This window comes from Heterodontus francisci, chromosome 45, assembly GCF_036365525.1.
Source record: "Heterodontus francisci isolate sHetFra1 chromosome 45, sHetFra1.hap1, whole genome shotgun sequence".
NCBI lineage: Eukaryota > Metazoa > Chordata > Chondrichthyes > Heterodontiformes > Heterodontidae > Heterodontus > Heterodontus francisci.
In genome coordinates this window covers 2,466,082-2,538,170 of record NC_090415.1, presented here as the reverse complement: position 1 = coordinate 2,538,170, position 72,089 = coordinate 2,466,082, and the positions used below count along the sequence as shown (strand labels likewise).

General features: G+C 49.6%; 1 protein-coding gene across 3 annotated transcripts; it reads left to right on the top strand.

The window, feature by feature from the left end:
* Nucleotides 1–26,626: 26,626 nt before the first annotated feature.
* Nucleotides 26,627–57,624, top strand: LOC137356189 (nucleoside diphosphate kinase A-like). 3 transcript variants are annotated; one of them, XM_068022038.1, is made up of 5 exons: nucleotides 26,627–26,782; nucleotides 30,966–31,082; nucleotides 53,070–53,171; nucleotides 54,542–54,654; nucleotides 57,435–57,624. In XM_068022038.1, the coding sequence occupies exons 1-5, from the start codon at nucleotides 26,660–26,662 to the stop codon at nucleotides 57,550–57,552; spliced, it is 573 nt and encodes a 190-aa protein (XP_067878139.1). In that variant the 5' UTR covers nucleotides 26,627–26,659; the 3' UTR covers nucleotides 57,553–57,624. The 3 variants fall into 3 exon arrangements, with proteins under 3 accessions (XP_067878139.1, XP_067878141.1, XP_067878140.1); XM_068022040.1 differs by having other exon boundaries at nucleotides 26,628–26,677; nucleotides 30,962–31,082; XM_068022039.1 differs by having other exon boundaries at nucleotides 26,695–26,782; nucleotides 30,962–31,082.
* The last annotated feature ends 14,465 nt before the right edge of the window (nucleotides 57,625–72,089 follow it).

Here is a 72,089-nt window from a genome sequence, read left to right as displayed (position 1 = left end):
TGCACAGTGCTCCAAGTGTGGTCTAACCCAGGGATATGGAGAGTGGAACTGTGCGCAGTGCTCCAAGTGTGGTCTAACCCAGGGATATGGAGAGTGGAACTGTGCACAGTGCTCCAAGTGTGGTCTAACTGAGGGATATGGAGAGTGGAACTGTGCACAGTGCTCCAGGTGTGGTCTAACCCAGGGATATGGAGAGTGGAACTGTGCACAGTGCTCCAAGTGTGGTCTAACCCAGGGATATGGAGAGTGGAACTGTGCACAGTGCTCCAAGTGTGGTCTAACCGAGGGATATGGAGACTGCAACTGTGCACAGTGCTCCAAGTGTGGTCTAACCGAGGGATATGGAGACTGGAACTGTGCACAGTGCTCCAAGTGTGGTCTAACCGAGGGATATGGAGACTGGAACTGTGCACAGTGCTCCAAGTGTGTTCTAACCGAGGGATATGGAGACTGGAACTGTGCACAGTGCTCCAAGTGTGGTCTAACCGAGGGATATGGAGACTGGAACTGTGCACAGTGCGCCAAGTGTGGTCTAACTGAGGGATATGGAGACTGGAACTGTGCACAGTGCTCCAAGTGTGGTCCAACCCAGGGAGATGGAGACTGGAACTGTGCACAGTGCTCCAAGTGTGGTCTAACCCAGGGAGATGGAGACTGGAACTGTGCACAGTGCTCCAAGTGTGGACTAACTGAGGGATATGGAGAGTGGAACTGTGCACAGTGCTCCAAGTGTGGTCTAACCGAGGGATATGGAGACTGGAACTGTACACAGTGCTCCAAGTGTGGTCTAACCGAGGGATATGGAGACTGGAACTGTGCACAGTGCTCCAAGTGTGATCTAACCCAGGGATATGGAGAGTGTAACTGTACACAGTGCCCCAAGTGTGGTCGAACCCAGGGATGTGGAGAGTGGAACTGTGCACAGTGCTCCAAGTGTGGTCTAACCGAGGGATATGGAGAGTGGAACTGTGCACAGTGCTCCAAGTGTGGTCTAACCGAGGGGTATGGAGAGTGGAACTGTGCACAGTGCTCCAAGTGTGGTCTAACCCAGGGATATGGAGAGTGGAACTGTGCACAGTGCTCCAAGTGTGGTCTAACCGAGGGGTATGGAGAGTGGAACTGTGCACAGTGCTCCAAGTGTGGTCTAACCCAGGGATATGGAGAGTGGAACTGTGCACAGTGCCCCAAGTGCGGTCTAACAGAGGGATATGGAGAGTGGAACTGTGCACAGTGCTCCAAGTGTGGTCTAACCGAGGGGTATGGAGAGTGGAACTGTGCACAGTGCTCCAAGTGTGGTCTAACCCAGGGATATGGAGAGTGGAACTGTGCACAGTGCTCCAAGTGTGGTCTAACCGAGGGGTATGGAGAGTGGAACTGTGCACAGTGCTCCAAGTGTGGTCTAACCCAGGGATATGGAGAGTGGAACTGTGCACAGTGCCCCAAGTGCGGTCTAACCCAGGGATATGGAGAGTGGAACTGTGCACAGTGCTCCGAGTGTGGTCTAACCGAGGGATATGGAGACCGGAACTGTGCACAGTGCTCCAAGTGTGGTCTAACCGAGGGATATGGAGACTGGAACTGTGCACAGTGCTCCAAGTGTGGTCTAACCGAGGGATATGGAGACTGGAACTGTGCACAGTGCTCCAAGTGTGGTCTAACCGAGGGATATGGAGAGTGGAACTGTGCACAGTGCTCCAAGTGTGGTCTAACCGAGGGATCTGGAGACTGGAACTGTGCACACTGCTCCAAGTGTTGTCTGACCGAGGGATATGGAGAGTGGAACTGTGCACAGTGCTCCAAGTGTGGTCTAACCGAGGGATATGGAGAGTGGAACTGTGCACAGTGCTCCAAGTGTGGTCTAACCGAGGGATATTGAGAACAGAACACACTCCCAGAGACCCCCCTGTAAATATTAACAAACTCCTGGAGACCCCCCTGTAAATATTAACACACTCCCGGAGACCGCCCTGTAAATATTAACACACTCCCGGAGACCCCCCTGTAAATATTAACACACTCCTGGAGACCCCCTGTGAATATTAACACATTCCCGGATGCCCCCTGTAAATATTAACACACACCCGGAGACCCCCCTGTAAATATTAACACACACCCGGAGACCCCCCTGTAAATATTAACGAACTCCTGGAGACCCCCCTGTGAATATTAACACATTCCCGGAGGCCCCCTGTAAATATTAACGCACTCACGGAGACCCCCCTGTAAATACTTACACACTCCTGGAGACCCCCTGTGAATATTACCACATACCCGGAGACCCCCCTGTAAATATGAACACACTCCCGGAGACACCCCCTGTAAATATTAACACACTCCCGGAGATCCCCCTGTAAATATTAACACACTCCCGGAGACCCCCCCTGTAAATATTAACACACTCCCGGAGACCCCCCTGTAAATATTAACACGCTCCCGGAGACCCGCCTGTAAATATTAACACGCTCCCGAGACACCCTGTAAATATTAACACGATCCCGGAGACCCCCCTGTAAATATTAACACACTCCCGGAGACCCCCCTGTAAATATTAACACGCTCCCGGAGACCCCCCTGTAAATATTAACACTCTCCCGGAGACCCCCCTGTAAATATTAACACACTCCCGGAGTCCCCCCCAGTAAATATTAACACACTCCCGGAGACCCCCCTGTAAATATTAACACACTCCCGGAGACACCCCCTGTAAATATTAACACACTCCTGGAGACCCCCCCCTGTAAATATTAACACACTCCCAGAGACCCCCCCTGTAAATATTAACACACTCCCGGAGACAGCCCTGTAAATATTAACACACTCCCGGAGACACCCCCTGTAAATATTAACACACTCCCGGAGACCCCTCTGTAAATATTAACACACTCCTGGAGACCCCCTGTAAATATTAACACACTCCCGGAGACCCCCCCTGTATATATTAACACTCTCCCGGAGACCCCCCTGTAAATATTAACACACACCCGGAGACCCCCCTGTAAATATTAACACACTCCCGTGACCCCCTGTAAATATTAACACACTCCCGGAGACCCCCCTGTAAATATTAACACACTCCCTGAGACCCCCCTGTAAATATTAACAAACCCCCAGTGACACCCCCATGTAAATATTTACACACTCCCGGAGACCCCCCCTGTAAATATTAACACACTCCCGGAGACAGCCCTGTAAATATTAACACACTCCCGGAGACCCCCCCTGTAAATATTAACACACTCCCAGAGACACCCCCTGTAAATATTAACACACTCCCGGAGACACCCCCTGTAAATATTAACACACTCCCGGAGACCCCCCTGTAAATATTAACATACTCCCGGAGACCCCCCTGTAAATATTAACACACTCCCGGAGACCTCCCTGTAAATATTAACACTCTCCCGGAGACCCCCCTGTAAATATTAACACACTCCCTGAGACCCCCCTGTAAATATTAACAAACTCCCAGTGACACCCCCTGTAAATATTAACACACTCCCGGAGACCTCCCTGTAAATATTAACACACTCCCGGAGACCCCCCTGTAAATATTAACACACTCCCGGAGACCCCCCCTGTAAATATTAACACACTCCCGGAGACCTCCCTGTAAATATTAACACACTCCCGGAGACCCCCCCTGTAAATATTAACACACTCCCGGAGACCTCCCTGTGAATATTAACACACTCCCGGAGACCCCCCTGTAAATATTAACACACTCCCGGAGACCTCCCTGTAAATATTAACACACACCCGGAGATCCCCCTGTAAATATTATCACACTCCCGGAGACCCTCTGTAAATATTAACACACTCCCGGAGACCTCCCTGTAAATATTAACACACTCCCGGAGACCCCCCTGTAAATATTAACACACTCCCGGAGACCTCCCTGTAAATATTAACACACTCCCGGAGACCTCCCTGTAAATATTAACACTCGCCGGGAGACCCCCCCTGTAAATATTAACACACTCCCGGAGACCCCCCCTGTAAATATTAACACTCTCCCGGAGACCCCCCCTGTAAATATTAACACACTCCCGGGGACACCCCAGTAAATATTAACACCCTCCCGGAGACCCCCCTGTAAATATTAACACATTCCCGGAGACCCCCCTGTAAATATTAACACACTCCCGGAGACCCCCCCTGTAAATATTAACACACTCCCGGAGACACCCCCTGTAAATATTAACACACTCCCGGAGACCCCCCCTGTAAATATTAACACACACCCGGAGACCCCCCTGTAAATATTAACAAACTCCCAGTGACACCCCTGTAAATATTAACACACTCCCGGAGACCCCCCCTGTAAATATTAACACACTCCCGGAGACCCCCCTGTAAATATTAACACTCTCCCGGAGACCCCCCTGTAAATATTAACACACTCCCGGAGACCCCCCTGTAAATATTAACACACTCCCGGAGACCCCCTGTAAATATTAACAAACTCCCAGTGACACCCCTGTAAATATTAACACACTCCCGGAGACCCCCCTGTAAATATTAACCCACTCCCAGTGACACCCCCTGTAAATATTAACACACTCCCGGAGACCTCCCTGTAAATATTAACACACTCCCGGAGACCCCCCTGTAAATATTAACACACTCCCGGAGACCTCCCTGTAAATATTAACACACTCCCGGAGATCCCCCTGTAAATATTAACACACTCCCGGAGACCTCCCTGTAAATATTAACACACTCCCGGAGACCCCCCTGTAAATATTAACACTCGCCCGGAGACCCCCCCTGTAAATATTAACACACTCCCGGAGACCCCCCCTGTAAATATTAACACATTCCCGGAGACCCCCCTGTAAATATGAACACACTCCCGGAGACACCCCCTGTAAATATTAACACATTCCCGGAGATCCCCCTGTAAATATTAACACACTCCCCGAGACCCCCCCTGTAAATATTAACACACTCCCGGAGACCCCCCCTGTAAATATTAACACACTCCTGGAGACCCCCCTGTAAATATTAACACACTCCTGGAGACCCCCTGTGAATATTAACACATACCCGGAGACCCCTCTGTAAATATGAACACAGTCCCGGAGACACCCCCTGTAAATATTAACACACTCCCGGAGATCCCCCTGTAAATATTAACACACTCCCGGAGACCCCCCCTGTAAATATTAACACACTCCTGGAGACCCCCCTTTAAATATTAACACACTCCCGGAGACCCCCTGTAAATATTAACACACTCCCGGAGACCCCCCTGTAAATATTAACACACTCCCGGAGACCCCCCTGTAAATATTAACACACTCCCGGAGACCCCCCTGTAAATATTAACACACTCCCGGAGACCTCCCTGTAAATATTAACACTCTCCCGGAGAGCCCCCTGTAAATATTAACACACTCCCGGGGACACCCCTGTAAATATTAACACACTCCCGGAGACCCCTCTGTAAATATTAACACACTCCTGGAGACCCCCTGTAAATATTAACACACTCCCGGAGACTCCCCCTGTATATATTAACACTCTCCCGGAGACCCCCCCTGTAAATATTAACACACTCCCGTGACCCCCTGTAAATATTAACACACTCCCGGAGACCCCCCTGTAAATATTAACACACTCCCTGAGACCCCCCTGTAAATATTAACAAACTCCCAGTGACACCCCCTGTAAATATTAACACACTCCCGGAGACCTCCCTGTAAATATTAACACACTCCCGGAGACCCCCCTGTAAATATTAACACTCGCCCGGAGACCCCCCCTGTAAATATTAACACACTCCCGGAGACACCCCCTGTAAATATTAACACACTCCTGGAGACCCCCCTTTAAATATTAACACACTCCCGGAGACCCCCTGTAAATATTAACACACTCCCAAGACCCCCCTGTAAATATTAACACACTCCCGGAGACACCCCCTGTAAATATTAACACACTCCCGGGGACTCCCTGTCAATGTTAACACATTCCCGGAGACCCCCTGTAAATATTAACACACTCCCGGAGACCCCCCTGTAAATATTAACACACTCCCGGGGACTCCCTGTTAATGTTAACACATTCCCGGAGACCTCCCTGTAAATATTAACACTCTCCCGGAGAGCCCCCTGTAAATATTAACACACTCCCTGAGACCCCCCTGTAAATATTAACAAACTCCCAGTGACATCCCCTGTAAATATTAACACACTCCCGGAGACCCCCCTGTAAATATTAACACACTCCCTGAGACCCCCCTGTAAATATTAACAAACTCCCAGTGACACCCCCATGTAAATATTTACACACTCGCGGAGACCTCCCTGTAAATATTAACACACTCCCGGAGACCCCCCCTGTAAATATTAACACACTCCCGGAGACCCCCCTGTAAATATTAACACACACCCGGAGACCCCCTGTAAATATTAACACACTCCCGGAGACCCCCCTGTAAATATTAACACACTCCCGGAGACCCCCCTGTAAATATTAACACACTCCCGGAGACCTCCCTGTAAATATTAACACTCTCCCGGAGACCCCCCTGTAAATATTAACACACTCCCTGAGACCCCCCTGTAAATATTAACAAACTCCCAGTGACACCCCCTGTAAATATTAACACACTCCCGGAGACCTCCCTGTAAATATTAACACACTCCCGGAGACCCCCCTGTAAATATTAACACTCGCCCGGAGACCCCCCCTGTAAATATTAACACACTCCCGGGGACACCCCAGTAAATATTAACACCCTCCCGGAGACCCCCCTGTAAATATTAACACATTCCCGGAGACCCCCCTGTAAATATTAACACACTCCCGGAGACCCCCCTGTAAATATTAACACACTCCCGGAGACCCCCTGTAAATATTAACAAACTCCCAGTGACACCCCTGTAAATATTAACACACTCCCGGAGACCCCCCTGTAAATATTAACACACTCCCAGTGACACCCCCTGTAAATATTAACACACTCCCGGAGACCTCCCTGTAAATATTAACACACTCCCGGAGACCCCCCTGTAAATATTAACACTCGCCCGGAGACCCCCCCTGTAAATATTAACACACTCCCGGAGACCCCCCTGTAAATATTAACACACTCCCGGAGACCCCCCCTGTAAATATTAACACACTCCCGGAGACCTCCCTGTGAATATTAACACACTCCCGGAGACCCCCCTGTAAATATTAACACACTCCCGGAGACCTCCCTGTAAATATTAACACACACCCGGAGATCCCCCTGTAAATATTATCACACTCCCGGAGACCCTCTGTAAATATTAACACACTCCCGGAGACCTCCCTGTAAATATTAACACACTCCCGGAGACCCCCCTGTAAATATTAACACACTCCCGGAGACCTCCCTGTAAATATTAACACACTCCCGGAGACCTCCCTGTAAATATTAACACTCGCCCGGAGACCCCCCCTGTAAATATTAACACACTCCCGGAGACCCCCCCTGTAAATATTAACACTCGCCCGGAGACCCCCCCTGTAAATATTAACACACTCCCGGGGACACCCCAGTAAATATTAACACCCTCCCGGAGACCCCCCTGTAAATATTAACACATTCCCGGAGACCCCCCTGTAAATATTAACACACTCCCGGAGACCCCCCCTGTAAATATTAACACACTCCCGGAGACCCCCCCTGTAAATATTAACACACTCCCGGAGACCCCCCCTGTAAATATTAACACACACCCGGAGACCCCCCTGTAAATATTAACAAACTCCCAGTGACACCCCTGTAAATATTAACACACTCCCGGAGACCCCCCCTGTAAATATTAACACACTCCCGGAGACCCCCCTGTAAATATTAACACTCTCCCGGAGACCCCCCTGTAAATATTAACACTCTCCCAGTGACACCCCTGTAAATATTAACACAATCCCGGAGACCCCCCCTGTAAATATTAACACACTCCCGGAGACCCCCCCTGTAAATATTAACACTCTCCCGGAGACCCCCCTGTAAATATTAACACACTCCCGGAGACCCCCCTGTAAATATTAACAAACACCCGGAGATCCCCCTGTAAATATTAACACACTCCCGGAGACCCCCTGTAAATATTAACACACTCCCGGAGACCTCCCTGTAAATATTAACACACTCCCGGAGATCCCCCTGTAAATATTAACACACTCCCGGAGACCCCCCCTGTAAATATTAACACTCGCCCGGAGACCCCCCCTGTAAATATTAACACACTCCCTGGGACACCCCAGTAAATATTAACACCCTCCCGGAGACCCCCCTGTAAATATTAACACATTCCCGGAGACCCCCCTGTAAATATTAACACACTCCCGGAGACCTCCCTGTAAATATTAACACACACCCGGAGATCCCCCTGTAAATATTATCACACTCCCGGAGACCCTCTGTAAATATTAACACACTCCCGGAGACCTCCCTGTAAATATTAACACACTCCCGGAGACCCCCCTGTAAATATTAACACACTCCCGGAGACCTCCCTGTAAATATTAACACACTCCCGGAGACCTCCCTGTAAATATTAACACTCGCCCGGAGACCCCCCCTGTAAATATTAACACACTCCCGGAGACCCCCCCTGTAAATATTAACACTCGCCCGGAGACCCCCCCTGTAAATATTAACACACTCCCGGGGACATCCCAGTAAATATTAACACCCTCCCGGAGACCCCCCTGTAAATATTAACACATTCCCGGAGACCCCCCTGTAAATATTAACACACTCCCGGAGACCCCCCCTGTAAATATTAACACACTCCCGGAGACCCCCCCTGTAAATATTAACACACTCCCGGAGACCCCCCCTGTAAATATTAACACACACCCGGAGACCCCCCTGTAAATATTAACAAACTCCCAGTGACACCCCTGTAAATATTAACACACTCCCGGAGACCCCCCCTGTAAATATTAACACACTCCCGGAGACCCCCCTGTAAATATTAACACTCTCCCGGAGACCCCCCTGTAAATATTAACACACTCCCGGAGACCACCCTGTAAATATTAACAAACACCCGGAGATCCCCCTGTAAATATTAACACACTCCCGGAGACCCCCTGTAAATATTAACACACTCCCGGAGACCCCCCTGTAAATATTAACACTCGCCCGGAGACCCCCCCTGTAAATATTAACACACTCCCGGGGACATCCCAGTAAATATTAACACCCTCCCGGAGACCCCCCTGTAAATATTAACACATTCCCGGAGACCCCCCTGTAAATATTAACACACTCCCGGAGACCCCCCCTGTAAATATTAACACACTCCCGGAGACCCCCCCTGTAAATATTAACACACTCCCGGAGACCCCCCCTGTAAATATTAACACACACCCGGAGACCCCCCTGTAAATATTAACAAACTCCCAGTGACACCCCTGTAAATATTAACACACTCCCGGAGACCCCCCCTGTAAATATTAACACACTCCCGGAGACCCCCCTGTAAATATTAACACTCTCCCGGAGACCCCCCTGTAAATATTAACACACTCCCGGAGACCCCCCTGTAAATATTAACAAACACCCGGAGATCCCCCTGTAAATATTAACACACTCCCGGAGACCCCCTGTAAATATTAACACACTCCCGGAGACCCCCCTGTAAATATTAACACTCGCCCGGAGACCCCCCCTGTAAATATTAACACACTCCCGGGGACACCCCAGTAAATATTAACACCCTCCCGGAGACCCCCCTGTAAATATTAACACATTCCCGGAGACCCCCCTGTAAATATTAACACACTCCCGGAGACCCCCCTGTAAATATTAACACACTCCCGGAGACCCCCTGTAAATATTAACAAACTCCCAGTGACACCCCTGTAAATATTAACACACTCCCGGAGACCCCCCTGTAAATATTAACACACTCCCAGTGACACCCCCTGTAAATATTAACACACTCCCGGAGACCTCCCTGTAAATATTAACACACTCCCGGAGACCCCCCTGTAAATATTAACACTCGCCCGGAGACCCCCCCTGTAAATATTAACACACTCCCGGAGACCCTCCTGTAAATATTAACACACTCCCGGAGACCCCCCCTGTAAATATTAACACACTCCCGGAGACCTCCCTGTGAATATTAACACACTCCCGGAGACCCCCCTGTAAATATTAACACACTCCCGGAGACCTCCCTGTAAATATTAACACACACCCGGAGATCCCCCTGTAAATATTATCACACTCCCGGAGACCCTCTGTAAATATTAACACACTCCCGGAGACCTCCCTGTAAATATTAACACACTCCCGGAGACCCCCCTGTAAATATTAACACACTCCCGGAGACCTCCCTGTAAATATTAACACACTCCCGGAGACCTCCCTGTAAATATTAACACTCGCCCGGAGACCCCCCCTGTAAATATTAACACACTCCCGGAGACCCCCCCTGTAAATATTAACACTCGCCCGGAGACCCCCCCTGTAAATATTAACACACTCCCGGGGACACCCCAGTAAATATTAACACCCTCCCGGAGACCCCCCTGTAAATATTAACACATTCCCGGAGACCCCCCTGTAAATATTAACACAGTCCCGGAGACCCCCCTGTAAATATTAACACCCTCCCGGAGACCCCCCTGTAAATATTAACACACTCCCGGAGACCCCCCCTGTAAATATTAACACTCGCCCGGAGACCCCCCCTGTAAATATTAACACACTCCCGGGGACATCCCAGTAAATATTAACACCCTCCCGGAGACCCCCCTGTAAATATTAACACATTCCCGGAGACCCCCCTGTAAATATTAACACACTCCCGGAGACCCCCCCTGTAAATATTAACACACTCCCGGAGACCCCCCCTGTAAATATTAACACACTCCCGGAGACCCCCCCTGTAAATATTAACACACACCCGGAGACCCCCCTGTAAATATTAACAAACTCCCAGTGACACCCCTGTAAATATTAACACACTCCCGGAGACCCCCCCTGTAAATATTAACACACTCCCGGAGACCCCCCTGTAAATATTAACACTCTCCCGGAGACCCCCCTGTAAATATTAACAAACACCCGGAGATCCCCCTGTAAATATTAACACACTCCCGGAGACCCCCTGTAAATATTAACACACTCCCGGAGACCCCCCTGTAAATATTAACACACTCCCGGAGACCCCCCTGTAAATATTAACAAACACCCGGAGATCCCCCTGTAAATATTAACACACTCCCGGAGACCCCCCTGTAAATATTAACACTCGCCCGGAGACCCCCCCTGTAAATATTAACACACTCCCGGGGACATCCCCTGTAAATATTAACACACTCCCGGAGACCCCCCTGTAAATATTAACAAACACCCGGAGATCCCCCTGTAAATATTAACACACTCCCGGAGACCCCCTGTAAATATTAACACACTCCCGGAGACCCCCCTGTAAATATTAACACACTCCCGGAGACCCCCCTGTAAATATTAACAAACACCCGGAGATCCCCCTGTAAATATTAACACACTCCCGGAGACCCCCCTGTAAATATTAACACTCGCCCGGAGACCCCCCCTGTAAATATTAACACACTCCCGGGGACATCCCAGTAAATATTAACACCCTCCCGGAGACCCCCCTGTAAATATTAACACATTCCCGGAGACCCCCCTGTAAATATTAACACACTCCCGGAGACCCCCCCTGTAAATATTAACACACTCCCGGAGACCCCCCCTGTAAATATTAACACACTCCCGGAGACCCCCCCTGTAAATATTAACACACACCCGGAGACCCCCCTGTAAATATTAACAAACTCCCAGTGACACCCCTGTAAATATTAACACACTCCCGGAGACCCCCCCTGTAAATATTAACACACTCCCGGAGACCCCCCTGTAAATATTAACACTCTCCCGGAGACCCCCCTGTAAATATTAACACACTCCCGGAGACCCCCCTGTAAATATTAACAAACACCCGGAGATCCCCCTGTAAATATTAACACACTCCCGGAGACCCCCTGTAAATATTAACACACTCCCGGAGACCCCCCTGTAAATATTAACACTCGCCCGGAGACCCCCCCTGTAAATATTAACACACTCCCGGGGACACCCCAGTAAATATTAACACCCTCCCGGAGACCCCCCTGTAAATATTAACACATTCCCGGAGACCCCCCTGTAAATATTAACACACTCCCGGAGACCCCCCTGTAAATATTAACACACTCCCGGAGACCCCCTGTAAATATTAACAAACTCCCAGTGACACCCCTGTAAATATTAACACACTCCCGGAGACCCCCCTGTAAATATTAACAAACTCCCAGTGACACCCCTGTAAATATTAACACACTCCCGGAGACCCCCCTGTAAATATTAACACCCTCCCGGAGATCCCCCTGTAAATATTAACACACTCCCGGAGACCTCCCTGTAAATATTAACACACTCCCGGAGACCCCCCTGTAAATATTAACACTCGCCCGGAGACCCCCCCTGTAAATATTAACACACTCCCGGAGACCCTCCTGTAAATATTAACACACTCCCGGAGACCCCCCCTGTAAATATTAACACACTCCCGGAGACCTCCCTGTGAATATTAACACACTCCCGGAGACCCCCCTGTAAATATTAACACACTCCCGGAGACCTCCCTGTAAATATTAACACACACCCGGAGATCCCCCTGTAAATATTATCACACTCCCGGAGACCCTCTGTAAATATTAACACACTCCCGGAGACCTCCCTGTAAATATTAACACACTCCCGGAGACCCCCCTGTAAATATTAACACACTCCCGGAGACCTCCCTGTAAATATTAACACACTCCCGGAGACCTCCCTGTAAATATTAACACTCGCCCGGAGACCCCCCCTGTAAATATTAACACACTCCCGGAGACCCCCCCTGTAAATATTAACACTCGCCCGGAGACCCCCCCTGTAAATATTAACACACTCCCGGGGACACCCCAGTAAATATTAACACCCTCCCGGAGACCCCCCTGTAAATATTAACACATTCCCGGAGACCCCCCTGTAAATATTAACACAGTCCCGGAGACCCCCCTGTAAATATTAACACCCTCCCGGAGACCCCCCTGTAAATATTAACACACTCCCGGAGACCCCCCCTGTAAATATTAACACACTCCCGGAGACCCCCCCTGTAAATATTAACACACTCCCGGAGACCCCCCTGTAAATATTAACACACACCCGGAGACCCCCCTGTAAATATTAACAAACTCCCAGTGACACCCCTGTAAATATTAACACACTCCCGGAGACCCCCCCTGTAAATATTAACACACTCCCGGAGACCCCCCTGTAAATATTAACACTCTCCCGGAGACCTCCCTGTAAATATTAACACACTCCCGGAGACCCCCCTGTAAATATTAACAAACACCCGGAGATCCCCCTGTAAATATTAACACACTCCCGGAGACCCCCTGTAAATATTAACACACTCCCGGAGACCTCCCTGTAAATATTAACACACTCCCGGAGACCCCCCTGTAAATATTAACACACTCCCGGAGACCTCCCTGTAAATATTAACACTCGCCCGGAGACCCCCCCTGTAAATATTAACACACTCCCGGAGACCCCCCCTGTAAATATTAACACTCGCCCGGAGACCCCCCCTGTAAATATTAACACACTCCCGGGGACACCCCAGTAAATATTAACACCCTCCCGGAGACCCCCCTGTAAATATTAACACATTCCCGGAGACCCCCCTGTAAATATTAACACACTCCCGGAGACCTCCCTGTAAATATTAACACACACCCGGAGATCCCCCTGTAAATATTATCACACTCCCGGAGACCCTCTGTAAATATTAACACACTCCCGGAGACCTCCCTGTAAATATTAACACACTCCCGGAGACCCCCCTGTAAATATTAACACACTCCCGGAGACCTCCCTGTAAATATTAACACACTCCCGGAGACCTCCCTGTAAATATTAACACTCGCCCGGAGACCCCCCCTGTAAATATTAACACACTCCCGGAGACCCCCCCTGTAAATATTAACACTCGCCCGGAGACCCCCCCTGTAAATATTAACACACTCCCGGGGACACCCCAGTAAATATTAACACCCTCCCGGAGACCCCCCTGTAAATATTAACACATTCCCGGAGACCCCCCTGTAAATATTAACACACTCCCGGAGACCCCCCCTGTAAATATTAACACACTCCCGGAGACCCCCCCTGTAAATATTAACACACTCCCGGAGACCCCCCCTGTAAATATTAACACACACCCGGAGACCCCCCTGTAAATATTAACAAACTCCCAGTGACACCCCTGTAAATATTAACACACTCCCGGAGACCCCCCCTGTAAATATTAACACACTCCCGGAGACCCCCCTGTAAATATTAACACTCTCCCGGAGACCCCCCCTGTAAATATTAACACACTCCCGGAGACCCCCCTGTAAATATTAACAAACACCCGGAGATCCCCCTGTAAATATTAACACACTCCCGGAGACCCCCTGTAAATATTAACACACTCCCGGAGACCCCCCCTGTAAATATTAACACACACCCGGAGACCCCCCTGTAAATATTAACACACTCCCGGAGACCCCCCCTGTAAATATTAACACACTCCCGGAGACCCCCCTGTAAATATTAACACACTCCCGGAGACCCCCCTGTAAATATTAACACACTCCCGGAGACCCCCCTGTAAATATTAACACACTCCCGGAGACCTCCCTGTAAATATTAACACTCGCCCGGAGACCCCCCCTGTAAATATTAACACACTCCCGGAGACCCCCCCTGTAAATATTAACACTCGCCCGGAGACCCCCCCTGTAAATATTAACACACTCCCGGGGACACCCCAGTAAATATTAACACCCTCCCGGAGACCCCCCTGTAAATATTAACACATTCCCGGAGACCCCCCTGTAAATATTAACACACTCCCGGAGACCCCTCTGTAAATATTAACACACTCCCGGAGACCCCCTGTAAATATTAACAAACTCCCAGTGACACCCCTGTAAATATTAACACACTCCCGGAGACCCCCCTGTAAATATTAACACACTCCCGGAGACCCCCCTGTAAATATTAACACACTCCCGGAGACCCCCCTGTAAATATTAACAAACTCCCAGTGACACCCCTGTAAATATTAACACACTCCCGGAGACCCCCCTGTAAATATTAACACACTCCCAGAGACACACTCCCGGAGACCCCCTGTAAATATTAACACACTCCCGGAGACCCCCCTGTAAATATTAACACACTCCCGGAGACCCCCCTGTAAATATTAACACACTCCCGGAGACCCCCCTGTAAATATTAACACACTCCCGGAGACCTCCCTGTAAATATTAACACTCGCCCGGAGACCCCCCCTGTAAATATTAACACATTCCCGGAGACCCCCTGTAAATATTAACACACTCCCGGAGACCTCCCTGTAAATATTAACACACTCCCGGGGACACCCCAGTAAATATTAACACATTCCCGGAGACCCTCCCTGTAAATATTAACACACTCCCGGAGATCCCCCTGTAAATATTAACACATTCCCGGAGACCCTCCCTGTAAATATTAACACTCTCCTGGAGACCCCCCTGTAAATATTAACACATTCCCGGAGACCCCCCTGTAAATATTAACACACTCCCGGAGACCCCCCTGTAAATATTAACACATTCCCGGAGACCCTCCCTGTAAATATTAACACTCTCCTGGAGACCCCCCTGTAAATATTAACACACTCCCGGAGACCCCCCTGTAAATATTAACACACACCCGGAGACCCCCTGTAAATATTAACACACTCCCGGAGACCTCCCTGTAAATATTAACACACTCCCGGAGACCCCCCTGTAAATATTAACACACTCCCGGAGACCCACCTGTAAATATTAACACACACCCGGAGACCCCCTGTAAATATTAACACACTCCCGGAGACCTCCCTGTAAATATTAACACACTCCCGGGGACACCCCAGTAAATATTAACACATTCCCGGAGACCCTCCCAGTAAATATTAACACACTCCTGGAGACCCCCCCCTGTAAATATTAACACACTCCCGGAGACCCCCCCTGTAAATATTAACACACTCTGACATTCAAGTTGCCCGATTTGGGAAAATTAACTGTGTTTTATTTACCTTTTACGACCTTTCTGTAACATCCGGGGCTTGTATAACAGCAGTCCATCATCTTGCACAAGGTCATGTTCTGAAATGCGGCCTCATCGCCACACCGATATTCTGGCGTATAGTTCCGGCAACCTAGCAGACAGCAGAGACGACAATCAAAGCTGCGTCTCGCCGTGCGACCCACCCTCCCGCCGGGGCCCCCAGGCGTCACATTTGCCTAAATCTTTCCCCGCCCCCCATCCAGGCCCCCGGCGAGGAGGGGCACTGCCTCATTGTTTTCAGTCGTTAATGTCGACTTCACGTCTCGTCCCGAAAGACGGCACCTCCGACAGTGCAGCACTCCCTCAGTACTGACACCGGGGGGAGTGTCGGTCTGGATTATAGAGATCAAGTCCGAGAGTATATACATCTCCCTCTGACAGTGCAGCACTCCCTCAGTACTGACACCGGGGGGAGTGTCGGCCTGGATTATAGAGATCAAGTCCGAGAGTATATACATCTCCCTCCGACAGTGCAGCACTCCCTCAGTACTGACACCGGGGGAGTGTCGGCCTGGATTATAGAGATCAAGTCCGAGAGTATATACATCTCCCTCTGACAGTGCAGCACTCCCTCAGTACTGACACCGGGGGAGTGTCGGTCTGGATTATGGAGATCAAGTCCGAGAGTATATACATCTCCCTCCGACAGTGCAGCACTCCCTCAGTACTGACACCGGGGGAGTGTCGGCCTGGATTATGGAGATCAAGTCCGAGAGTATATACATCTCCCTCTGACAGTGCAGCACTCCCTCAGTACTGACACCGGGGGAGTGTCGGCCTGGATTATGGAGATCAAGTCCGAGAGTATATACATCTCCCTCCGACAGTGCAGCACTCCCTCAGTACTGACACCGGGGGAGTGTCGGCCTGGATTATGGAGATCAAGTCCGAGAGTATATACATCTCCCTCCGACAGTGCAGCACTCCCTCAGTACTGACACCGGGGGGAGTGTCGGCCTGGATTATGGAGATCAAGTCCGAGAGTATATACATCTCCCTCCGACAGTGCAGCACTCCCTCAGTACTGGCACTGGGGGAGTGTCGGCCTGGATTATGGAGATCAAGTCCTAGAGTATATACATCTCCCTCTGACAGTGCAGCACTCCCTCAGTACTGACACCGGGGGAGTGTCAGCCTGGATTATGGGGATCAAGTCCTAGAGTATATACATCTCCCTCTGACAGTGCAGCACTCCCTCAGTACTGGCACCGAGGGATTGTCAGTCTGGATTATGGAGATCAAGTCCTAGAGTATATACATCTCCCTCCGACAGTGCAGCACTCCCTCAGTACTGATACCGAGGGAGTGTTGGCCTGGATTATGGAGATCAAGTCCTAGAGTATATACATCTCCCTCTGACAGTGCAGCACTCCCTCAGTACTGACACCAGGGGAGTGTTGGCCTGGATTATGGAGATCAAGTCCTAGAGTATATACATCTCCCTCTGACAGTGCAGCACTCCCTCACTACTGACACCAGGGGAGTGTTGGCCTGGATTATGGATATCAAGTCCTCGAGTATATACATCTCCCTCCGACAGTGCAGCACTCCCTCAGTACTGACACCGGGGAGTGTCGGTCTGGATTATGGAGATTAAGTCTGAGAGTATATACATCTCCCTCCAAGGGGAAGAGGGAGGGCATCATCCAATGATCTCAGACCCACCCATTGTCTTTGAGGACGACCGCAAATGTACTGTGCTACAATTTTCTGGCCCCCAGTGCAGTGCATGCCCCCAAGGATAGTTCCAGAGCTGAATGAGAACCATCTATGTGGGGGTTTGCGAAATCTCAGGATGGCATGACCAGAGACTCACCTAAAGGTACAAAAAAATCCTTCAATCTCTCCATCTGTAGACCTTAAAGGTAATAGCAAATAGGGCAGTTTAATTTGTAGGATCAGTTCAGTTCCAAAATTTATCCAAACCCTTCCTTACTCACTAATCTCGACAGAGTCCACGAGTGGTGAATCAACAGGCTGGTGTCAACTCCAGAATTCGGATAGAAAGCATTTAATCCCAATGCAACCCAAACCCCTTCCCGTTCACTCCCACTGCACACAATCCCAATGGACCCAAACCCCTTCCCGTTCACTCCCACTGCACACAATCCCAATGGACCCAAACCCCTTCCCGTTCACTCCCACTGCACACAATCCCAATGGAACCAAACCCCTTCCCGTTCACTCCCACTGCACACAATCCCAATGGAACCAAACCCCTTCCCGTTCACTCCCACTGCACACAATCCCAATGGACCCAAACCCCTTCCCGTTCACTCCCACTGCACACAATCCCAATGCACCCAAACCCCTTCCCGTTCACTCCCACTGTGCACAATCCCAATGGACCCAAACCCCTTCCCGTTCACTCCCACTGTACACAATCCCAATGGACCAAACCCCTTCCCGTTCACTCCCACCGTACACAATCCCAATGGATCCAAACCCCTTCCCGTTCACTCCCACTGCACACAATTACAATGGAGCCAAACCCCTTCCCGTTAACTCCAACCGTACACAATCCCGATGGACCCAAACCGCTTCCCGTTCACTCCCACTGCACACAATCCCAATGGACCCAAACCCCTTCCCGTTCACTCCCACCATACACAATCCCAATGGACCTAAACCACTTCCCGTTCACTCCCACAATACACAATCCCAATGGACCTAAACCCCTTCCCGTTCACTCCCTCCGTACACAATCTCAATGCACCCAACCCTTCCCATTCACTCCCACCATACAGAATCTCAATGGACCCAAACCCCTTCCCGTTCTCTCCCACCGTACAGAATCTCAATGGACCCAACCCTTCCCATTCACTCCCTCCGTACAGAATCTCAATGGACCTATACCCCTTCCTGTTCTCTACCACCGTACAGAATCTCAATGGACCCAACCCTTCTCATTCACTCCCACCGTACACAATCCCAATGGACCTAAACCCCTTCCCGTTCTCTCCCACCATACAGAATCTCAATAGACCCAACACTTCCCATTCACTCCCACCGTACACAATCCCCAATTAAACTAAATCCCTTCCCGTTCACTCTCACCACACACAATCCCAATGGACCCAAACCACTTCCCGTTCACTCCCACCGTAGACCATCCCAATGGACCCAACCCCCTTCCCATTCACTCCCAGCGTACACATACTCAATGGACCCAATCCTTTCCCATTCACTCCCACCATACACAATCCCAATGGACCTAAACCCCTTCTCGTTCACTCCCACCGTACACAATCCCAATGGACCTAAACCCCTTCTCGTTCACTCCCACCGTACACAATCCCAATGGACCCAAACCCCTTCTCATTCACTCCCACCGTGCACAATCCCAATGGACCCAAACCCTTTCCTGTTCACTCCCACCGTACACCATCCCAATGGACCCAAAACCCTTCCTGTTCACTCCCACCGTACACAATCCCAATGGACCCAAACCCCTTCCCGCTCACTCCCACCGTACACAATCCCAATGGACCCAAACCCCTTCTCATTCACTCCCACCGTACACAATCCCAATGGACCCAAACCCTTTCCTGTTCACTCCCACCGTACACAATCCCAATGGACCCAAACCCCTTCTCATTCACTCCCACCGTACACAATCCCAATGGACCCCAAACCCCTTCCCGTTCACTCCCACCGTACACCATCCCAATGCACCCAAACCCCTTCCCGTTCACTCCCACTGCACACAATCCCAATACACCCAAACCCCTTCCCATTCACTCCCACTGCACACAATCCCAATGCACCCAAACCCCTTCCCGTTCACTCCCACTGCACACAATCCCAATGCACCCAAACCCCTTCCCGTTCACTCCCACTGCACACAATCCCAATGGACCCAAACCCCTTCCCGTTCACTCCCACTGCACACAATTACAATGGAGCCAAACCCCTTCCCGTTAACTCCAACCATACACAATCCCGATGGACCCAAACCGCTTCCCGTTCACTCCCACTACACACAATCCCAATGGACCCAAACCCCTTCTACGTTCACTCCCACTGCACACAATCCCAATGGACCCAAACCACTTCCCGTTCACTCCCACCATAAACAATCCCAATGGACCTAAACCCCTTCCCGTTCACTCCCTCCGTACACAATCTCAATGCACCCAACCCTTCCCATTCACTCCCACCATACACAATCCCAATGGACCCAAACCCCTTCCCGTTCTCTCCCACCGTACAGAATCTCAATGGACCCAACCCTTCCCATTCACTCCCACCGTACAGAATCTCAATGGACCTAAACCCCTTCCCGTTCTCTCCCACCGTACAGAATCTCAATGGACCCAACCCTTCCCATTCACTCCCTCCGTCCAGAATCTCAATGGACCTATACCCCTTCCTTTTCTCTACCACCGTACAGAATCTCAATGGACCCAACCCTTCCCATTCACTCCCACCGTACACAATCCCAATGGACCTAAACCCCTTCCCGTTCTCTCCCACCATACAGAATCTCAATAGACCCAACCCTTCCCATTCACTCCCACCGTACACAATCCCCAATTAAACTAAATCCCTTCCCGTTCACTCTCACCATACACAATCCCAATGGACCCAAACCACTTCCCGTTCACTCCCACCGTAGACCATCCCAATGGACCCAACCCCCTTCCCATTCATTCCCTCCGTACACAATCTCAATGGACCCAATCCTTTCCCATTCACTCCCACCACACACAATCCCAATGGGCCTAAACCCCTTCTCGTTCACTCCCACCATACACAATCCCAATGGACCCAAACCCCTTCTCGTTCACTCCCACCGTACACAATCCCAATGGACCCAAACTCCTTCCTGTTCACTCCCACCGTACACAATCCCAATGGACCCAAACCCTTTCCCGTTCACTCCCACCGTACATCATCCCAATGGACCCAAACCCCTTCCCATTCACTCCCAATGGACACAATCCCAATGGACCCAAACCCCTTCCCGTTCACTCCCATTGAACACTATCCCAATGGATCCAAACCCCTTCCCGTTCACTCCCACCGTACACAATCCCAATGGATCCAAACCCCTTCCCGTTCACTCCCACCGTACACAATCCCAATGGACCTAAACCCCTTCTCGTTCATTCCCACCGTACACAATCCCAATGGACCCAAACCCCTTCCCATTCACTCCCCCCGTACGCAATCCCAATGGGCCCAAACCCCTTCCCGTTCACTCCCACTGCACACAATCCCAATGGACCCAAACCCCCTTCCCGTTCACTCCCATTGTACTCATTCCCAATGGATCCAAACCCCTTCCCGTTCACTCCCACCGCACACAATCCCAATGGACCCAAAACCCCTCCCGTTCACTCCCACTGTACTCAATCCCAATGGACCCAAACCCCTTCCCATTCACTCCAACTGCCCACAATCCCAATGGACCCAAACCCCTTCCCGTTCACTCCCACCCAACCCAATCCCAATGTACCCAAACCCCTTCCCGTTCACTCCCACCATACACAATCCCAATGGACCCAAACCTCTTCCCGTTCACTCCCACCATACACAATCCCAATGGACCCAAACCCTTTCCCATTCACTCCCACCGTACACAATCCCAATGGACCCAAACCCCTGCCCGTTCACTCCCACCCGACCCAATCCCAATGTACTCAAACCTCTTCCCATTCACTCCCACTGTACACAATCCCAATGGACCCAAACCCCTTCCTGTTCACTCCCACCGTATCCATTCCCATTGGACCCAAATCCCTTCCCATTCACTCCCACCCTACACAATCCCAATGGACCCAAACCCCTTCCCTTTCACTTTCACCGTACACAATCTCAATGTACCCAAACCCCTTCCCTTTCACTTTCACCGTACACAATCTCAATGGACCCAAACCCCTTCCCGTTCACTCCCACTGAACACTATCCCAATGGACCCAAACCCCTTCCCGTTCACTCCCACTGTACACAATCCCAATGGACCCAAACCCCTTCCCGTTCACTCCCACTGAACACTATCCCAATGGACCCAAACCCCTTCCCGTTCACTCCCACCGTACACAATCCCAATGGACCCAAACCCCTTCCCGTTCACTCCCACCGTACACCATCCCAATGGACCTAAACCCCTTCTTGTTCAATCCCTCCGTACACAATCCCAATGGACCCAAACCCATTCCCATTCACTCCCACGGTACACAATCCCAATGGACCCAAACCCCTTCCCGTTCACTCCCACTGTTTACAATCCCAATGGACCCAAACCCCTTCCCGTTCACTCCCATTGTACACACCCAATCGACGCAAACCCCTTCCCGTTCACTCCCTCCGCACACAATGCCAAAGGACCTAAACCCCTTCCCGTTTACTCCCACCGTACACAATCCCAATGGACCCAAACTCCTTCCCGTTCACTGCCACCGTACACAATCCTAATGGAACTAAACTCCTTCCCATTCACTGCCACCATACACAATCCCAATGGACCGAAACCCCTTCCCGTTCACTCCCACTGTACACAATCCCAATGGACCCAAAACCCTTCCTGTTCACGCCCACTGCACACAATCCCAATGGATCCAAACCCCTTCCCATTCACTCCCACCGTACAAAATCCCAATGGACCCAAACCCCTTCCCGTTCACTCCCACCGTACACAATCCCAAAAGTCCCAAACCCCTTCCCGTTCACTCCCACCGTACACAATCCCAAAAGTCCCAAACCCCTTCCCGTTCACTCCCACTGTACACAATCCCAATAGTCCCAAACCCCTTCCCGTTCACTCCCACTGTACACAATCCCAATAGACCCAAACCCCTTCCCGTTCACTCCCACCGTACACAATCCCAAAAGACCCAAACCCGTTCCCGTTCACTCCCACTGTACACAATCCCAATGGACCCAAACCCCTTCCCGTTCACTCCCACTGTACACACTCCCAAAAGACCCAAACCCCTTCCCGTTCTCTCCCACCATACAGAATCTCAATAGACCCAACCCTTCCCATTCACTCCCACCGTACACAATCCCCAATTAAACTAAATCCCTTCCCGTTCACTCTCACCATACACAATCCCAATGGACCCAAACCACTTCCCGTTCACTCCCACCGTAGACCATCCCAATGGACCCAACCCCCTTCCCATTCATTCCCTCCGTACACAATCTCAATGGACCCAATCCTTTCCCATTCACTCCCACCACACACAATCCCAATGGGCCTAAACCCCTTCTCGTTCACTCCCACCATACACAATCCCAATGGACCCAAACCCCTTCTCGTTCACTCCCACCGTACACAATCCCAATGGACCCAAACTCCTTCCTGTTCACTCCCACCGTACACAATCCCAATGGACCCAAACCCTTTCCCGTTCACTCCCACCGTACATCATCCCAATGGACCCAAACCCCTTCCCATTCACTCCCAATGGACACAATCCCAATGGACCCAAACCCCTTCCCGTTCACTCCCATTGAACACTATCCCAATGGATCCAAACCCCTTCCCGTTCACTCCCACCGTACACAATCCCAATGGATCCAAACCCCTTCCCGTTCACTCCCACCGTACACAATCCCAATGGACCTAAACCCCTTCTCGTTCATTCCCACCGTACACAATCCCAATGGACCCAAACCCCTTCCCGTTCACTCCCACCGTACACAATCCCAATGGACCCAAACCCCTTCCCGTTCACTCCCACTGTACACAATCCCAATGGACCCAAACCCCTTCCCGTTCACTCCCACCGTACACAATCCCAATGGACCCAAATCCCTTCCCGTTCACTCCCACCGTACACCATCCCAATGGACCTAAACCCCTTCTTGTTCAATCCCTCCGTACACAATCCCAATGGACACAAACCCATTCCCATTCACTCCCACGGTACACAATCCCAATGGACCCAAACCCCTTCCCGTTCACTCCCACTGTTTACAATCCCAATGGACCCAAACCCCTTCCCGTTCACTCCCATTGTACACACCCAATCGACGCAAACCCCTTCCCGTTCACTCCCTCCGCACACAATGCCAAAGGACCTAAACCCCTTCCCGTTTACTCCCACCGTACACAATCCCAATGGACCCAAACTCCTTCCCGTTCACTGCCACCGTGCACAATCCCAATGGACCCAAACTCCTTCCTGTTCACTGCCACCGTACACAATCCTAATAGAACTAAACTCCTTCCCATTCACTCCCACAATACACAATCCCAATGGACCGAAACCCCTTCCCGTTCACTCCCACTGTACACAATCCCAATGGACCCAAACCCCTTCCTGTTCACGCCCACTGCACACAATCCCAATGGATCCAAACCCCTTCCCATTCACTCCCACCGTACAAAATCCCAACGGACCCAAACCCCTTCCCGTTCACTCCCACCGTACACAATCCCAAAAATCCCAAACCCCTTCCCGTTCACTCCCACTGTACACAATCCCAATAGACCCAAACCCCTTCCCGTTCACTCCCACCGTACACAATCCCAAAAATCCCAAACCCCTTCCCGTTCACTCCCACCGTACACAATCCCAATGGACCCAAACCTCTTCCCGTTCACTCCCACCATACACAATCCCAATGGACCCAAACCTCTTCCCGTTCACTCCCACCATACACAATCCCAATGGACCCCAAACACCTTTCCTTTCACTGCAGGGAAAGTGGTGGGGGGGGTGGCTTGCTGAATGGCCTCTTTCTGTGCCGGGTGTCCATTTGGTCATGCATTCTGACCAGCCAGACAATGACCCTGTCGGCTTGCCGTACTCTGCACGCAACTCCCTGCACCTCACACACCTCCTGACCATACCCACTCTGAGGGGACAGTCACATGACACCTACGGTGTCCCGTGCATGACAATGTCATCACCTTTGACCGCTGACCGGCAGTTGGCCGGCGTTGACTTTCTTTAATGAGGGGGGAGGTCGAGCATCTTCTTCGCAGGAGGAACTGGCAGCGGGTCCGAGCGGCCAATAGCAGTGGTTTGGGATGGCTACACTGAGGGAACTCACCGGGGGGGGGGGGGGAATGTGAGTAAATGCTCAAAACATCTAGAGTTTCGCTTCCAGGTTTTGAGGGCATGGAGCGGGGTGGGGGGGGGTGATGGTGAGGGTCGGTGGTGGTGGGAGGGGAAGGGTGGCACCTGGGGCTCTGGTTGCCGGGTGACCTTGCATTCTGCTCCTCGATTGGGTTAGACCCTTTGTGAGCTCACAGTGCACAAAAATCCCACCCTCCCTATGTCCCGCATTCATCATATCGCTCTCTCTCTGTCTCTGTCTCTCTTCGGAGATGTTGAGAGCCTCAGACCCCAGTAGGCTCGCACATACCCACCGTGTGGACCGCCCCACCGAACTTCCGGGGCTAGCGGAACATGCAAAGCGGCCATTCGGCCCATTGCGGCCCTGTTGGCCAGCAGCCAGCCATCCAATCTAACTCCCACCACCTCGCTCCTGGCCCCGGGACCTTGAATTGACCCTCACGCCAAGTGCACAACCACCTATTTTTGCCAATCGGATGAGGGTTTCTGCCTCGCCCGCCCTTTCAGGCAGTGAGGGAGTGTCGGAGGGAGATGTATATACTCTAGGACTTGATCTCCATAATCCAGGCCGACACTCCCCCGGTGTCAGTACTGAGGGAGTGCTGCACTGTCAGAGGGAGATGTATATACTCTCGGACTTGATCTCCATAATCCAGGCCGACACTCCCCTGGTGTCAGTACTGAGGGAGTGCTGCACTGTCAGAGGGAGATGTATATACTCTAGGACTTGATCTCCATAATCCAGGCCGACACTCCCCCGATGTCAGTACTGAGGGAGTGCTGCACTGTCAGAGGGAGATGTCTATACTCTAGGACTTGATCTCCATAATCCAGACCGACGCTGCCCCGGTGTCAGTACTGAGGGAGTGCTGCACTGTCGGAGTTACCGTCTTTTGGGGCGAGACGTCGAACCGAGGGGCTCCAGTCTGCCCTCCCGGCTGGGTGCAAGAGATCCCGCGGGGCCGGGGTGTTGGAGGGCGGGGGGAGGGGGGGTAGGTTCTACCGGGTGTCCCGAGGTGGTGGGGATGGGGGGGGGGGGCGCCAATATTCCTCCCTCAACCCTTACAAAAAAAAATCCCCCCGATGTCCCGGGTTGCCAATCGCAGCGCTGCCCGTGGGATCTTGCTGTGCGCCCGGTCGTCTGCTGCGTCTCCTGCATTCTGAAGGGGCGGTCGACGGTGGCAGCCGTTACAGCCCACCTCATTCTGCCAGCCAATCGGACGCCCTCTCCCCAACCCCCGCAGACCCTCATTCCCCACACACCCCGCCTCCCCCCTCCACCCCCGGCGTCCCCGCCCCCCACTTCATTGGACGGCCGAGTGACACCCGCGACAGACCAATGGGAGAGCAGAACCGGGGGGGATGACCATTTGCGGCTCGGTGATGACTTAGCAGGCAGCAGAGACTTCCCCATATGTGGTCAGGCCCGTCCGTGAGTTTAAATGTGGACGTCGGTTTTGACCCTTTAAATAGAGAGCCAGGAGACGGCTTGGGGGGGCACTTTGAGAGAGAGGCCGGGCACAGCGTGACAGAAACTGTGAGTAGCTCCTTCCAACTCTGGCTGCTTGCGATTCCTTCTCCCGTCCCGGGACGACAGGAGAGATCACCCCCTTCCCTCTCCCGTTCCGATCCTGAGCTTTGCTTAAATTCCGAGCTGCCAACTGTGAGTCACCGCGGAACATGAGCCTCAGAGAATCTCAGCCAGGAATCTCTGCTGGACCCAGTCTGCTGGTGACACACACGGATACATTCAGTCCCCTCTTTCAAGCGCTGGGCAAGAGAGAGAGGGACTGTGGAACATGGTGTGTGTGTGTGTGTGTGTGTGTGTGTGTGTGTGTGTGTGTGTGTGTGTGTGTGTGTGTGTGTGTGTGTGTGTGTGTGTGTGTGTGTGTGTGTGTGTGTGTGTGTGTGTGTGTGTGTGTGTGTGTGTGACAGAGAGAGAAACACAGTGGGAGAGAGAGAGAGATAGAGAGACAGAGAGAAAGAGAGAGAGACACACAGACAGAGAGAGTCAGGGAGACAGAGAGAGAGAAAAAGTAAGACAGTGGGAGACACAGAGACAGTCAGAGAGACAAAGAGAGAGATAGACAAAGAGACAGAGAGAGAGGCAGAGAAAAACAGAGAGGGAAAGAGTCAGAGATAGAGATGGAGAGAGAGAGAGACAGAAAGCGAGAGAGTGAGACAGAGAGGTAGAGACAGAGAGAGAGGTACAGAGAGAAAGAGAGACAGTAAGACAGTGGGAGACAGGGAGAGAGAGTCAGAGAGACAAAGAGAGAGGTAGAGAGAGACAGAGAGAGAGAGGCAGAGAAAGAAAGATAGAGAGAGGGAAAGAGTCAGAGAGAGAGAGACAGACAGACAGAGACAGAGAGATAGAGACAGAGAGACAGAGAGAGAGAGAGAGACAGAGAGATAGAGAAACAGTAAGACAGTGGGAGTCACAGAGAGAGTCTGAGAGACAAAGAGAGAGATAGAGTGAGATAGAGAGAGAGGCAGAGAAAGACAGATAGAGTGAGGGAGAGAGTCAGAGCGAGAGTGTTAGGGAGAGAAAGACAGAGAGAGAGACGGAGAAGGAGAGAGACAGAGAGAGAGAGACAGAGAGAGAGACACACACACACAGAGTCATGGAGACACAGCGAGACAGATACAGAGAGAGAGAGAGAGAAAGAGAGAGATACAGCGACAGAGAGAGAAAGAGATACAGAGACAGAGAGAGAGACAGCGACAGAGAGAGAGAGAGAGAGAGACAGAGAGACGGGTGACAGAAAGTGAGTCTGTGTGCCTTTGTATTAATGACCTTGGTGAGGTTGCAGAGTTGTGTCCTTCCTCTGGCTTCTCTCCAGCTCTCTCTCTCTCTCTCTTGAACCGAGACCAAAGCTGTCCACACTCCTGACTGCCCTTCCTCTCCCTCAGCGGTGGCACGTCCGGACCCCACACCTTCACTACCGCCCCCCCACCCCGCCCCCCACATCCTTTCCCTCTTCCGAGGAGCGAGGCCCCCCCCCCCGGCCACCTGTGAGCCCACCCCCTCCTGCCCTGCCGTGCCGGCCGACCGTCCTCTCTCCTCATTTACTCCATCCAGACCCTTCCCGATTGTGAGCGCCCCGATTTAACCTCCCTCTTGACCTGCTCTGCCCCAGGGAGAACGTTCCCCCAGCGTCTCCCAGTCTCTCCACGTCAACTGAAGCCCCTCAATGACTGGGCAACGGGTGATCGGGAGTGGGCTGAGGCGAATCGCAGGGAGGCTGTCAGGGGGACATTAGACGAGCGCGTGAGGGAGCGGGGGGATAGAAAGCCGTGCTTTGAGAGAACAGGAGGTGGCCCCTCAGTGAACGCTGAACGCCAAGTAGGTGGGGGGGGGGGCACTGGCCGCAACCAGAGGATGGGAGACAGTGCTTTGCGTGCCCTTGGCGAAAAGCTTGTCGGTTGTTGGCCGAGGAGACCTGGAGGAATCTGTCTTGTGTAAACCAGACAGCACATTTTGGCATCACGAACCCCGATTAAATTTCCAAAACCGACACGCGCAGTATCAAATTGAGCCTACATGGGCATAAATATATCTGCTAGCTAACAGTGAAAGCAAAGTGATGACAGTCGACTCGAGATACCAGAGAGAGAGAGAGATGCTGAGGTTGACAGGCGTCATAAATTATCAACAGGTTTAATATTAACATCAACATCCCGCGATGAGGGACTTCAGTTAACGCGGAGAGACTGGGAGAGGCTCGGGACCGTTCTCCCGAGAGCAGAGAAGGCGAAGAGGGAGATTTAATCGGGGCGTTCCCTATCAGGAAGGGTCCGGATGGAGCTAACGGGGACAAACTGTTACCCAGGGGCAGGAGGGTGGGGAACCGGAGGGACACAGATCGAGGGAGACTGGGGCAAGAAGCAGGCGGAGGGAGATGAGCAAACATTATTTGACGCAGGGGCGTGGTCGGGATCTGTAACGCCCTCTTTATAAGGGGCCCCCGATTAAGAGAGAGGCTCCCTCTTTAAAAGGGGGTCCCTGACGGAGGGAGACGCCCCCTTTAAAAGGGGTCCCTGACGGAGGGAGCCTCCCCCTTCCAAAGGGGCCCCAGACGGAGAGAGAGAGAGACTCCCTCGTTCAGCGAGGTCCCGTATTTGAACAGGTGCATGAAACTCGGAGGGGTTTGGGGGGGCGCAGTTGAGGGAACTTTGCTCTCGAGTGCCCCGCCCACCACTATCGCTCTGGTCCCCGCTTTGCACCCAGCGGGGAACGCTGGAAGAAGGAGAGTTGAGGAGCAGGCCAGGAAGAAAGCATTTCGGAATGCAGACACGGGTTCCGAGTGACGAATCAGACATTCAGAGCATTCGCCAGTACATGCCAGACGGGAGATGTTATCTTTCCAAGCCATTTATAGCCATGTCACACTAGGACGACCGACAGCTGGGACGATACGGCAGGGGGTGACGGGGAGCAGAGACTGCTATCCCCATCCGAGTGGGTCCCAGCGCACACCCTCCGGACCACCAACTCTCCGTGATCTGTGACTCTGTCACCAGGATTGTAGAGCCCAGGTCCGAGAGTATAGACATCTCCCTCCGACAGTGCAGCACTCCCTCAGTACTGACACCGGGGGAGTGTCGGTCTGGATTATGGAGATCAAGTCCTAGAGTATATACATCTCCCTCCGACAGTGCAGCACTCCCTCAGTACTGACACCGGGGGAATGTCGGTCTGGATTATGGAGATCAAGTCCTAGAGTATATACATCTCCCTCCGACAGTGCAGCACTCCCTCAGTACTGACACCGGGGGAATGTCGGTCTGGATTATGGAGATCAAGTCCTAGAGTATATACATCTCCCTCCGACAGTGCAGCACTCCCTCAGTACTGACACCGGGGGAATGTCGGTCTGGATTATAGAGATCAAGTCCTAGAGTATATACATCTCCCTCCGACAGTGCAGCACTCCCTCAGGACTGACACCGGGGGAGTGTCGGTCTGGATTATGGAGATCAAGTCCCAGAGTATATACATCTCCCTCTGACAGTGCAGCACTCCCTCAGTACTGACACCAGGGGAGTGTCGGTCTGGATTATGGAGATCAAGTCCTAGAGTATATACATCTCCCTCTGACAGTGCAGCACTCCATCAGTACTGACACCGGGGGAGTGTCGGTCTGGATTATAGAGATCAAGTCCTAGAGTATATACATCTCCCTCTGACAGTGCAGCACTCCCTCAGCACTGACACCGGGGGAGTGTCGGTCTGGATTATAGAGATCAAGTCCTAGAGTATATACATCTCCCTCCGACAGTGCAGCACTCCCTCAGTACTGACACCGGGGGAATGTCGGTCTGGATTATAGAGATCAAGTCCTAGAGTATATACATCTCCCTCCGACAGTGCAGCACTCCCTCAGGACTGACACCGGGGGAGTGTCGGTCTGGATTATGGAGATCAAGTCCCAGAGTATATACATCTCCCTCTGACAGTGCAGCACTCCCTCAGTACTGACACCGGGGGAGTGTCGGTCGGGAGTATGGAGATCAAGTCCTAGAGTATATACATCTCCATCCGACAGTGCAGCACTCCCTCAGTACTGACAACAGGGGAGTGTCGGTCTGGATTATGGAGATCAAGTCCCAGAGTATATACATCTCCCTCCGACAGTGCAGCACTCCCTCAGTACTGACACCGGGGGAGTGTCGGTCTGGATTATGGAGCTGAATTCACTAACCTTTATTCCGACAGCAAGATGGAGCGCACAATGATCGCTGTGAAAAGTGATGGAATACAGAGAGGACTCATCGGACAAATCATCACCAGGTTCGAACACCGAGGATTCAAACTCATTGGAATGAAAATGGTTAAGGTCAGTACAAGGGAGCTGAGGGTAAAAATCAGAGCAGAACACAACCCTCACTGTAACAAACTGATATATCCCACTCCCCTCACTGTAACACTCTGATATATCCCACAACCCTCACTGTAACACTCTGATATATCCCACACCCCTCACTGTAATACTCTGATATATCCCACACCCCTCACTGCAACACTCTGATATATCCCACACCCCTCACTGTAACACTCTGATATATCCCACACCCCTCACTGTAACACTCTGATATATCCCACACCCCTCACTGTAACACTCTGATATATCCCACAACCCTCACTGTAACACTCTGATATATCCCACACCCCTCACTGTAACACTCTGATATATCCCACACCCCCTCACTGTAACGCTCTGATATACCCCACACCCCTCACTGTAACACTCTGATATATCCCACACCCCTCACTGTAACACTCTGATATATCCCACACCCCTCACTGTAACACTGATATATCCCACACCCCTCACTGTCACACTCTGATATATCCCACACCCCTCACTGTTAACACTGATATATCCCACACCCCTCACTGTAACACTCTGATATATCCTACAACCCCTCACTGTAACACTCTGATATATCCCACACCCCTCACTGTAACACTCTGATATATCCCACACCCCTCACTGTAACACTCTGATATATCCCACACCCCTCACTGTAACACACTGATATATCCCACAACCCTCACTGTAACACTCTGATATATCTCACACACCTCACTGTAACACTCTGATATATCCCACACCCCTCACTGTAACACACTGATATATCCCACAACCCTCACTGTAACACTCTGATATATCTCACACACCTCACTGTAACACTCTGATATATCCCACACCCCTCACTGTAACACTCTGATATATCCTACAACCCCTCACTGTAACACTCTGATATATCCCACACCCCTCACTGTAACACTCTGATATATCCCACACCCCTCACTGTAACACTCTGATATATCCCACACCCCTCACTGTAACACACTGATATATCCCACAACCCTCACTGTAACACTCTGATATATCTCACACACCTCACTGTAACACTCTGATATATCCCACACACCTCACTGTAACACTCTGATATATCCCACACACCTCACTGTGACACTCTGATATATCCCACACCCCTCACTGTAACACTCTGATATATCCCACACCCCTCACTGTAACACTCTGATATATCCCACACTCCTCACTGTAACACTCTGATATTTCCCACACACCTCACTGTAACACTCTGATATATCCCACACCCCTCACTGTAACACTCTGATATATCCCACACCCCTCACTGTAACACTCAGATATATCCCACACACCTCACTGTAACAAACTGATATATCCCACACACCTCACTGTAACACTCTGATATATCCCACACTCCTCACTGTAACACTCTGATATTTCCCACACCCCTCACTGTAACACTCTGATATATCCCACACCCCTCACTGTAACACTCTGATATATCCCACACCCCTCACTGTAACACTCTGATATATCCCACACACCTCACTGTAACACTCTGATATATCCCACACCCCTCACTGTAACACTCTGATATATCCCACACCCCTCACTGTAACACTGATATATCCCACACCCCTCACTGTAACACTCTGATATATCCCACACCCCTCACAGTAACACTCTGATATATCCTACAACCCCTCACTGTAACACTCTGATATATCCCACACCCCTCACTGTAACACTCTGATATATCCCACACCCCTCACTGTAACACTCTGATATATCCCACACCCCTCACTGTAACACACTGATATATCCCACACACCTCACTGTAACACTCTGATATATCCCACTCCCCTCACTGTAACAGTGATATATCCCACACTCCTCACTGTAACAAACTGATATATCCCACACACCCCTCACTGTAACACTCTGATATATCCCACACCCATCACTGTAACACTCTGATATATCCCACACCCCTCACTGTAACACTCTGATATATCCCACACCCCTCACTGTAACACACTGATATATCCCACACCCCTCACTGTAACAGTGATATATCCCACACTCCTCACTGTTACACTGATATATCCCACACACCCCTCACTGTAACACTCTGATATATCCCACACACCCCTCACTGTAACACTCTGATATATCCCACACCCATCACTGTAACACTCTGATATACCCCACACCCCTCACTGTAACACTCTGATATATCCCACACCCCTCACTGTAACACTCTGATATATCCCACACCCCTCACTGTAACACACTGATATATCCCACACACCTCACTGTAACACTCTGATATATCCCACACACCTCACTGTAACAAACTGATATATCCCACACACCTCACTGTAACACTCTGATATATCCCACACACCTCACTGTAACACTCTGATATATCCCACACCCCTCACTGTAACACTCTGATATATCCCACACTCCTCACTGTAACACTCTGATATTTCCCACACACCTCACTGTAACACTCTGATATATCCCACACCCCTCACTGTAACACTCTGATATATCCCACACTCCTCACTGTAACACTCTGATAATTCCCACACCCCTCACTGTAACACTCTGATATATCCCACACCCCTCACTGTAACACTCTGATATATCCCACACACCTCACTGTAACACTCTGATATATCCCACACACCTCACTGTAACAAACTGATATATCCCACACTCCTCACTGTAACACTCTGATATATCCCACACACCTCACTGTAACACTCTGATATATCCCACACACCTCACTGTAACACTCTGATATATCCCACACACCTCACTGTAACACTCTGATATATCCCACACCCCTCACTGTAACACTCTGATATATCCCACACTCCTCACTGTAACACTCTGATATTTCCCACACACCTCACTGTAACACTCTGATATATCCCACACCCCTCACTGTAACACTCTGATATATCCCACACCCCACACTGTAACACTCAGATATATCCCACACACCTCACTGTAACAAACTGATATATCCCACACACCTCACTGTAACACTCTGATATATCCCACACTCCTCACTGTAACACTCTGATATTTCCCACACCCCTCACTGTAACACTCTGATATATCCCACACCCCTCACTGTAACACTCTGATATATCCCACACCCCTCACTGTAACACTCTGATATATCCCACACACCTCACTGTAACACTCTGATATATCCCACACCCCTCACTGTAACACTCTGATATATCCCACACCCCTCACTGTAACACTCTGATATATCCCACACCCCTCACTGTAACACTCTGATATATCCAACACCCCTCACTGTAACACTCTGATATATCCCACACCCCTCACAGTAACACTCTGATATATCCCACACCCCTCACTGTAACACTGATATACCCCAGACCCCTCACTGTAACACTCTGATATATCCCACACCCCTCACTGTAACACTCTGATATACCCACACCCCTCACTGTAACACTCTGATATACCCCACTCCCCTCACTGTAACACTCTGATCTACCCCACACCCCTCACTGAAACACTCTGATATACCCCACACCCCTCACTGTAACACTGTGATATACCCACACCCCTCACTGTAACACTCTGATATACCCCACTCCCCTCACTGTAACACTCTGATCTACCCCACACCCCTCACTGAAACACTCTGATATACCCCACACCCCTCACTGTAACACACTGATATATCCCACACCCCTCACTGTAACACTCTGATATATCCCACACCCCTCACTGTAACACTCTGATATACCCACACCCCTCACTGTAACACTCTGATATACCCCACTCCCCTCACTGTAACACTCTGATCTACCCCACACCCCTCACTGAAACACTCTGATATACCCCACACCCCTCACTGTAACACTGTGATATATCCCACACCCCTCACTGCAACACACTGATATATTCCACACCCCTCACTGTAACACTCTGATAGACCCACACCTCTCACTGTAACACTCTGATATACCCCACACCCCTCACTGAAACACTCTGATATACCCCACACCCCTTACTGTAACACTGTGATATATCCCACACCCCTCACTGTAACACTGTGATATATCCCACACCCCTCACTGTAACACTCTGATATATCCCACACACCTCACTGTAACACTCTGATATATCCCACACCCCTCACTGTAACACTCTGATATACCCCACACCCCTCACTGTAACACTCTGATATATCCCACACCCCTCACTGTAACACTCTGATATATCCCACACCCCTCACTGTAACACTCTGATATACCCCACACCCCTCACTGTAACACACTGATATATCCCACACCCCTCACTGTAACACTCTGATATACCCCACACCCCTCACTGAAACACTCTGATATACCCCACACCCCTCACTGTAACACACTGATATATCCCACACACCTCACTGTAACACTCTAATATATCCCACACCCCTCACTGTAACACACTGATATATCCCACACACCTCACTGTAACACTCTGATATATCCCACACCCCTCACTGTAACACTCTGATATATCCCACACCCCTCACTGTAACACTCTGATATATCCCACACCCCTCACTGTAACACTCTGATATATCCCACACCCCTCACTGTAACACTCTGATATATCCCACACCCCTCACTGTAACACTCTGATATATCCCACACCCCTCACTGTAACACACTGATATATCCCACACACCTCACTGTAACACTCTGATATATCCCACACCCCTCACTGTAACACACTGATATATCCCACACACCTCACTGTAACACTCTAATATATCCCACACCCCTCACTGTAACACACTGATATATCCCACACACCTCACTGTAACACTCTGATATATCCCACACACCTCACTGTAACACACTGATATATCCCACACACCTCACTGTAACACTCTGATATATCCCACACCCCTCACTGTAACACTCTGATATATCCCACACCCCTCACTGTAATACTCTGATATATCCCACACCCCGCACTGCAACACTGATATTTCCCACACACCTCACTGTAATACTCTGATATATCCCACACCCCTCACTGTAACACTGTGATATACCCCACACACCTCACTGAAACACTCTGATATACCCCACACCCCTCACTGTAACACTGTGATGTACCCCACACCCTTCACTGTAACACTCTGATATATCCCACACCCCTCACTGTAACACACTGATATATCCCACACCCCTCACTGTAACACTCTGATATATCCCACACCCCTCACTGTAACACTCAGATATATCCCACACACCTCACTGTAACACTCTGATATATCCCACACCCCTCACTGTAACACTCTGATATACCCCACTCCCCTCACTGTAACACTCTGATATACCCCACACCCCTCACTGAAACACTCTGATATACCCCACACCCCTCACTGTAACACTCTGATATATCCCACACACCTCACTGTAACACTCTGATATATCCCACACCCCTCACTGTAACACTCTGATATATCACACACCCCTCACTGTAACACTCTGATATATCCCACACCCCTCACTGTAACACTCTGATATATCCCACACCCCTCACTGTAACACTCTGATATATCCCACACCCCTCACTGTAACACTCTGATATATCCAACACCCCTCACTGTAACACTCTGATATATCCCACACCCCTCACAGTAACACTCTGATATATCCCACACCCCTCACTGTAACACTGATATATCCCACACCCCTCAGTGTAACACTCTGATATATCCCACACACCTCACTGTAACACTCTGATATATCCCACACCCCTCACTGTAACACTCTGATATACCCACACCCCTCACTGAAACACTCTGATATACCCCACACCCCTCACTGTAACACTGTGATATACCCACACCCCTCACTGTAACACTCTGATATACCCCACTCCCCTCACTGTAACACTCTGATCTACCCCACACCCCTCACTGAAACACTCTGATATACCCCACACCCCTCACTGTAACACACTGATATATCCCACACCCCTCACTGTAACACTCTGATATATCCCACACCCCTCACTGTAACACTCTGATATACCCACACCCCTCACTGTAACACTCTGATATACCCCACTCCCCTCACTGTAACACTCTGATCTACCCCACACCCCTCACTGAAACACTCTGATATACCCCACACCCCTCACTGTAACACTGTGATATATCCCACACCCCTCACTGCAACACACTGATATATTCCACACCCCTCACTGTAACACTCTGATAGACCCACACCTCTCACTGTAACACTCTGATATACCCCACACCTCTCACTGAAACACTCTGATATACCCCACACCCCTTACTGTAACACTGTGATATATCCCACACCCCTCACTGTAACACTGTGATATATCCCACACCCCTCACTGTAACACTCTGATATATCCCACAGCCCTCACTGTAACACTCTGATATATCCCACACCCCTCACTGTAACACTCTGATATACCCCACACTCCTCACTGTAACACACTGATATATCCCACACACCTCACTGTAACACTCTGATATATCCCACACCCCTCACTGTAACACACTGATATATCCCACACCCCTCACTGTTACACTCTGATATATCCCACACCCCTCACTGTAACACTCTGATATATCCCACACCCCTCACTGTAACACTCTGATATATCCCACACACCTCACTGTAATACTCTGATATACCCCACACCCCTCACTGTAACACACTGATATATCCCACACACCTCACTGTAACACTCTGATATATCCCACACCCCTCACTGTAACACTCTGATATACCCCACACCCCTCACTGTAACACTCTGATATATCCCACACCCCTCACTGTAACACTCTGATATATCCCACACCCCTCACTGTAACACTCTGATATACCCCACACCCCTCACTGTAACACACTGATATATCCCACACCCCTCACTGTAACACTCTGATATACCCCACACCCCTCACTGAAACACTCTGATATACCCCACACCCCTCACTGTAACACACTGATATATCCCACACACCTCACTGTAACACTCTAATATATCCCACACCCCTCACTGTAACACACTGATATATCCCACACACCTCACTGTAACACTCTGATATATCCCACACCCCTCACTGTAACACTCTGATATATCCCACACCCCTCACTGTAACACTCTGATATATCCCACACCCCTCACTGTAACACTCTGATATATCCCACACCCCTCACTGTAACACTCTGATATATCCCACACCCCTCACTGTAACACTCTGATATATCCCACACCCCTCACTGTAACACACTGATATATCCCACACACCTCACTGTAACACTCTGATATATCCCACACCCCTCACTGTAACACACTGATATATCCCACACACCTCACTGTAACACTCTAATATATCCCACACCCCTCACTGTAACACACTGATATATCCCACACACCTCACTGTAACACTCTGATATTTCCCACACACCTCACTGTAACACACTGATATATCCCACACACCTCACTGTAACACTCTGATATATCCCACACCCCTCACTGTAACACTCTGATATATCCCACACCCCTCAATGTAATACTCTGATATATCCCACACCCCGCACTGCAACACTGATATTTCCCACACACCTCACTGTAATACTCTGATATATCCCACACCCCTCACTGTAACACTGTGATATACCCCACACACCTCACTGAAACACTCTGATATACCCCACACCCCTCACTGTAACACTGTGATGTACCCCACACCCTTCACTGTAACACTCTGATATATCCCACACCCCTCACTGTAACACACTGATATATCCCACACCCCTCACTGTAACACTCTGATATATCCCACACCCCTCACTGTAACACTCAGATATATCCCACACACCTCACTGTAACACTCTGATATATCCCACACCCCTCACTGTAACACTCTGATATATCCCACACCCCTCGCTGTAACACTCTGATATATCCCACACCCCTCACTGTAACACTCTGATATATCCCGCACCCCTCACTGTAACACTCTGATATACCCCACTCCCCTCACTGTAACACTCTGATATACCCCACTCCCCTCACTGTAACACTCTGATATTTCCCACACCCCTTACTGTAACAGTGATATATCCCACACTCCTCACTGTAACAAACTGATATATCCCACACCCCTCACTGTAACACTCTGATATATCCCACACCCCTCACTGTAACACTCTGATATATCCCACACCCCTCACTGTAACACTGATATATCCCACACCCCTCACTGTAACACTCTGATATATCCCACACCCCTCTCTGTAACACACTGATATATCCCACACCCCTCACTGTAACACTCTGATATATCCCACACCCCTCACTGTAACGCTCTGATATATCTCACACCCCTCACTGTAACACTCTGATATATCCCACACCCCTCACTGTAACACTCTGATATATCCCACACACCTCACTGTAACACTCTGATATATCCCACACCCCTCACTGTAACACTCTGATATATCCCACACACCTCACTGTAACACTCTGATATATCCCACACCCCTCACTGTAACACTCTGATATATCCCACACCCCTCACTGTAACACTCTGATATACCCCACTCCCCTCACTGTAACACACTGATATATCCCACACCCCTCACTGTAACACTCTGATATATCCCACACCCCTCACTGTAACACTCTGATATATCCCACACACCTCACTGTAACACTCTGATATATCCCACACCCCTCACTGTAACACTCTGAAATATCCCAAACCCCTCACTGTAACACTCTGATATACCCCACACCCCTCACTGTAACACACTGATATATCCCACACACCTCACTGTAACACTCTGATATATCCCACACCCCTCACTGTAACACTCTGATATATCCCACACCCCTCACTGTAATACTCTGATATATCCCACACCCCTCACTGTAACACTCTGATATACCCCACTCCCCTCACTGTAACACTCTGATATACCCCACACCCCTCACTGAAACACTCTGATATACCCCACACCCCTCACTGTAACACTCTGATATATCCCACACCCCTCACTGTAACACTCTGAAATATCCCAAACCCCTCACTGTAACACTCTGATATACCCCACACCCCTCACTGTAACACACTGATATATCCCACACACCTCACTGTAACACTCTGATATATCCCACACCCCTCACTGTAACACTCTGATATATCCCACACCCCTCACTGTAATACTCTGATATATCCCACACCCCTCACTGTAACACTCTGATATACCCCACTCCCCTCACTGTAACACTCTGATATACCCCACACCCCTCACTGAAACACTCTGATATACCCCACACCCGTCACTGTAACACTGTGATATATCCCACACCCCTCACTGTAACACTCTGATATACCCCACTCCCCTCACTGTAACACTCTGATATACCCCACACCCCTCACTGAAACACTCTGATATACCCCACACCCCTCACTGTAACAGTGTGATGTACCCCACACCCTTCACTGTAACACTCTGATATATCCCACACACCTCACTGTAACACTCTGATATATCCCACACCCCTCACTGTAACACTCTGATATATCCCACACCCCTCACTGTAACACTCTGATATACCCCACTCCCCTCACTGTAACACTCTGATATATCCCACACCCCTCACTGTAACACACTGATATATCCCACACCCCTCACTGTAACACACTGATATATCCCACACACCTCACTGTAACACACTGATATATCCCACACACCTCACTGTAACACTCTGATATATCCCACACCCTCACTGTAACACTCTGATATATCCCACAACCCTCACTGTAACACTCTGATATACCCCACACCCCTCACTGTAACACACTGATATATCCCACACCCCTCACTGTAACACACTGATATATCCCACATACCTCACTGTAACACTCTGATATATCCCACACCCCTCACTGTAACACACTGATATATCCCACACACCTCACTGTAACACACTGATATATCCCACACACCTCACTGTAACACTCTGATATATCCCACACCCCTCACTGTAACACACTGATATATCCCACACACCTCACTGTAACACACTGATATATCCCACACACCTCACTGTAACACTCTGATATACCCCACACCCCTCACTGTAACACACTGATATATCCCACACCCCTCACTGTAACACACTGATATATCCCACACACCTCACTGTAACACTGTGATATATCCCACACACCTCACTGTAACACTCTGATATACCCCACACCCCTCACTGTAACACTCTGATATATCCCACACACCTCACTGTAACACTCTGATATATCCCACACCCCTCACTGTAACACTCTGATATATCCCACACCCCTTACTGTAACACTCTGATATTTCCCACACCCCTCACTGTAACAAACTGATATATCCCACACCCCTCACTGTAATACTCTGATATATCCCACACCCCTCACTGTAACACTCTGATATATCCCAAACCCCTCACTGTAACACTGATATATCCCACACACCTCACTGTAACACTCTGATATATCCCACACCCCTCACTGTAACACTCTGATATATCCCAAACCCCTCACTGTAACACTGATATATCCCACACACCTCACTGTAACACTCTGATATATCCCACACCCTTCACTGTAACACTCTGATATACCCCACACCCCTCACTGTAACACTCTGATATTTCCCACACCCCTCACTGTAACACTCTGATATATCCCACACACCTCACTGTAACACTCTGATATACCCCACACCCCTCACTGTAACACTCTGATATACCCCACACCCCTCACTGTAACACACTGATATATCCCACACCCCTCACTGTAACACTCTGATATATCCCACACCCCTCACTGTAACACTGATATATCCCACACCCCTCACTGTAATACTCTGATATATCCCACACCCCTCACTGTATCACACTGATATATCCCACACCCCTCACTGTAATACTCTGATATATCCCACACCCCTCACTGTATCACACTGATATATCCCACACCCCTCACTGTAACACACTGATATATCCCACACACCTCACTGTAACACTCTGATATACCCCACACCCCTCACTGTAACACTCTGATATATCCCACACCCCTCACTGTAATACTCTGATATATCCCACACCCCTCACTGGAACACACTGATATATCCCACACCCCTCACTGTAACACACTGATATATCCCACACACCTCACTGTAACACACTGATATATCCCACACACCTCACTGTAACACTCTGATATATCCCACACCCCTCACTGTAACACTCTGATATATCCCACACCCCTCACTGTAACACTCTGATATATCCCACACACCTCACTGTAACACTCTGATATATCCCACACCCCTCACTGTAACACTGATATATCCCACACCTCTCACTGTAACACACTGATATATCCCACACCCCTCACTGTAACACACTGATATATCCCACACACCTCACTGTAACACCGATATATCCCACACCCCTCACGTTAACACTCTGATATATCCCACACCCTCACTGTAACACTCTGATATATCCCACACCCCTCACTGTAACACTCTGATATATCCCACACACCTCACTGTAACACACTGATATATCCCACACACCTCACTGTAACACTCTGATATATCCCACACCCCTCACTGTAACACTCTGATATATCCCACTCCCCTCACTGTAACACACTGATATATCCCACACACCTCACTGTAACACTCTGATATATCCCACACCCCTCACTGTAACACTCTGATATATCCCACACCCCTCACTGTAACACTCTGATATATCCCACACACCTCACTGTAACACTGATATATCCCACACCCCTCACTGTAACACTGATATATCCCACACCCCTCACTGTAACACTCTGATATATCCCACACACCTCACTGTAACACTGATATATCCCACACCCCTCACTGTAACACTGATATATCCCACACCCCTCACTGTAACACTCTGATATATCCCACACACCTCACTGTAACACTGATCTTTCCCACACCCCTCACTGTAACACTGATATATCCCACACCCCTCACTGTAACACTCTGATATATCCCACACCCCTCACTGTAACACTGATATATCCCACACCCCTCACTGTAACACACTGATATATCCCACAACCCTCACTGTAACACACTGATATACCCCACACCCCTCACTGTAACACTCTGATATATCTCACACCCCTCACTGTAACACTCTGATATATCCCACACCCCTCACTGTAACACTGATATATCCCACACCCCTCACTGTAACACTCTGATATATCCCACACACCTCACTGTAACACTCTGATATATCCCACACCCCTCACTGTAACACTCTGATATATCCCACACCCCTCACTGTAACACTCTGATATATCCCACACCCCTCACTGTAACACTCTGATATATCCCACACCCCTCACTGTAACACTCTGGTATATCCCACACCCTCACTGTAACACTCTGATATATCCCACACCCCTCACTGTAACACTCTGATATATCCCACACCCCTCACTGTAACACTCTGATATATCCCACACCCCTCACTGCAACACTCTGATATATCCCACACCCCTCACTGTAACACTCTGATATATCCCACACCCCTCACTGTAACACTCTGATATATCCCACACCCCTCACTGTAACACTCTGATCTATCCCACAGCCCTCACTGTAACACTCTGATATATCCCACACCCCTCACTGTAACACTGATATATCCCACACTCCTCACTGTAACACTCTGATATATCCCACAGCCCTCACTGTAACATACTGATATATCCCACACCCCTCACTGTAACACTCTGATATATCCCACACCCCTCACTGTAACACTCTGATATATCCCACACCCCTCACTGTAACACTGATATATCCCACACTCCTCACTGTAACACTCTGATATATCCCACAGCCCTCACTGTAACATACTGATATATCCCACACCCCTCACTGTAACACTCTGATATATCCCACAACCCTCACTGTAACACTCTGATATATCCCACACCCCTCACTGTAACACTCTGATATATCCCACACCCCTCACTGTAACACTCTGATATATCCCACACCCCTCACTGTAACACTCTGATATATCCCACACCCCTCACTGTAACACTCTGGTATATCCCACACCCCTCACTGTAACACTCTGATATATCCCACACCCCTCACTGTAACACTCTGATATACCCCACACCCCTCACTGTAACACTCTGATATATCCCACACCCCTCACTGTAACACTCTGATATATCCCACACCCCTCACTGTAACACTCTGGTATATCCCACACCCTCACTGTAACACACTGATATATCCCACACCCCTCACTGTAACACTCTGATATAACCCACACCCCTCACTGTAACACTCTGATATATCCCAAACCCCTCACTGTAACACTCTGGTATATCCCACACCCCTCACTGTAACACTCTGATATATCCCACACCCTCACTGTAACACACTGATATATCCCACACACCCCTCACTGTAACACTCTGATATATCCCACACCCTCACTGTAACACTCTGATATATCCCACACCCTCACTGTAACACTCTGATATATCCCACACCCCTCACTGTAACACTCTGATATATCCCACACCCCTCACTGTAACACACTGATATATCCCACAACCCTCACTGTAACACACTGATATATCCCACACACCTCACTGTAACACTCTGATATATCCCACACCTCTCACTGCTACACTCTGATATATACCACACCCCTCACTGTAACACTCTGATATATCCCACACACCTCACTGTAACACTCTGATATATCCCACACCCCTCACTGTAACACTCTGATATACCCCACACCCCTCACTGTAACACACTGATATACCCCACACCCCTCACTGTAACACTCTGATATATCCCACACCCCTCACTGTAACACACTGATATATCCCACACACCTCACTGTGACACTCTGATATATCCCACACCCCTCACTGTAACACTCTGATATATCCCACACCCCTCACTGTAACACTCTGATATATCCCACACCCCTCACTGTAACACTCTGATATATCCCACACCCCTCACTGTAACACTCTGATATACCCCACACCCCTCACTGTAACACACTGATATACCCCACACCCCTCACTGTAACACTCTGATATATCCCACACCCCTCACTGTAACACACTGATATATCCCACACACCTCACTGTGACACTCTGATATATCCCACACCCCTCACTGTAACACTGATATATCCCACACCCCTCACTGTAACACTCTGATATACCCCACACACCTCACTGTAACAATCTGATATATCCCACACCCCTCACTGTAACACTCTGATATATCCCACACCCCTCACTGTAACACTCTGATATATCCCACACACCTCACTGTAACACTCTGATATATCCCACAACCCTCACTGTAACACACTGATATACCCCACACCCCTCACTGTAACACTCTGATATATCCCACACCCCTCACTGTAACACTCTGATATATCCCACAACCCTCACTGTAACACACTGATATACCCCACACCCCTCACTGTAACACTCTGATATATCTCACACCCCTCACTGTAACACTGATATATCCCACACCCCTCACTGTAACACTCTGGTATATCCCACACCCCTCACTGTAACACTCTGATATATCTCACACCCCTCACTGTAACACTGATATATCCCACACCCCTCACTGTAACACACTGATATATCCCACACCACTCACTGTAACACTCTGATATATCCCAAACCCCTCACTGTAACACTCTGATATATCCCACACCCTCACTGTAACACTCTGATATATCCCACACCCCTCACTGTAACACTCTGATATATCCCAAACCCCTCACTGTAACACTCTGGTATATCCCACACCCCTCACTGTAACACTCTGATATATCCCACACCCTCACTGTAACACTCTGATATATCCCACACCCTCACTGTAACACTCTGATATATCCCACACCCCTCACTGTAACACTCTGATATATCCCAAACCCCTCACTGTAACACTGATATATCCCACACCCCTCACTGTAACACACTGATATATCCCACACACCTCACTGTAACACTCTGATATATCCCACACCCCTCACTGTAACACTCTGATATATCCCACACCCTCACTGTAACACTCTGATATATCCCACACCCCTCACGGTAACTCTCTGATATATCCCACACCCCTCCCTGTAACACTCTGATATATCCCACACCCCTCACTGTAACACTCTGATATACCCCACACCACTCACTGTAACACTCTGATATATCCCAAACCCCTCACTGTAACACTCTGATATAACCCACACCCCTCACTGTAACACTCTGATATATCCCACACCCCTCACTGTAACACTCTGATATATCCCACACCCCTCACTGTAACACTCTGATATATCCCACACACCTCACTGTAACACTCTGATATATCCCACACCCCTCACTGTAACACTCTGATATATCCCACACCTCTCACTGCTACACTCTGATATATACCACACCCCTCACTGTAACACTCTGATATACCCCACACACCTCACTGTAACACTGATGTATCCCACACCCCTCACTGTAACACTCTGATATACCCCACACCCCTCACTGTAACACTCTGATATATCCCACACCCCTCACTGTAACACTCTGATATATCCCACACCCCTCACTGTAACACTCTGATATATCCCACACCCCTCACTGTAACACTCTGATATATCCCACACCCCTCACTGTAACACTCTGATATATCCCACACCCCTCACTGTAACACTCTGATATATCCCACACCCCTCACTGTAACACTCTGATATATCCCACACCTCTCACTGCTACACTCTGATATATCCCACACCCCTCACTGTAACACTCTGATATATCCCACACCCCTCACTGTAACACTCTGATATATCCCACACCTCTCACTGCTACACTCTGATATATACCACACCCCTCACTGTAACACTCTGATATACCCCACACACCTCACTGTAACACTGATGTATCCTACACCCCTCACTGTAACACTCTGATATACCCCACACCCCTCACTGTAACACTCTGATATATCCCACACCCCTCACTGTAACACTCTGATATATCCCACACCCCTCACTGTAACACTCTGATATATCCCACACCCCTCACTGTAACACTCTGATATATCCCACACCCCTCACTGTAACACTCTGATATATCCCACACCCCTCACTGTAACACTCTGATATATCCCACACCCCTCACTGTAACACACTGATATATCCCACAACCCTCACTGTAACACACTGATATATCCCACACACCTCACTGTAACACTCTGATATATCCCACACCTCTCACTGCTACACTCTGATATATACCACACCCCTCACTGTAACACTCTGATATATCCCACACACCTCACTGTAACACTCTGATATATCCCACACCCCTCACTGTAACACTCTGATATACCCCACACCCCTCACTGTAACACACTGATATACCCCACACCCCTCACTGTAACACTCTGATATATCCCACACCCCTCACTGTAACACACTGATATATCCCACACACCTCACTGTGACACTCTGATATATCCCACACCCCTCACTGTAACACTCTGATATATCCCACACCCCTCACTGTAACACTCTGATATATCCCACACCCCTCACTGTAACACTCTGATATATCCCACACCCCTCACTGTAACACTCTGATATACCCCACACCCCTCACTGTAACACACTGATATACCCCACACCCCTCACTGTAACACTCTGATATATCCCACACCCCTCACTGTAACACACTGATATATCCCACACACCTCACTGTGACACTCTGATATATCCCACACCCCTCACTGTAACACTGATATATCCCACACCCCTCACTGTAACACTCTGATATACCCCACACACCTCACTGTAACACTCTGATATATCCCACACCCCTCACTGTAACACTCTGATATATCCCACACCCCTCACTGTAACACTCTGATATATCCCACACACCTCACTGTGACACTCTGATATACCCCACACACCTCACTGTAACACTCTGATATACCCCACACTCCTCACTGTAACACTCTGATATATCCCACACCCCTCACTGTGACACTCTGATATATCCCACACCCCTCACTGTAACACTCTGATATATCCCACACCCCTCACTGTAACACTCTGATATATCCCACACACCTCACTGTGACACTCTGATATATCCCACACCCCTCACTGTAACACTGATATTTCCCACACTCCTCACTGTAACACTCTGATATATCCCACACCCCTCACTGTAACACTCTGATATATCCCACACCCCTCACTGTAACACTCTGATATATCCCACACCCCTCACTGTAACACTCTGATATATCCCACACCCCTCACTGTAACACTCTGATATATCCCACACCCCTCACTGTAACACTCTGGTATATCCCACACCCTCACTGTAACACTCTGATATATCCCACACCCCTCACTGTAACACACTGATATATCCCACAACCCTCACTGTAACACTCTGATATATCCCACACCCCTCACTGTAACACTCTGATATATCCCACACCCCTCACTGTAACACTCTGATATATCCCACACCCCTCACTGTAACACTCTGATATATCCCACACCCCTCACTGTAACACTCTGATATACCCCACACCCCTCACTGTAACACACTGATATACCCCACACCCCTCACTGTAACACTCTGATATATCCCACACCCCTCACTGTAACACACTGATATATCCCACACACCTTACTGTGACACTCTGATATATCCCACACCCCTCACTGTAACACTGATATATCCCACACCCCTCACTGTAACACTCTGATATACCCCACACACCTCACTGTAACACTCTGATATATCCCACACCCCTCACTGTAACACTCTGATATATCCCACACCCCTCACTGTAACACTCTGATATATCCCACACACCTCACTGTAACACTCTGATATATCCCACAACCCTCACTGTAACACACTGATATACCCCACACCCCTCACTGTAACACTCTGATATATCCCACACCCCTCACTGTAACACTCTGATATATCCCACAACCCTCACTGTAACACACTGATATACCCCACACCCCTCACTGTAACACTCTGATATATCTCACACCCCTCACTGTAACACTGATATATCCCACACCCCTCACTGTAACACTCTGGTATATCCCACACCCCTCACTGTAACACTCTGATATATCTCACACCCCTCACTGTAACACTGATATATCCCACACCCCTCACTGTAACACACTGATATATCCCACACCACTCACTGTAACACTCTGATATATCCCAAACCCCTCACTGTAACACTCTGATATATCCCACACCCTCACTGTAACACTCTGATATATCCCACACCCCTCACTGTAACACTCTGATATATCCCAAACCCCTCACTGTAACACTCTGGTATATCCCACACCCCTCACTGTAACACTCTGATATATCCCACACCCTCACTGTAACACTCTGATATATCCCACACCCTCACTGTAACACTCTGATATATCCCACACCCCTCACTGTAACACTCTGATATATCCCAAACCCCTCACTGTAACACTGATATATCCCACACCCCTCACTGTAACACACTGATATATCCCACACACCTCACTGTAACACTCTGATATATCCCACACCCCTCACTGTAACACTCTGATATATCCCACACCCTCACTGTAACACTCTGATATATCCCACACCCCTCACGGTAACTCTCTGATATATCCCACACCCCTCCCTGTAACACTCTGATATATCCCACACCCCTCACTGTAACACTCTGATATACCCCACACCACTCACTGTAACACTCTGATATATCCCAAACCCCTCACTGTAACACTCTGATATAACCCACACCCCTCACTGTAACACTCTGATATATCCCACACCCCTCACTGTAACACTCTGATATATCCCACACCCCTCACTGTAACACTCTGATATATCCCACACCCCTCACTGTAACACTCTGATATATCCCACACCCCTCACTGTAACACTCTGATATATCCCACACCTCTCACTGCTACACTCTGATATATACCACACCCCTCACTGTAACACTCTGATATACCCCACACACCTCACTGTAACACTGATGTATCCCACACCCCTCACTGTAACACTCTGATATACCCCACACCCCTCACTGTAACACTCTGATATATCCCACACCCCTCACTGTAACACTCTGATATATCCCACACCCCTCACTGTAACACTCTGATATATCCCACACCCCTCACTGTAACACTCTGATATATCCCACACCCCTCACTGTAACACTCTGATATATCCCACACCCCTCACTGTAACACTCTGATATATCCCACACCCCTCACTGTAACACTCTGATATATCCCACACCCCTCACTGTAACACTCTGATATATCCCACACCTCTCACTGCTACACTCTGATATATCCCACACCCCTCACTGTAACACTCTGATATATCCCACACCCCTCACTGTAACACTCTGATATATCCCACACCTCTCACTGCTACACTCTGATATATACCACACCCCTCACTGTAACACTCTGATATACCCCACACACCTCACTGTAACACTGATGTATCCCACACCCCTCACTGTAACACTCTGATATACCCCACACCCCTCACTGTAACACTCTGATATATCCCACACCCCTCACTGTAACACTCTGATATATCCCACACCCCTCACTGTAACACTCTGATATATCCCACACCCCTCACTGTAACACTCTGATATATCCCACACCCCTCACTGTAACACTCTGATATATCCCACACCCCTCACTGTAACACTCTGATATATCCCACACCCCTCACTGTAACACACTGATATATCCCACAACCCTCACTGTAACACACTGATATATCCCACACACCTCACTGTAACACTCTGATATATCCCACACCTCTCACTGCTACACTCTGATATATACCACACCCCTCACTGTAACACTCTGATATATCCCACACACCTCACTGTAACACTCTGATATATCCCACACCCCTCACTGTAACACTCTGATATACCCCACACCCCTCACTGTAACACACTGATATACCCCACACCCCTCACTGTAACACTCTGATATATCCCACACCCCTCACTGTAACACACTGATATATCCCACACACCTCACTGTGACACTCTGATATATCCCACACCCCTCACTGTAACACTCTGATATATCCCACACCCCTCACTGTAACACTCTGATATATCCCACACCCCTCACTGTAACACTCTGATATATCCCACACCCCTCACTGTAACACTCTGATATACCCCACACCCCTCACTGTAACACACTGATATACCCCACACCCCTCACTGTAACACTCTGATATATCCCACACCCCTCACTGTAACACACTGATATATCCCACACACCTCACTGTGACACTCTGATATATCCCACACCCCTCACTGTAACACTGATATATCCCACACCCCTCACTGTAACACTCTGATATACCCCACACACCTCACTGTAACACTCTGATATATCCCACACCCCTCACTGTAACACTCTGATATATCCCACACCCCTCACTGTAACACTCTGATATATCCCACACACCTCACTGTGACACTCTGATATACCCCACACACCTCACTGTAACACTCTGATATACCCCACACTCCTCACTGTAACACTCTGATATACCCCACACCCCTCACTGTGACACTCTGATATATCCCACACCCCTCACTGTAACACTCTGATATATCCCACACCCCTCACTGTAACACTCTGATATATCCCACACACCTCACTGTGACACTCTGATATATCCCACACCCCTCACTGTAACACTGATATTTCCCACACTCCTCACTGTAACACTCTGATATATCCCACACCCCTCACTGTAACACTCTGATATATCCCACACACCTCACTGTAACACTGATATTTCCCACACACCTCACTGTAACACTCTGATATATCCCACACTCCTCACTGTAACACTCTGATATATCCCACATCCCTCACTGTAACACTCTGATATACCCCACACACCTCACTGTAACACTCTGATATATCCCACACACCTCACTGTAACACTCTGATATATCCCACACCCCTCACTGTAACACTCTGATATATCCCACACACCTCACTGTGACACTCTGATATATCCCACACCCCTCACTGTAACACTCTGATATATCCCACACCCCTCACTGTAACAAACTATATATCCCACACCCCTCACTGTAACACACTGATATATCCCACACCCCTCACTGTAACACTCTGATATATCCCACACCCCTCACTGTAACACTCTGATATATCCCACACCCCTCACTGTAACACACTGATATATCCCACACCCCTCACTGTAACACTCTGATATATCCCACACCCCTCACTGTAACACTCTGATATATCCCACACCCCTCACTGTAACACTCTGATATATCCCACACCCCTCACTGTAACACACTGATATATCCCACACCCCTCACTGTAACACTCTGATATATCCCACACCCCTCACTGTAACACTCTGATATATCCCCACACCTCTCACTGTAACACACTGATATATCCCACACCCCTCACTGTAACACTCTGATATATCCCACACCCCTCACTGTAACACTCTGATATATCCCACACCCCTCACTGTAACAAACTGATATATCCCACACCCTTCACTGTAACACACTGATATATCCCACACTCCTCACTGTAACACTGATATATCCCACTCCTCTCCTATGGGGAGGCCTCATGCTCTTCGTCCTCATTGCCCTTTTTAACCCTTGCTAACATTTTCTCTTGTTCCTCCTCCTCGACCTTCAGCCCACAGAAGACATGGCCAAACAACATTACATCGATCTGAAGGATAAGCCATTCTACGCGGGCCTTTGCAAGTTCACGTCAGCTGGTCCCTTTGTCGCCATGGTAAGTTGCCCAGGGCCTACCTGGTCAGGCTTCAGGCCTATTCTGCTTTGCAGTGCTTCCCGCAAATTGTCCATTTGTGCGATGAACGTTCCATTCTTTGGCGGGGTTTTGAGGTCGCTGGCAAGGCCAAAATCAGCTGCCGATCCCTAACTGCCCCTTCAGAAGGTGCTGTTAGGCTGCCTTCCTGAATCACTGCAGTCCATGTCGTGTAGGTACCCCTGTACGCTTCCCGGGGTCTCTGAGTCCCCCTGTCTCTCAGTCCCCTCTCTCTCTCAGGGTGATATCTGTACACTGACTGGTGTCTCTCAGTCCCCTCTCTCTCAGGGTGATATCTGTACACTGACTGGTGTCTCTCAGTCCCCTCTCTCTCAGGGTGATATCTGTACACTGACTGGTGTCTCTCAGTCTCCCTCTCTCTCAGGGTGATATCTGTACACTGACTGGTGTCTCTCAGTCCCTCTCTCTCAGGGTGATATCTGTACACTGACTGGTGTCTCTCAGTCCCTCTCTCTCAGGGTGATATCTGTACACTGACTGGTGTCTCTCAGTCCCCTCTCTCTCAGGGTGATATCTGTACACTGACTGGTGTCTCTCAGTCCCCTCTCTCTCAGGGAGATATCTGTACACCGACTAGTGTCTCTCAGTCCCCTCTCTCTCAGGGTGATATCTGTACACTGACTGGTGTCTCTCAGTCTCTCTCTCAGGATGATATCTGTACACTGACTACTGTCTGTCAGTCTCCCTCTCTCTCAGGGTGATATCTGTACACTGACTGGTGTCTCTCAGTCCCTCTCTCTCAGGGTGATATCTGTACACTGACTGCTGTCTCTCAGTCTCTCTCTCAGGATGATATCTGTACACCGACTAGTGTCTCTCAGTCCCCTCTCTCTCAGGGTGATATCTGTACACTGACTGGTGTCTCTCAGTCTCTCTCTCAGGATGATATCTGTACACTGACTACTGTCTGTCAGTCTCCCTCTCTCTCAGGGTGATATCTGTACACTGACTGGTGTCTCTCAGTCCCTCTCTCTCAGGGTGATATCTGTACACTGACTGCTGTCTCTCAGTCTCTCTCTCAGGGTGATATCTGTACACTGACTGGTGTCTCTCAGTCCCTCTCTCTCTCAGGGTGATATCTGTACACTGACTGGTGTCTCTCAGTCTCCCTCTCTCTCAGGGTGATATCTGTACACTGACTGGTGTCTCTCAGTCTCCCTCTCTCTCAGGGTGATATCTGTACACTGACTGCTGTCTCTCAGTCTCTCTCTCAGGGTGATATCTGTACACTGACTGGTGTCTCTCAGTCCCTCTCTCTCTCAGGGTGATATCTGTACACTGACTGGCGTTCTTTCTCTTTTTGTCTCTGGAAGTGTTGGGAGGGTCAGAATATCGTGAAGATTAGCCGTGATATGCTTGGAGAGACAAACCCTGCAGACTCGAAGCCTGGAACCATCCGAGGGGATTTGTGTGTGCAAGTTGGAAGGTAATGAAAGTGGAGAAATGTAGAACATAATGAAAAAACAACCCACCAGCCGCTGAACACTTTCTGCTATTCAATTAGTTCCACTCTCCATATCCCCTGGTTAGACCATACTTGGAGCACTGTGCACAGTTCCACTCTCCATATCCCTCAGTTAGACCACACTTGGAGCACTGTGCACAGTTCCAGTCTCCGTATCCCTCAGTTAGACCACACTGGGAGCACTGTGCACAGTTCCAGTCTCCATATCCCTCAGTTAGACCACACTTGGAGCACTGTGCACAGTTCCACTCTCCATATCCCTGGGTTAGACCACACTTGGAGCACTGTGCACAGTTCCTCTCTCCATATCCCCAGGTTAGACCACACTTGGAGCACTGTGCACAGTTCCAGTCTCCATATCCCCGGGTTAGACCACACTTGGAGCACTGTGCACAGTTCCACTCTCCATATCCCTCGGTTAGACCACACTTGGAGCACTGTGCACAGTTCCACTCTCCATATCCCCAGGTTAGACCACACTTGGAGCACTGTGCACAGTTCCTCTCTCCATATCCCCAGGTTAGACCACACTTGGAGCACTGTGCACAGTTCCACTCTCCATATCCCTGGGTTAGACCACACTTGGAGCACTGTGCACAGTTCCTCTCTCCATATCCCCAGGTTAGACCACACTCGGAGCACTGTGCACAGTTCCACTCTCCATATCCCCGGGTTAGACCACACTCGGAGCACTGTGCACAGTTCCACTCTCCATATCCCTGGGTTAGACCACACTTGGAGCACTGTGCACAGTTCCACTCTCCATATCCCTCAGTTAGACCACACTTGGAGCACTGTGCACAGTTCCACTCTCCATATCCCTCAGTTAGACCACACTTGGAGCACTGTGCACAGTTCCACTCTCCATATCCCCGGGTTAGACCACACTTGGAGCACTGTGCACAGTTCCACTCTCCATATCCCTGGGTTAGACCACACTTGGAGCACTGTGCACAGTTCCTCTCTCCATATCCCCAGGTTAGACCACACTCGGAGCACTGTGCACAGTTCCACTCTCCATATCCCCGGGTTAGACCACACTCGGAGCACTGTGCACAGTTCCACTCTCCATATCCCTGGGTTAGACCACACTTGGAGCACTGTGCACAGTTCCACTCTCCATATCCCTCAGTTAGACCACACTTGGAGCACTGTGCACAGTTCCACTCTCCATATCCCTCAGTTAGACCACACTTGGAGCACTGTGCACAGTTCCACTCTCCATATCCCTCAGTTAGACCACACTTGGAGCACTGTGCACAGTTCCACTCTCCATATCCCTCAGTTAGACCACACTTGGAGCACTGTGCACAGTTCCAGTCTCCATATCCCTCGGTTAGACCACACATGGAGCACTGTGCACAGTTCCACTCTCCATATCCCTCCGTTAGACCACACTTGGAGCACTGTGCACAGTTCCAGTCTCCATATCCCTGGGTTAGACCACACTTGGAGCACTGTGCACAGTTCCACTCTCCATATCCCTCAGGTAGACCACACTTCGAGCACTGTGCACAGTTCCACTCTCCATATCCCCTGGTTAGACCACACATGGAGCACTGTGCACAGTTCCACTCTCCATATCCCTTGGTTTGACCACACTTGGAGCACTGTGCACAGTTCCACTCTCCATATCCCTCAGTTAGACCACACTTGGAGCACTGTGCACAGTTCCACTCTCCATATCCCTCCGTTAGACCACACTTGGAGCACTGTGTACAGTTCCACTCTCCATATCCCTCGGTTAGAACACACTTGGAGCACTGTGCACAGTTCCACTCTCCATATCCCTCGGTTAGACCACACTTGGAGCACTGTGCACAGTTCCAGTCTCCATATCCCTTGGTTAGACCACACTTGGAGCACTGTGCACAGTTCCAGTCTCCATATCCCTCGGTTAGACCACACTTGGAGCACTGTGTACAGTTCCACTCTCCATATCCCTTGGTTAGACCACACTTGGAGCACTGTGCACAGTTCCAGTCTCCATATCCCTGGGTTAGACCACACTTGGAGCACTGTGCACAGTTCCACTCTCCATATCCCTTGGTTAGATCACACTTGGAGCACTGTGCACAGTTCCACTCTCCATATCCCTTGGTTAGACCACACTTGGAGCACTGTGCACAGTTCCACTCTCCATATCCCTCCGTTAGACCACACTTGGAGCACTGTGCACAGTTCCAGTCTCCATATCCCTGGGTTAGACCACACTTGGAGCACTGTGCACAGTTCCACTCTCCATATCCCTCGGTTAGACCACACTTGGAGCACTGTGCACAGTTCCACTCTCCATATCCCTTGGTTAGACCACACTTGGAGCACTGTGCACAGTTCCAGTCTCCATATCCCTCGGTTAGACCACACTCGGAGCACTGTGCACAGTTCCACTCTCCATATCCCTCAGTTTGACCACACTTGGAGCACTGTGCACAGTTCCACTCTCCATCTCCCTCAGTTTGACCACACCAAGGACTCGGTCGGCCCTCTCAGTTGGGTGGAAAATATCCCAGGGTCAGTATTGGTGGAACAGTAAGGGGAGGGAGGGATTTCTCCCCGGTGTCCTGGGGCCCATTTATTATCCCTCAGACAACATCACTAACGCGGACACAGACGGGTTCTGGTCAGTCTTCACACCGCTATTGGTGGGTTCTTGCTGTGCGCTGACGGGCTTGACCCTTGCTCTCTGGCCCATGACCTCTCTCTCTCTCTCTCTCGTGCTCCTCCTCCCCGGCCCTCAGGAACATCATCCACGGCAGTGACTCACTGGAGACCGCGAAAAAGGAGGTGGCCCTGTGGTTCAAGGCCGAGGAGCTGGTCGACTGGAAAAGCTGCGCAGAGCCGTTCCTGTACGAGTGAGGGGAGCGAGGTGTGCGGCCCGCCTGGGGCCGGGACTGACCCTGTCTGTACACAAGCGACAATAAAAGCTACCTGACAACTCACACTGCATCCTGGACTGTCTGTATGAAACAAGAGGGAACAGTGAGAGAAAGTCTCTCTGTCTCCTCTCTCTCTGTCTCTGTCTCTGTCTCTCTCTCTCTCTGTCTCTGTCTCTCTCTCTCTCTCTGTCTCTGTCTCTCTCTGTCTCTCTCTCTCTCTGTCGCTCTCTGTCTCTCTGACTCTCTCTGTCTCTGTCTCTCTCTGTCTCTCTCTCTCTCTGTCGCTCTCTGTCTCTCTGACTCTCTCTCTCTCTCTGTCTCCTCTCTCTCTGTCTCTGTCTCTCTCTCTCTGTCTCTGTCTCTCTCTGTCTCTCTCTGTCTCTGTCTCTCTCTCTGTCGCTCTCTGTCTCTCTCACTGTCTCTCTGTCTCTGTCTCTGTCTCTGTCTCTCTCCGTCTCCTCTCTCTCTGTCTCTGTCTCTGTCTCTGTCTCTCTTTGTCTGTCCCTCTCTCTGTCGCTCTCTGTCTCTCTGTCTCTCTCACTGTCTCTCTGTCTCTGTCTCTCTCTCCGTCTCTCTGTCGCTCTCTGTCTGTCTGTCTCTCTCTCTCTCTCACTGTCTCTCTGTCGCTCTCTGTCTCTCTGTCTCTCTCACTGTCTCTCTGTCTCTGTCTCTCTCTGTCTCTCTGTCTCTCTCAGTCTCTGTCTGTCTCTCTGTCTCTCTGTCGCTCTCTGTCTTTCTGTCTCTCTGTCTCTCTCTCACTGTCTCTCTGTCTCTCTCTGTCTCTGTCTCTCTCTCTGTCTCTCTGTCTCTCTCTGTCTCTCTGTCTCTGTCTCTCTCTTTGTCTCTCTCTCTCTGTCTCTCTCTCTCTCTCTCTGTCTCTGTCTCTCTCTCTCTCTCTGTCTCTCTCTTTCTCTGTATGTCTCTCTCTCTCTGTCTCTCTCTTTCTCTGTATGTGTCTCTCTCTGTCTGTCTCTCTGTCTCTCTCTCTGTCTGTCTCTCTCTGTCTCCCTCTCTCTTTGTCGCTCTCTCTCTGTGTCTCTCTCTCTGTCTCTCTCTCCATCTCTCTCTCTGTCTGTCTCTCTGTCTATCTCTCTGTCTGTCTCTCTCTCTCTTTGTCTCCTCTCTCTCTCTCTGTCTCTCTCTCTCTGTCTCTCTCCCTCTCTCTCTCTGTCTCTTACTGTCTGTCTCTCTCTCTCTCTGTCTCTGCCTCTGTCTGTCTGTCTCTCTCTGTCGCTCTCTATCTCTCGCTCTGTCTCTCTCTCTGTCTCTGTCTCTATTTCGGTCTCTCACTCTGTAAATGTTTCAACGAATGTAAATAAACGATTTGAGCTCCATAATCCAGGCCGACACTCCCCCAGTGTCAGTACTGAGGGAGTGCTGCACTGTCAGAGGGAGATGTATATACTCTAGGACTTGATCTCCATAATCCAGACCGACACTCCCCCGGTGCCAGTACTGAGGGAGTGCTGCACTGTCAGAGGGAGATGTATATACTCTAGGACTTGATCTCTATAATCCAGACCGACACTCCCCCGGTGTCAGTACTGAGGGAGTGCTGCACTGTCAGAGGGAGATGTATATACTCTAGGACTTGATCTCCATAATCCAGACCGACACTCCCCCGGTGTCAGTACTGAGGGAGTGCTGCACTGTCGAAGGGAGATGTATATACTCTAGGACTTGATCTCCATAATCCAGACCGACACTCCCCCGGTGTCAGTACTGAGGGAGTGCTGCACTGTCGGAGGGAGATGTATATACTCTAGGACTTGATCTCCATAATCCAGACCGACACTCCCCCGGTGTCAGTACTGAGGGAGTGCTGCACTGTCAGAGGGAGATGTATATACTCTAGGACTTGATCTCCATAATCCAGACCGACACTCCCCCGGTGTCAGTACTGAGGGAGTGCTGCACTGTCAGAGGGAGATGTATATACTCTAGGACATGATCTCCATAATCCAGGCCGACACTCCCCCGGTGTCAGTACTGAGGGAGTGCTGCACTGTCGGAGGGAGATGTATATACTCTTGGACTCAAGCTCCATAATCCAGGCTGGGATTGCTTGCAGATCTTTAGCCAGCCAGCAGAGGGAGGTACCTCCTCACAGTTGACTTGCGTGCATCCAAAGACAACCCCTTGCATTGATGTAGTGCCTTTTTGACAGTAAAACATCCCCCGGGAACATAGGAGACGGCCATTCAGCCCATCGAGCCTGCTCCGCCGTTCAATTCGATCATGGCTGATCATCCACTTCTATGTATTTTTCCCCACACTATCCTCATATCCCTTTATGTCATTGGTATTGAGAAATCTGTCAATCTCTGCTTTGAACATTCTCCATGACTGAGCTTCCACAGCCCTCTGGAGTAGGGAATTCCAAAGATTCACAACCCTCTGAGTAAAGGAATTAACCGTTTGTTCCCACTCTCCGTTTTCTGCCTGTTAACCAATCCTGAATCCCTGCCAGTATATTACCTCCGATCCCGTGTGCTTGAATTTTGCTCACCAACCACCTGTGGGAAACATGACCAAAAGCCTTCTGAAAATCCAAGTATACTACATCCCCCGACTCCCCTTGATCAGCTCTGTTAGTGACATCCTCTAAAGAAACTCCAACGGGTTCGTCCAACGTGATTTCCCATTCATAAATCCATGTTGACCATTATTATCCAAGTGCCCATTTATCACATCCTTTGGGAGAGATTCTAGCCTTTTCCCAATGACTGATGTAAGGCAAACAGGTCTGTAATTCCCTGTTTTCTCTCTCCCTCCCTTCCTTAAAAGTGGGATGACATTTGCCACCTTCCAATCTGCAGGACCCGTTCCAGAATCTATAGAATTTTGGAAGATGATCACCAATGCATCCACAATCTCCATAGTATCTATCTCCTTCAACACTCTGGGAATGGGAGAGAATTCCAGAGCTCAGGAGCGCCCCCCAGGGGCAGATGAAGACACGGCCGCCAATGGTGGAGCGATGGGAATCGGGGGACGCTCAAGAGGCCGGGATTGGAGGAGGGCAGAGATCTCGGAGGGTGGCAGGGGATGGAGGAGGTGACAGAGACAGGGAGGGAGGGAGGGGGAGCGAGGGACCATTGGAGGGACTTGAAGAGGAGTTTGAGAATTTCCAAAACCCGGAACGGGAGCCGAGTGTAGGTCAGCGAGCACAGGGAGGAGGTGAGGGGTGAACGGGACTCGGTGCCGGTTAGGACACAGGGGGGCAGCGGGGGTTTCGGATCAGCTGAGGTTTACGGAGGGCGGGAGATGGGAGAGTGTCGGAATAGTCGGGAGTCGGGGATGGGATGAGACCGGGACGGAGACGGGCGATGTTACGGAGGGGGACACAGGCTGTCTTAGTGATGACACAGATAAAATCGCACCCCCGATACTCCGACTGCTCGAACTCTCAGGTTCAGGAGCCCAGCCGAGGGGCAAGAAGTCAAGGGTGCGTAAATTAACTGTAATTTTCAAACACAGCACCTCCGACAGTGCAGCACTCCCTCAGTACTGACACCGGGGAGTGTCGGCCTGGATTATGGAGATCAAGTCCGAGAATATATACATCTCCCTCCGACAGTGCAGCACTCCCTCAGTACTGACACCGGGGAGTGTTGGCCTGGATTATGGAGATCAAGTCCGAGAGTATATACATCTCCCTCCGACAGTGCAGCACTCCCTCAGTACTGACACCGGGGGAGTGTCGGTCTGGATTATGGAGATCAAGTCCTGGAGTATATACATCTCCCTCCGACAGTGCAGCACTCCCTCAGTACTGACACCAGGGGAGTGTCGGTCTGGATTATGGAGATCAAGTCCTAGAGTAAATACATCTCCCTCCGACAGTGCAGCACTCCCTCAGTACTGACACTGGGGAAGTGTCGGCCTGGATTATGGAGATCAAGTCCCAGAGTATATACATCTCCCTCTGACAGTGCAGCACTCCCTCAGTATTGGCACCGGGGGAGTGTCGGTCTGGATTATGGAGATCAAGTCCTAGAGTATATACATCTCCCTCTGACAGTGCAGCACTCCCTCAGTCCTGACACCGGGGAGTGTCGGTCTGGATTATGGAGATCAAGTCCTAGAGTATATACATCTCCCTCCAACAGTGCAGCACTCCCTCAGTACTGACACCGGGGAGTGTCGGTCTGGATTATAGAGATCAAGTCCTAGAGTATATACATCTCCCTCTGACAGTGCAGCACTCCCTCAGTACTGACACCGGGGAGTGTCGGTCTGGATTATAGAGATCAAGTCCTAGAGTATATACATCTCCCTCTGACAGTGCAGCACTCCCTCAGTACTGACACCGGGGGAGTGTCGGCCTGGATTATGGAGATCAAGTCCTAGAGTATATACATCCCCCTCTGACAGTGCAGCACTCCCTCAGTACTGGCACCGGGGGAGTGTCGGTCTGGATTATGGAGATCAAGTCCTGGAGTATATACATCTCCCTCCAACAGTGCAGTGCTGTATTACACCCTCACACACTCACACACACACACTCTCACATACTCACACACTCACACACACTCTCTCACACACTCACTCACACACACACACTCTCACACACACACACTTTCACACTCTCTCACACACACACTCACACACTCACACACTCTCTCACACACTCACTCACACACACACACACTCTCACACACACACACTTTCACACTCTCTCTCTCACACACACACACACACACACTTACACACACACACACACTTTCACACTCTCTCTCACACACACTCACACACTCACACACACTCACTCACACACACACACACTCTCTCACACACTCACTCACACACACACACTCTCACACACACTTTCACACTCTCTCACACACACTCACTCACACACACACACTCTCTCACACACTCACACACACACACACACTCTCACACTCACACACACTCACTCACACACACACACACTCTCACACACACACTCACACACTCTCACACACACACACTCTCACACACACACTTTCACACTCTGTCACACACACACTCACACACACTCACACACTCACACACACTCACTCACACACACACACACACACACTCACACACTCACTCACACACACACACTCTCACACACACTTTCACACTCTCTCACACACACACTCACACAATCTCACACTCTCACACACACACACACACACTCTCACACACACACACTCTCACACACACACACTTTCACACTCTCACACACACACTCACACACACTTACTCTCACACACACACACACTCTCACACTCACACACACTCACTCACACACACACACACTCTCACACACACACACACTCTCTCTCACACACACACTCACACACACACTCTCACTCACACATACACACTCTCACACTCTCTCTCACACACACACTCTCTCTCACACTCACACTCTCACACACTCACACACACTCTCACGCTCACACACACTCACTCACACACACACACACACTCTCACACACACACACACTCTCTCACACACACACACTCACACACACACACTCTCACTCACACACACACACTTTCACACTCTCTCACACACGCACACACTCACACACACTCACACACACACACTCTCACACTCTCTCACACACACGCTCACACACTCTCACACACTCACACACACACACTCTCACACACACGCACTTTCACACTCTCTCACACACACACTCACACACACTCACACACACTCACTCACACATACACATACACTCTCACACACACACACTCTCACACACTCACTCACACACTCACACACACTCTCACACTCTCTCACACATACACTCACACTCACACATACTCTCACACACTCACACACACTCACTCACACACACACACACTCTCTCACACACACACACTCTCACACTCTCTGACACATACACTCACACACACACTCACACACTCACACACGCTCACACACACTCACTCACACACACTCACACACACTCACTCACACTCACACACACTCACTCACACACACACACACTCACACACACACACTCTCACTCACACATACACTCACACACACACACTCTCACACACTCACACACTCTCACACACTCACACACACTCACTCACACTCACACACACACACTCTCACACACTCACACACACTCACTCATACACACACACTCTCACACACACACACTCTCACACTCTCTCCCACATACACTCACACACACACACTCTCACACACTCACTCACACACATACAGTCTCACACACACACTCTGACAGACTCACACACTCACACACACTCACTCACACTCACACACACTCCCTCTCACACACACACACAGACATTCATACAAACACACTCTCTCTCACACACACAGACATTCACTCACACATACTCACTTTCCCACACACACTTTCTCACACTCACATACTCTCTCTCTTTCACACATACACACACACACACCCACACACACTCACAGACACACTTTCACACTCACACACACACACTCTCACTGACAATTACACACTCACTTTCACACTCACACACACACTCTCTCACCAACATTAACACACACACACTCACTTTCACACTCACACATACACTCACACATACACACAGACATTCACACACACACACACTTTCACACTCCCACTCCCACACACACACACTCACACACACACAGACATTCACACTCACACACACTCACTTTCACACTTACATTCACATACACACACACTCACTGACATTCACACACACACTCACTTTCACACTCACACTCTCACACACACACACACACTCACTTTCACACTCACACACTTTCACACACACACACACACACACACTCTCACTGACATGTACACACACTCACTTTCACACTCACACACTCTCACACACACACTCTCACTTACATTTACACACACACACTCACTTTCACACTCACACACACACTCACTTTCACACTGACACTCTCACACATTCACTCACACACACTCACTTTCACAGTCACCCTCACACACACACACTCACACACACAGACATTCACACTCACACACACTCACCTTCACACTTACACTCACACACACACACACTCACACACACACACACTCACTTTCACACTCTCTCACACACACACACCCACACACACTCATTTTCACACACACACACACATACACACACAGACGTTCACTCACGCACACTCACTTTCACACACATACTTTCTCATGCACACATACTCTCTCTCTCACACACACTCTCACACACACACACACACAGATGTTCACACACACACACACTCACTTTCACACTCACACTCTCACACACACACACCCACACACACGCACTTTCACACTCACTCTCTCACACACACACACTCACTTTCACACACACACACATACACACACACAGACATTCACTCACGCACACTCACTTTCACACACATACTTTCTCATACACACATACTCTCTCTCTCACACACACTCTCTCACACACACACACAGATGTTCACACACACACACTCACTTTCACACTCACACACTCTCACTGACATTTACACACACACACTCACTTTCACACTCACACACTCTCACACACACACACACACACTCACTTTCACACTGACACTCTCACACATTCACTCACACACACTCATTTTCACACTCACCCTCACACACACACACACAGACATTCACTCACACATACTCACTTTCCCACGCACACTTTCTCACACAAACATACTCTCTCTCTTTCACACGCACATACACACACACACACACACTCACAGACACACTTTCACACTCACACACTCACACTCACACACACACACTCTCACTGACATTTACACACTCACTTTCACACTCACACACACACACTCTCTCACCAACATTCACACACACACACACACACACTCACTTTCACACTCACATTCTCACACACACACTCACTTTCACACTCACACTCTTACACACATACACACTCTCACTGACATTTACACACTCACTTTCACACTCACACACACACACTCTCTCACCAACATTCACACACACACACTCACTTTCAGACTCACACATACACTCACTTTCACACTCACACACTCTCACACACACACACACTCACTTTCACACTGACACTCTCACACATTCACTCACACACACTCACTTTCACACTCACACTCACCCTCACACACGCACACACACAGACATTCACTCACACATACTCACTTTCCCACGCACATTTTCTCACACACACATACTCTCTCTCTTTCACACGCACATACACACACACACACTCACAGACACACTTTCACACTCACACACTCACACTCACACACACACACTCGCACTGACATTTACACACTCACACACACTCTCTCACCAACATTCACACACACACACTCACTTTCACACTCACATTCTCACACAGACAAACTCACTTTCACACTCACACTCTTACACACTCTCACTGGCATTTACACACTCACTTTCACACTCACACACACACACTCTCTCACCAACATTCACACACACACACACACATACACTCACTTTCACACTCACCCTCTCACACACACAAACACAGCCTACTTTCCCCCATTGCCTCAGTGACTCCACACCTTTCATCGTGACTGTGCAGTTGGCTGGGGACGGGATGTGGATTTTCCAAATTCCTCAGTAGCAACAGCAATCCCGTCCCGCCAGTGACGTCTGAAATCCTTCCGGATTCCCGTTCTTGCTGAGGTGGATTTGGCACGTCTGACCAGTGCTGTTTGCTGTGAATCCCATGGATTTAACCCTCGGAAAGCTGCATGCCCAGCTCATTTTTTTTCATTCTCTCCAGTGTTTGGAACACCCCACAGACCCTTGGAACACAATATCCAGGCTTGGGCTGATAAATGGCAAGTAACATTCGCGCCACACAAGTGCCAGGCAATGACCATCTCCAACAAGAGAGAATCTAACCATCTCCCCTTGACATTCAATGGCATTACCATCGCTGAATCCCCCACTATCAACATCCTAGGGGCTACCATTGACCAGAAACTGAACTGGAGTAGCCATATAAATACCGTGGCTACAAGAGCAGGTCAGAGGCTGGGAATCCTGCAGAGAGTAACTCACCTCCTGACTCCCCAACGCCTGTCCACCATCTACAAGGCACAAGTCAGGAGTGTGATGGAATACTCTCCACTTGCCTGGATGGGTGCAGCCCCAACAACACTCAAGAAGCTCGACACCATCCAGGACAAAGCAGCCCGCTTGATTGGCACCCCATCTACAAACATTCACTCCCTCCACCACCGACGGACAGTGGCAGCAGTGTGTACCATCTACAAGATGCACTGCAGCAATGCACCAAGGCTCCTTAGACAGCGCCGCCGAGGGTTGTAGGGGCCGGAGTAGGTTACAGAGATAGGGAGGGAGTGCGCGCGAGCCCAGGGAGAAGTGCCAGACTCACACTCACTCACACTCTCACTTACTCGCACTCACACTCAATCACACTCACTCAGACTCACACTCACACAGCCTCACACTCACACAGCCTCATACTCACACACACTCAAACAGTCTCACACTCTCACATTCTCACACAGACTCACACTCACTCACACTCACACAGATTCACACTCACTCAGACTCACACTCACACAGACTCACACTCACACAGACTCACACTCACTGACACTCACTCAGACTCACACTCACACAGACTCACACTCACACAGACTCACACTCACACAGACCTACACTCACTCACACTCACACAGATTCACACTCACTCAGACTCACACTCACACAGACTCACACTCACACAGACTCACACTCACACAGACTCACACTCACTCACACTCACACAGACTCACACTCACTGACACTCACTCAGACTCACACTCACACAGACTCACACTCACACAGACTCACACTCACTCACACTCACACAGATTCACACTCACTCAGACACACACTCACACAGTCTCACACTCTCACATTCTCACACAGACTCACACTCACACAGACCCACACTCACCCACACTCACACAGATTCACACTCACACAGACTCACATTCACTCACACTCACACAGACTCACTCTCACACACTCACACAGACACTTTCAAACACACTCGCACTCACACACTCACACAGACTCACACACACACACAGACTCACACAAACACACTCGCACTCACACACTCACACAGAGACATACTCACACTCACACAGACTCACAGTCACAAACACACACATAGAAACACACTCACAAACACATGTTCACACACACACACTCACACTCAGAAACACATTCACACAGACACACACTCACACATACACACGCACAGACACACACTCACAGATACACACTCACACATACACACGCACAGACACACACTCACAGACACACAGACACACACTCACAGACACACTTTCACACTCACACGCACACACTCTCACTGACATTTACACACTCACTTTCACACTCACACTCACACACTCTCTCACCAACATTCACACACACACACTCACTTTCACACTCACACACACACACACATACACTCACACATACACACAGACATTCACACACATACACTTTCACACTCCCACTCCCACACACACACACACTCACACACACACACACACACACAGACATTCACACTCACACACACTCACTTTCACACTTACACTCAAACACACACTCACTGACATTCACACACACACTCACTTTCACACTCACACTCTCTCACACACACACACACCCACACACACTCACTTTCACACTCACACTCTCTCACACACACACACTCACCTTCACACACACACACACACATACACACACACAGACGTTCACTCACACACACTCATTTTCACACACATACTTTCTCATGCACACATACTCTCTCTCACACACACACTCTCACACACTCACACACACACACAGATGTTCACACACACACTCACTTTCACACTCACACACTCTCACTGACATTTACACACACACACTCACTTTCACACTCACACACTTTCACACACACACACACACTTTCACTGACATCTACACACACACTCACTTTCACACTCACACACTCTCACACACACACTCTCACTGACATTTACACACACACTCACTTTCACACTCACACTCCCACACACACTCACTTTCACACTGACACTCTCACACATTCACTCACACACTCACTTTCACAGTCACCCTCACACACACACACACTCACACACACACAGACATTCACACTCACACACACTCACTTTCACACTCACACTCTCTCACACACCCACACACACACACACTCATTTTCACACACACACATACACACACACAGACGTTCACTCACGCACACTCACTTTCACACACATACTTTATCATGCACACATACTCTCTCTCTCACACACACTCTCACACACACACACACACACACAGATGTTCACACACACACTCACTTTCACACTCACACACTCTCACTGACATTTACACACACACACTCACTTTCACACTCACACACACACACTCACACACACACTCTCTCTCACTGACATGTACACACACACACTCACTTTCACACTCACACACTCTCACACACACACTCTCACTGACATTTACACACACACACTCACTTTCACACTCACACTCCCACACACACACACTCACTTACACACTGACACTCTCACACATTCACTCACACACACTCACTTTCACACTCACCCTCACACACACACACAGACATTCACTCACACATATTCACTTTCCCACACACACTTTCTCATTCACACTTACTCTCTCTCTTTCACGCGCACATACACACACACACACTCACAGACACACTTTCACACTCTCACACTCACACACACACACACTCTCACTGACATTTACACACTCACTTTCACACTCATTCACACACACACTCTCTCACCAACATTCACACACACACACTCACTTTCACACTCACATTCTCACACACACACACTCACTTTCACACTCACACTCTTACAAACACACACACACTCTCACTGACATTTACACACTCACTTTCACACTCACACACACACACTCTCTCACCAACATTCACACACACACACTCACTTTCACACTCACACACACACATACGCTCACTTTCACACTCACCCTCTCACACACACAAACACAGCCTACTTTCCCCCATTGCCTCAGTGACTCCACACCCTTCATCGTGACTGTGCAGTTGGCTGGGGACGGGATGTGGATTTTCCAAATTCCTCAGTAGCAACAGCAATCCCGTCCCGCCAGTGACGTCTGAAATCCTTCCGGATTCCCGTTCTTGCTGAGCTGGATTTGGCACGTCTGACCAGTGCTGTTTGCTGTGAATCCCATGGATTTAACCCTCGGATAGCTGCATGTCCGGGCTCATTTTTTTTCATTCTCTCCAGTGTTTGGAACACCCCACAGACCCTTGGAACACAATATCCAGGCTTGGGCTGATAAATGGCAAGTAACATTCGCGCCACACAAGTGCCAGTCAATGACCATCTCCAACAAGAGAGAATCTAACCATCTCCCCTTGACATTCAACGGCATTACCATCACTGAATCCCCCACTATCAACATCCTAGGGGCTACCATTGACCGAAAACTGAACTGGAGTAGCCATATAAATACCGTGGCTACAAGAGCAGGTCAGAGGCTGGGATTCCTGCAGAGAGTAACTCACCTCCTGACTCCCCAATGCCTGTCCCACCATCTACAAGGCACAAGTCAGGAGTGTGATGGAATACTCTCCACTTGCCTGGATGGGTGCAGCTCCAACAACACTCGAGAAGCTCGACACCATCCAGGACAAAGCAGCCCGCTTGATTGGCACCCCATCTACAAACATTCACTCCCTCCACCACCGACGCACAGTGGCTGCAGTGTGTACCATCTACAAGATGCACTGCAGCAACGCACCAAGGCTCCTTAGACAGCGCCGCCGAGGGTTGTAGGGTCCGGAGGAGGTTACAGAGATCGGGAGGGAGTGCGCGCGAGCCCAGGGAGAAGTGCCAGACTCACACTCACTCACTCAGACTCACACTCACTCACACTCTCACTTACTCACACTCACACTCACTCAGACTCACACTCACACAGCCTCACACTCACACAGCCTCATACTCACACACACTCACACAGTCTCACACTCTCACATTCTCACACAGACTCACACTCACTCACACTCACTCACACTCTCACAGACTCACACTCACACAGACTCACACTCGCACAGACTCACACTCACACAGACTCACACAGATTCAAACTCACACAGACCCACACTCACTCACACTCACACAGACTCACACTCACTCACACTCACACAGATTCACACTCACTCAGACTCACACTCACACAGACTCACACTCACACAGACTCACACACACTCACACTCACACAGACTCACACTCACTGACACTCACACAGACTCACACTCACACAGACTCACACTCACACAGACCCACACTCACTCACACTCACACAGATTCACACTCACTCAGACTCACACTCACACAGACTCACACTCACACAGACCCATACTCACACACACTCACACAGTCTCACACTCTCACATTCTCACACAGACTCACACTCACACAGACCCACACTCACCCACACTCACACAGATTCACTCTCACACAGACTCAAATTCACTCACACTCACACAGACTCACTCTCACACACTCACACAGACACTCTCAAACACACTCGCACTCACACACTCACACAGACTCACACACACACACACAGACTCACACAAACACACTCGCACTCACACACTCACACAGAGAAATACTCACACTCACACAGACTCACAGTCACAAACACACACATAGAAACACACTCACAAACACATGTTCACACACACACACTCACTCACAGAAAACACATTCACACAGACACACACTCACACATACACACGCACAGACACACACTCACAGACACACAGACACACACTCACACATACACACGCACAGACACACACTCACAGACACACACTCACACACTCACAGACACACTTTCACACTCACACACACACACTCTCACTGACATTTACACACTCACTTTCACACTCACACTCACACACTCTCTCACCAACATTCACACACACACACACTCACTTTCACACTCACACACACACACACATACACTCACACATACACACAGACATTCACACACACACACTTTCACACTCACACTCTCACACACACACACTCACTTTCACACACACACACACATACACACACACAGACGTTCACTCACGCACACTCATTTTCACACACATACTTTCTCATGCACACATACTCTCTCTCACACACACACTCTCACACACTCACACACACACACAGATGTTCACACACACACACACTCACTTTCACACTCACACACTCTCACTGACATTTACACACACACACTCACTTTCACACTCACACACTTTCACACACACACACACACACTCTCACTGACATGTACACACACACACTCACTTTCACACACACACTCTCACACACACACTCTCACTGACATTTACACACAC

Coding starts and splice junctions, on each gene's coding strand:
- LOC137356189 (XM_068022038.1), top strand. CDS start 26,660: ATGTGGTCAGGCCCGTCCGTGAGTTTAAATGTGGACGTCGGTTTTGAC. Junction 26,783..30,965: donor GGCACAGCGTGACAGAAACT/GTGAGTAGCTCC, acceptor TCCGACAGCAAG/ATGGAGCGCACAATGATCGC. Junction 54,655..57,434: donor TTGTGTGTGCAAGTTGGAAG/GTAATGAAAGTG, acceptor CCCGGCCCTCAG/GAACATCATCCACGGCAGTG.